At 38.1% G+C, this 72,089-nt stretch overlaps 1 protein-coding gene and 1 pseudogene across 4 annotated transcripts; one reads left to right on the top strand and one right to left on the bottom strand.

Annotated features, from left to right (window-relative positions):
* Positions 1 to 11,507: 11,507 nt before the first annotated feature.
* Positions 11,508 to 63,578, top strand: LOC103000756 (membrane cofactor protein-like). Of its 4 annotated transcripts, XM_007163948.3 has the most exons (13): positions 11,508 to 11,763; positions 30,306 to 30,494; positions 30,848 to 30,950; positions 38,183 to 38,268; positions 39,111 to 39,308; positions 50,135 to 50,317; positions 50,709 to 50,753; positions 50,865 to 50,909; positions 53,198 to 53,248; positions 54,734 to 54,769; positions 55,272 to 55,332; positions 55,902 to 55,945; positions 61,251 to 63,578. In XM_007163948.3, exons 1-12 carry the CDS (start codon positions 11,643 to 11,645, stop codon positions 55,909 to 55,911), a joined length of 1,128 nt encoding a protein of 375 aa, XP_007164010.2. In that variant the 5' UTR covers positions 11,508 to 11,642; the 3' UTR covers positions 55,912 to 55,945; positions 61,251 to 63,578. The 4 variants fall into 4 exon arrangements, with proteins under 4 accessions (XP_007164010.2, XP_007164009.2, XP_007164011.2 ...); XM_007163947.2 differs by lacking the exon at positions 55,902 to 55,945; XM_007163949.2 differs by lacking the exons at positions 50,709 to 50,753; positions 50,865 to 50,909; positions 55,902 to 55,945.
* LOC130707595 (ubiquitin-60S ribosomal protein L40-like) lies at positions 35,161 to 35,878 on the bottom strand (annotated as a pseudogene).
* Positions 63,579 to 72,089: the final 8,511 nt, after the last annotated feature.

The raw sequence follows: 72,089 nt of genomic DNA, 5'->3' as shown, positions 1-72,089 counted from the left end.
ATGGTGTTCATCCTCAAAATCTGCACACAAATCAAGAAAATAGCAAGTACCTAATACACATACTGAATTAAAATTTTTTTCAACAACTCAAATGCTGAAAGTGGAAACAGAATTTGAATATGGTACTTCACTAGTTGGATCACTGGTACTAAAGAAGTTGGAATGTACTTCAGGAGGTGGAAACACCTTTGTTGTTGTTGTTGTTTTTGGATTATTGTTGCTTCTAGTGATTTGGGGTGATGACTCTGTCAGGGCTGTGCACAGGCACTGTCTTTTTCAAAGCAAAGACTAAGGCTTCTCCCAGAAGAAGGAATTGAGCCCCAATACAGCAACATAGAAACCTTGCCGAGTTTCCAGCCTGCGTGTCTTGCCCGGTGGAGTTCTGACTCAAGACTGCAATATCATCTCTAACCTGAATCCCCAGCCTTCTGTTCTGCCCCGAAGATTTCGGACTTATCTGCCCAACAACCTCATGAACCAATTGCTTAAAAGAAATCTCTCTCTATATATGTAGATATCCTATTGCTTCTGTTTTCTCTGGAGAACCCTAATACAGTTGCCATTGGTCAAAATAAATAAATAAAGTAGTCTTACCCAAGCTGTTGTGTAATAAACGTGTAGCTGTTTGCATAAGGTTTGGGGTGAAAAGGAAAATTATGCTACAGCCAAAAGTGGCACACGACCTAGACTGAATAGTAGAAGTCACTGAACCAAACATAACTGTTTCGTAAATAGTTATACTGGAACACAGGCACACCCATTCCTTACGTAATGTCTATGGCTCTTTCATATTACAACAGCACACTTGAGTGCATGCCACAGAGACCCAGAGACTGCATGGCACACAAAGCAAAATATTTGCTACTGGCCCGTTAAAGGATGAGTTTGTTGACCCCTGAACTACATCAAACTGTGAGGATTTTCTCACAGGCTGGTCCCCCTTTAAGTTGTGCTTTCCACCCTTTTCTCAGGCCTCTCTCCCATTAGACACTCAATCCTTCAAATCTTTACTGCAATCTCAGGGTGCCTCATTTCAATTCAAGGTTTTCTTGTAAATTCAAAACTTCAGTTTTTCGTACAAAGTCATTCACCTGGTCCTTGCTTACTCTGGCTATGGCCAGGAGTCCTAAAATTTCCTATCCATAATATCCTTAGTGCATTTTCAGAAACACCACCACCAAAAGCACTAGAAAGGTATTAGGCCTTTCCTGTAGAAGCAGAAGCAAAATCATCACATTTTTTAGTAAATTTCTTTTGTTTCTGACCTACCTCTTTCCCTTATCACTGTGCATCATTCTAAATCTGGCATTCTATATCTACATACATGTCAGAAGTTACAAATTTAATAGAGAACAGTGGAAGGGGCCACAGGAAAAGGTAAGGAAGTGGGAGAGGCATTTTATAGTTAATTAAGTTATATGCAATTCAAATTTTTCTAAACAAAAATATACAGGATAAGGTCAATTTTCTCCTAAATAGAAATGAATTTGCAAAGCCCTATGTTTATTATCTGGCTTCTACTCACTTTGCTTCTGTCAAAGAGCTTGTTTTTCATGACTGTTAATGGAAGCAAATGAAATGTGCATTGCTTTTTAAAAATTCAGAATTGGAAATTTATTTTTTGAAGCTTTAATGATCATCTAGTCTGATGCTTCTCCAATGGGCATTTGCATATGCCCTGGGGATGCTTGGCTGGTATACCAATAGGATATAGAAGTCATGAGATAAAAATGGCAAGGCTTCCTAGGAGAACATTTTTCCTAATGTTATTCCAATAGTTCAAATGGAAAATAGCATTATATTAACACAAATATATACGTAAGAGAACAGAACACAAATAAGGCAGGATATTTTAAGATGAATAAGACAGAGAATATTGTACTTTCAGGGATGCTTTAAGGCCTCCAAGGCTCATGGGTGATGTATACCTTTTCTTTGTTATTGGGGTACTGAGATGGAAAAGTTGTGCAAAACTGTTCCATAGTCAGCCATGTTGCCTCCAAATATAAACAGCAGACACAATGGTTGTCTTTTCAAGAGTTCATTTAAAAAACAGTCCATAAGAGTGCTTAAAATATCATTTTATTTGGTCTCATTCCTGCCAGGTTACCTGTCTAAAACACGTTTCACCTTTCTTCCCATCTAAGTTGCATTAACCCAGCTCAGAATTCACTCACCCAAGAAGCTCTCCCAAACAACTCCAATCCAAAGTGATGTTTTTCTTTGGAACTCACAGCACTTTCTTTCTATACTATTTTAAAATAATCTAGTTTCTTTAAAAGTAATGTGTGTTCACTATTGAAAACATATAAAACAGAGAAAAATATAAAGAATATTAAAATTGCCTATAAGGGCCTCCACCCAGTGGTTAGTGTTTTTAAGCTTCTTTCATAATATTTTACATTTGCAAGGCTATACCTTGAGATTATATTGATGGTATACTATATTTTTTCACCAAATGACAACCATTTCTCCCATCATTTCCCCCAAGCTTTATCTAAACACATCCCATAGTATTTGACATTTCATGTCTTGTTTTTTACCTATTAACTCTATTACAGTCATTCACTTGCTCATGCATTCATTCTTGTAACACTCAGTAGTCAACTATAATGTACCAAACTTTGTGCTTACGTGTTTTCTTTCCCATACTAAATTAACTTATGGGTAATGACCACTTTTTAAATTGTCCCCACATTTCTGAGTATAGATTTAATCAAATGAGAAGTATACAGTAAGTATTTGAGAATGATCTTACCAAAATTTCATTTATCCTCAACTTTTTGGAAACATTCTTTTACATCAAGGTGCATCTCAAATTGTGCATGTTGACTACTGACCATCTTTTAATAAAAAGGTAGGAAGTCCTTAATGAATTGTCTCAAATGTTTCCTTTTAAGCTTGCAATTTTTTTAAAAATAAATTTATTTTTGGCTGTGTTGGGTCTTTGTTGCTGCATGCGGGCTTTCTCTAGTTGCGGTGAGTGGGGGCTACTCTTTGTTGTGGTGTGCGGGCTTCTCATTGTGGTGGCTTCTCTTGCTGCGGAGCACGAGCTCTACGCACGCAGGCTTCAGTAGTTGTGGCACGTGGGCTCAGTTGTTGTGGCTCGCAGGCTCTAGAGCACAGGCTCAGTAGTTGTGGCACACGGGCTTAGTTGCTCCGCGGCATGTGGGATCTTCCCAGACCAGGGATCGAATCCGCGTCTCCTGCTAAGAATCCGGGAAGCAGATTCTTAACCACTGTGCCACCAGGGAAGTCCCTAAGCTTGCAATTTTGATCACTGTCTATCAAAGGATCAAGGTTAATCATTTGTGGCAACATATGGTAGACAAGGAGTCAAAGTCTGTACCAAGCTTAACACCTGTGCACCCAGGCCAGGTGCAGGAGCAGAGAGGGCAATAACATTAATGAAGCAGACTCCAAAGACACAGCCGTGTTTTGAAGGCCATGACAATGTTCAAAGACGATGCAGGTAACACATGATGTTGGGAAATCTTGTGAGGTAGAAGGAGAACAATGATGAGGAATCAGTAGTAACTGGGGGTGTCAGGTAAACTGACAGGCCTCATCAGGGGTTTGTCCACTGGTGGAAGGACAGTGTTCCTGGCCTTTTGAAACAGGAGAGGCTTCAGCATGGCCAAGGGAACATTCTGATATCTTGTATTATACAATAACTTCTTTCAATCCTGACTATGAGTAGGGGAGGAAGACGTGCTATCTGAAGCTGACCCTCCTCCAAACTACCAGCTCTTGTTTATTTCCTCTAACAAAATCATCATTCAGAAAAAAGAGACTCAGGAAATATTTTTTGTATTAAGAGGGACCTGTATGTGTTCTGGAATGGGGCTCTTTTTATTTAGTTGCTCAACTCTGAGAACAAAAGAAGCAATGTGAAAAGGTCAAGTTACACATTACCCTCTCTTATCTACTCAGTGTCTCAATTTATGCCATACTTTCTTGTGCCCAAAATAGCAACCACCACAGAAGGCAATAAGCACTTCCTTTGAACTTGTAATTTATGTGTAATGCTTGCATCATGATTATCAGCATATAAATTCTGGGTAGTCCAGTTGTCGACCATGCTGTCATCTAAATAAAAATATTTTGTTATTTCAGTGTCCTTCCTTGACAAAGTACTATAAAGCTAGAGAACACCTCGAATTAAAATGTTGATTGGAAAAGAGCCAATTCATTTCAACAGAATAAGATCTGAGACTCATAAAATCTTTTAAGTGACTTCACAGAGATGCAGACATGTGCACTTGAAGATGCTGAAGCTCTCCCAGTACCTACTGAAGCACCCTCTTCTTAGCTTGGATTACGGTCACCCCCTCACTCTCCTCTCTTGTGCTGAAAGCACACATTACCTAGTCAGGGGAAAACTACACTTAGGATTTATAAGTAGTCTCAATTACTTAAAGAAGGAAATGTCACCCAGGATTTCTGTTTACATGTTTGTCATTTTTCTTTCTTATTATCAAATGTATATAATATGGAATAGGCTCATTGAGGAGAATTTGGAAAATGCAGGAGGAAGATATGAAAAACTGATCAGTCACATAAAAATATATTACCTAGTGATAACCACTGTTAATATTTCAATTCATTTTCTGCTAATCTTTCTTCAAGTATATTTCTTTATACACACAGATAGCTTTCTTTTTTAAATACCTTCTTTTGCTTTTATAGAGCAGAACCCAATCCTTATAGATAGACTGTGGTAAAATGTATGCTATACCAGTTTTCACTTTCTCTAGAAAAAAATTAATTTCTGTTTAGTAAAAAGGTATTAAATGATTACAGAGAGAGGGGTCAAGGGAAATATCTGGAACAAAATAAGGAAATTAATATTTCCTAAGCTCTAGTTCAAAAGTACTTTGTACTATGTTCTATATAAAAAACACTAAAATTTAAATAAAAGAATAATTTTTATTACAAAAGTAGCTAGATTATTTTTTATGGATTCAGAATAAACTAAATTCATTAAGAAAGCATGACTTTTAAGAATTTATCAAATTAATAAACATGTATTGATACTTTCTAAATAAGTGGCCCTGGAGTCTCAACTGGTCCACATCTTTATAGATCAAAAATTTATTTGGGGGACTTCCCTGGTGGTCCAGTGGTAAAGAATCCACCTTACAATGCAGGGGATGCGGGTTCGATCCCTGGTCAGGGAACTAAGATCCCACATGCTGCAGGGCAACCAAGCCTACGCACCACCACTACTGAGCTCATGCGCCTCAACTAGAGAGCCTGCATGCCACAAACTACAGAGCCCATGGGCCCTGGAGCCTGCGTGCCACAACTAGAGAAGAGAAAACCTGCACGCCACAGGTAGTGAAAAACCCACGTACCGCAACTAAGATCCGACGCAGCCAAAATAAATAAAATTAAATAAATAAATAATAAATAAATAAATCTTTAAAAAATTTGTTACGATATTATGATCCTTGCTAATGATCTCTAGAAAACATCAGGATATTTCTGAATATTTAACAATAGATTTGCATATGACTACTGTTAACTTCTGTGTAATTCTGGGTTTTAATAGTTGCTTTTAGAGTGTATTCTGCCATATATACTTTGATAAATATAAAGAGTGAGCTGGACATCAACTTGAATTTCAATTTAAAATTACTCAATACAGAAAAAAAAAACAGCAAAAGCAAAGTCAACTGACAAACTGTGACAAAAAAATTGCAACTTCTATCACAAATGAAGGGTAACTGGCTTCTTTAGAGAGTTAAAAATTCAAAGACTCCCCCAACTTCCCAAAGTATGGGTAAAGGACATACACCCAGGTCACCCAAAAAGAAAAGCATATAGCCCACGAATATATGAAAAGATGCTCAATGGCTTTGCTTAGTTGAACCTCTATTATTATCTGCATTATTTCTTGGGTTTCTGGAGAAGAAACGTTTAAAGGAAAAGACCCCGAATAGCCAAAGCAATCTTGAGAAAGAAAAACGGACGTAGAGGAATCAGGTTCCCTGACTTCAGACTATACTACAAAGCTACAATAATCAAGGCAGTATGGTACTGGCACAAAAACAGAAATATAGCTCAGTGTAACAGGATAGAAAGCCCAGAGATAAACTGATGCACTTATGGTCACCTAATCCATGACAAAGGAGGCAAGAATATACAATGGGGAAAAGACAGTCTCTTCAATAAGTAGTGCTGGGAAAACTGAAAAGCTACTTGTAAAAAAATGAAATCAGAACACTCCCTAACACCATACACAAAAATAAACTCAAAATGGATTAAATATCTAAGTGTAAGACCGGACACTATAAAACTCTTAGAGGAAAACATAGGAAGAACACTCTTTGACATAAATCACAGCAAGATTTTTTTTTGACCCACCTCGTAGAGTAATGAAAATAAAAACAAAAATAAACAAATGGGACCTAATTAAACTTAAAAGCTTTTGCACAGCAAAGAAAACCATAAACAAGATGAAAAGACAACCCTCAGAATGGGAGAAAATACTTGCAAATGAAGCAACTTACAAGGGATTAATCTCCAAAACATACAAACAGCTCATGCAACTCAATATCAAAAAAGCAAACAACCCAATCAAAAACTGGGCAGGAGAACTAAATAGACATTTCTCCAAAGAAGACATACAGATGGCCAAGAGGCACATGAAAAGATGCTCAACATCACTAATTATTAGAGAAATGCAAATCAAAACTACAATGAGCTATCACCTCACACCCATCAGAGTGGCCATCATCAGAAAATCTACAAACAATAAATGCTGGAGAGGGTGTGGAGAAAAGGGAACTCTCTTGCACTGTTGGTGGGAATGTAAATTGATACAGCCACTATGGAGAACAGTATGGAGGTTCCTTATAAAACTAAAAATAGAATTACCATATGACCCAGCAATCCCACTACTGGGCATATACCTTGAGAAAACCATAATTCAAAAAGAGTCATGTACCACAATGTTCACTGCAGCACTACTTACAATAGCCAGGACATGGAAGCAACCTAAATGCCCATCGGCAGATGAATAGATAAAGAAGATGTGGTAAATATATACAATAGAATATTACTCAGCCATAAAAAGGAACAAAACTGGGTCATTTGTAGAGATGTGGGTGGACCTAGAGTCTGTCATACAGAGTGAAGTAAGTCAGAAACAGAAAAACAAATATCATATATTAACACATATATGTGGAATCTAGATGAATGGTACAGATGAACCTATTTGCAGGGCAGGAATAGAAATGCAGTCATAGAGAACGGACGTGTGGACACAGTTGGTGGAAGGGAGGGTGGGATGAATTGGGAGATTGGGATTGACACATATACACTACCATGTGTAAAACAGATAGCTAGTGGGAACGTGCTGTATAGTGCAGGGAGCTCAGCTTGGTGCTCTGCTGTGACCTAGATGGGTGGGATGGGGCAGGGTGGGAGGGAGGCCCAAGAGGGAGGCGATATATGTATACATATAGCTGATTCACTTCGTTGCACAGCAGAAACTAACACAGCATTGTAAAGCAACTATACCCCAATTAAAGAAAAAAAAAAAAGGAAGTAGAAATTAAATGCTTGGAAATAGGCCTTTCTTAGAATTAAAATTCTCCATCATAAGAAAAAAATGTGTTTTTTTTCCGGTCACTGAGCAATATAATTAACAAATATCTGATGCCTGTGACTTTTTAATTACAAGAAATCTGTGAGATTTTTTTCTATCACATCAGTTATCTATGGGAAATAGTGTATATATTAATGATGTCTAAAACATTATATAGCCTAACTTGTATTATTGAGCAATTCTTTTCACCCCTGGCCTTACATTTTTCATCTGAAAAGCAGGGACTGGAACAACTGGTCTCCAAAGCTATTCCTAGTGCTAACATTCTAATTTTGTTTTGTTTTGTTTGACTTTCTATACAGTTAAGTGTGAGATGTAAGTTAAAGTCTGTGATGTTTAAATGTACTGTCTCCCCCATTATAATGAAAGAAATAAAAAATTTTATCTTTGCAAATGTACTTATGGAATATGGTTTGTAATATATTTACTTTTTAAAGCCTTGAAAAGCCAGGAGGAAACAAAATGAATATGTGATCCTTATGAGAAATGCCCTCCTTTCTGTACCTGACTGGGTTCAGAATCCCTGTGTTGGAAGTGGCACCACAGTAATGCTCTTGAGGTAACAGCCAAGTAAGAAGGTCAATTTGCTGGCAGGTGCCCACCAGGTGCAAGTAGAGGTGGCAGAGCCCCCAGGACCAGCATCAAAAAGGTGGCTTAACTATCCTCTGTTTAGCCATTCTCTTTCAGGTTTTCACAAATAACGAACCTGTAAAGCAGCATGACAGGGGAAAGCCTCTTCTGAGAGCATTCACAGGCCCCTTCATGCTGCTACCCTCACCTCTGAAAAGCAAAATGTAAATATACCAATTTAGGAGGCAAAGGATCATCTAACATTGTTTTATTTAATGAAGTCTCCCTTGGGTTAATGACATCCACAGACACCTCCCTCCACCTTACCGCCATCCCTAAAGCTTACAGGAGAGCTACTACATAGCTCAAAACCTGGTCTACAGTCATAGTCTCCATTCTCTCCCTATTTTCCTGTTGGCAGTTTTACAAAATCTTTAGGGGGAGTTGGAGGAACCACTAGGGTTTAAGCCCCTACTTCACTCAAAGCCTCAACTCTTGAGTTCTATTCCTCTCAGCACCTTAGGAAGTTCACAGTCAATACTCTCCCTTTGAACTCAGTCACTAAAATGACCTCAAGGCTAAGGGTTAGACAGTAGATCCACTTCATAGGTTAGCTTGCCATGCCTGATTTAGGAAAGTTTTCTTGGCATACAGTTGTAGGTCATTCCTTTCAGAGACAAATTCTGCTTTCTCCCAGTGCCTAACATTATTAAAATCAAAATTTCTCAGAACTTTTCCAGCATTTGGTACATCCATGCTGGGGAGGATTGGCAGAGACACGTTAAATGCACTTGACAGCAATGCCCATTTATTTCATTCAGTATTTAATGGGTATTTGTTATGCACCTGGTATAGGTCTAGAACTGTTTCAGCACTGGAGATACAGCAAGAAAACTATCTCTGCCCCATGGAGCTAGTCCAGAAAAATAGGGAATAAGGCTCAAAACCTTTCAAATGGAGCCTCAGTTGGGTCGAATCAAAGTAAGTTAAAGAAATCTATGTGAAAGTCTTCAATTATATTAAGAATGGCTTGATAAAACACAGGTATAGAAATTTCACTGATTGAAATAAAATTCCAGTAAAGTCCCAGTTCTTGAATCTAATCTAGTATTTGTAACTAGGAAATCAAACACTAATCATATTTTTTTCCCTTTTAAATGTTCTCATGAGAAATAAAAACTTACTTCCAAGACTAGAAATAGATGGGAAAGTTTTTTTCAACTTTATTCAGATATAATTGACATATAACATCATGTACCAATAGTTACAGAGAACATAAATAGATCCGTTTTAAGTGCCAACATTGAACCACAGAACATTTCTGTTATATCACTGTTTTACAACTGTAAGAAATAACAGAAATGATAAGTCTACCTCATTGAGTTTTCTATTCACTGTCTCCTTAATTGTACCTCCTTTAATTGTCATCATGGAGTGTCTGGATTTCATAATCCAAGACACTAAGGTGTTTATTTTATACATCACCTCCACACTTAGTATCTTGTATGCTAGATACAAGAATCCAAACATTGTGTCGGTCTGGGAGGAAACGGAAATTCCATAGTTTGTTGAACCCAGAAAATCTTTAGTACATCTCAGATATAAAGTTGTTTAAATACATATAAAGTTCTATAATTGCAGAAGATGCATTTGAGGTTTACACGAAGAGCTTCCATTTCCTTACCATCCTCTCATACCTTAACCTTATGCGATACAGGTTCTATTCCCACCATTCTATGAACAAAAGAGCAGGTGATATACAAGCTGACTTTTTAAAAAAATGTTTCTTTACCTGATTCCAAATGTAACAAAGGTCAATACAGAAAAAAAAGCACACAAAAATGAAATATAGATAAGCCTATGAACTGTTAGTTAATTTTGACTTATTTCCAACTAATGTCTTTTTAAGTGTATCAATATACTATTTTAATAAAAGTAATGACAAAAGGCATACATCAATTTGGAGTTTGCTTTTTCTACTTACGAATATACCATAGTTTCTCATATTTTTTTTTACACTGCTTGCTGCATAGAAATTCATTCCATAAAGCTGCCTATCAAAAACTCTTATACTTCTGCTAGACATTTAAGAGTTTATATTTTGTCCAAAATTATACATTTTTGCTCACAGCTCTGATGATATCTTTGGGATAAACTCTACATGAAACTAGTGGTTTAAAAGTCAGGTCCATTTAAAATTGTAACGCATGAAAAAGTCATGTAAACTAAAACTTTGAGGGTGCTGCCCCCCACCCCACCCCGTCCCCAATATGTTTACACACTGGTTGATGTTTTTATTCTTTGCCAGCTAATACGAAGAGAATGTCAGCTCCTTTGTTTGCTGTTTAATACCGATCATGTTACTTTTCTTTCCTTTTACTAGTCATACAGGTTTAGTCACAACTCTACAAATAAATCTTACTCATTCTTAATTTTCCAGCATTGAGAGATTGGTTCACCAGAAAAGTTGTCACTCATCAATTCCTACCCATCCCAACTCTAACGACATTCATTGCTTCCAGAAATATGGCACTTAATGCACCCTTGTCCTTACCCTTTTCATGCATGTATATGTCATCGTCAATAAAACATTTAGTCGTTCGAAGGCAAGGCCGTAGAGTTGAGGCCCAATATGCTAATGGCCCGGTGTTGTTTAATAATTTACCTTCCCAGGGGTGCTCTCCTGGGAATACAGGTGACACTAAATGACTTTAGCAGTTGGGAGAGCAACAGCCAAACCTTACATGTTTTTGAAATCTATCAGGCCATGAGAGGCTTCAGTAGCAGAGGCTCAACCACGGAAATCTCAACTATTGTCCCGAATTATGCCTTACTAATGCCAAAGATTGAGCAAGGGCCCAGGTATCCGGACAGTTTGGAGTGCCCCAGGTCCAGACTGGAGTCCTGAGGGGTGTCTGCCCCACACTGACCCACTGCCTGGGCTCTAGGTTTCTATCTTCAGCTCGATGCGTTTTATTCTTTAATCCAGCGTTCCGGAAAACTGACAATGCTGACCTCGCCAACCCTTGCTTCCTTTCCACCCTTCCTGCATAGGGTGGTAACAGTCTTTACGAACAGGCGGTGAACAAGCCGTTTCTCGCAAACCGCAGCTGTGCTTCCGTGTAGGTCTGCAGAAGGAGGAGCCAGCTACAGCCAGGGTCCAAGAGTGAGGCGTAAAGCGGCCCGCGCACAGGAACTGTTAGACCCTGGCAAGCGCCACGCCCCGCCTCTCCAGGCCTAAGGGCGACCCCCAACACCGAGGCCCCGCCTTACAGCCCGCCTATTGGCCCGGCAGGTCCCGTCCATAGAGTCACTTCCGCCCTGGGCACGGCCCAGGTCACGCCCAGCTGCGTGACCGCGGTTGACGGTTTGTGAGTGTGCGGATTCTTATCTCTGGTAACTGGACTCAGGAAGATCTCTGCTGAGCTGTTTCAGGTTTCTCGCTGATCTCCCGAAAATGACGGCGTCTTGCTCCTGTCGCAAGGCACCCCCCTACCGCTGCGAGAGTCCCTTTTCTTCTAGGTGCTTCTTTGGGATTCTTTTGATGGCGCTACTGCTCCTGCTTCCCATATCCTCCGGTAGGAGCCTGGAGAGGGTGTCCGCACAGGCGGCGAACTGGAGCGGGTGGGGGGGGGCAGGCCGGGTCGGGGGGCAGGCCCACTGGAGCCGAGGGTCGGGGGAGCTTTGCTTGGTGGCTCGGGGCGGAGGCGCGGGGCTGAGTCCACCCGGGGTCGTAAGGAGTTAGGGTAGAAGGCGTGGCCCCGGCTCGTACCGTGAGGGGACCCCGGGGTGTGGGGAGCACGTAGTCACCGCGGAGGGTGGGGAGCACGTAGTGGCCGCAGAGAAGGCTTGCTTGGTGGCGTGGCTGGAGTTTACCCGGGGCCAAGCTGGGTCTCTAGCAAAAGCTTGCAGGGTGTTTCCGGGACTGATCAAGTCGATAAGGGAGCGCCAACTCGGGGCTGGTGGTGACGGCTTGCTCTTGAGTTGCCCAGGTGCCTGGGGATGTTGCTAGGCTGGTGCTTTGCTCGTGGGGAGAGTTTGCCCTGTGTTCCCTGGACGGGATGATGCCTTGTGCCCTGCTGGGCGTGGTTAGGGGAGCCCAGGCCAGGTGTACGCGAGTGTGTGCTTTGAGGAAATGGCCAGCGCAGCCGAGCCGAGTGTGGGACAGGGAAGCTTACTACTTGCTCTAAGTGGGCCTGCGGAGCAGATGTTGTGCCTGTAGCACTCCGGTGAGAGCAGGCTCTGGGAGCCTGGGGTTTAGAGGGTTTGGAAGCGGGCAAGGTGCTTTTGGTAAATAAAGTTAACAGGAAACTTGGTACTCGAGATCGTATTGATATTGATTTGCAGGTTCTTCTTTTTTTCTTTTTTTTTGCAATACAGTTATCTTCCTGTTCTCATCCAATACACAGTATTCAGTTCTATTACCGAATGGCTTTTTGGCATTGCTTTCTTCTTTCTGAAGGTTGGGTCATGTTTGAGGGGATATCCGAAGCAACCTAAAAAACAATGGTAGCCAAATCTACCGAAAAATGAGTATCCTAAGAAATGAACCAGAAATGGTGGTAATCTGGTTTTCTCCTATAGCTCATAAACTAAACCTGAAGACCCAACCACTAAGTTTGTTTCATGTTTCACAGAAAGCACTTTGAAGTACATATATTCTAAAAAAGGCATGCTTATTGTATAAAACTTAGGACAACCATTTTTAATACTTTGGTAGATTTCCTTTTGTCTTTATATGTACATATGTTTTCATGCCCAAGTTAATTTTAGGATCCTATTACATATACGGCTTCATTAGCAGCATTCATTCAACAAATACTTGCCTTCTATATGCCAGGTCCTGTACTGGTCCTGAGGATGCACTGGTGAGCAATAACACACCATTCCTATTTTCATTATCGTTATTTCACTATTTGTCTGTCTGCCTACACACCTGAGTATATGCAGGGACTGTGTTTTGCTCACTGTTATACCCCCAGTGCCAGGCACACATCAGGAAATCAAATATTTGCTACAATTTATTGGGAGTGGTAGACAGTAGCCAAAACATAATACTAATGAATATGTTATAACCCAAGAGAAGTACCCAGGAGGAAAGGAGCATGATTCTCTGACAGCGTTTAACAAATGACTGGTGGAAGGGAAGACTTTTCTGCTCATCAAACAGGCCAAACTCTGCCACTTTGCCCTCTGTACTTGCTGTTCCCTTGGCCTTGGGACATTCTCCTGCCTCTAGCATAGTTGGCTCCTTCTTATTCTTCAAATTCACTTGTGATATTACCTTCTCAGAGGGACCTTCTCTGATCCACGATTTCCAGTAGACATACATGTTCCAGCTCAATTCCCCCCCTAACTGGTAGTCACTCTCCCAAACTGTTTTCTGTTCTCTCCTCACTAGAATGCAGAGATCTTGGCTGTCTTGTCACACTTGTGGTTCCAAGTGCCCAATTTTTTGCCTAAGTGTCAACACTCTTGTATAACTCTCAAGTACCAGAAAATTAAAGGTAACATTCGGCTGGGGCTTAGAGCCCAGGAAAAACTTCTCTTGCTTCCAGGAGGAAGCAAGGGAGCCATGCTTAGGATGGCCTTTCTTTGGTGCCTAAAAAGCTAAGGCAGGAGCAGCTGGGGGTCAATCTATCTTCTCCTGATAGTAGACTACTCAGGTCTCACCATACTCGTCTTGCTTATTAGGGATCATTTTAAGAGTTTATTTCTGTGCCGGAGAGGTGTGGGGAATGGAACAGCAGCGCTAACAAGAAATTAAAAGGAATTTTTTTAAAAGAATAATAATGTTTACAATAGACTTAAAGCTAGAAGTTGAAGGATATGATGAGAACTATTTAAAATAGAGGAAAATAGAGGGACTTCCCTGGTGGTGCAATGGTTAAGAATCTGGGACATGGGTTCAATCCCTGGTCTGGGAAGATCCCACATGCCACGGAGCAACTAAGCCCGTGAGCCACAACTACTGAGCCCGTGTGCCACAACTACTGAAGCCCGTGCACCTAGAGCCTGTGCTCCTCAGCAAGAGAAGCCACCGCAATGAGAAGCCCACACACTGCAATGAAGAGTAGCTTCTGCTCGCTGCAACTAGAGAAAGCCTGTAGGCAGCAACGAAGACCCAGTGCAACCAAAAATAAATGAAAATAAAATAAAAATTTAAAAAATAAAATAGAGGAAAATAGATAAATAAAATGAATAGGACGGGGGCTTCCCTGGTGGCGCAGTGGTTGAGAATCTGCCTGCTAATGCAGGGGACACGGGTTCGAGCCCTGGTCTGGGAAGATCCCACATGCCGTGGAGCAACTAGGCCCATGAGCCACAACTCCTGAGCCTGCGTGTCTGGAGCCTGTGCTCTGCAACAAGAGAGGCCGTGCTAGTGAAAAGGCCCGCGCACCACGATGAAGAGTGGCCCCCGCTTGCCGCAACTAGAGGAAGCCCTCGCACAGAAACGAAGACCCAACACAGCCAAAAATAAATATAAAAATAAATAAATAAATAAAAGAGCCTTCCCTAAATTAAAAAAAGAAAGAAAGAAAGAGAAAAGCAGCTTCATTATAAAAAAAAAAAACAAAATGAATAGGACGTATTGTGGAAGGTAACAAAACTAGAAATGGAGGAAAAACAAGGTGAAGTTTAAGGCTGAAAGGTAAAATCAGTATAGGTGGGAAACATAGATGAGGTACAAATGAGAACTTACTATACTGGGCAGGGAAAGTATGTGGATAAAATAAATATTTCACTGAAGCAGCTCATGAGGAGAAGGTTTTGTAAGTGGGCAGTGTGTGCTTGGGAGGCTTGCCATCTCAGAGGTAGTTGCCAAATGGTAGGGGATCACAGAAGGGACCAGTCTCATTCCTCCAGAATGCGTCTGCTTTTTGGAACAAAACCTACAATTTCCTTTTATGGGTGGTCTCTTCTGCCTGTTTTAGGTCTTTTCTTTGTTCCTAATGAAAGAAGCCAAGATCAATAAGTGCTTACACAGTAGTTTCTTACTCTACATATTACAGTGCAGGGAGAACAGTCCTTATCTGATCAGTTGCTAGGTTACATATACTGGGAGATATGAGGCAAAAGAAATTAGGTGGTCAAATATTTCTCCAGTGCATAATGCTTTAAGATGATTATTTTCAATATTAGATTCATTATACTATATTCTTTACCATTGGTTTGTTTGACAGCAGTGGTTCTTTGAGAACCAAAGTTTTTTGAATAGCAGCTATGAGGGACATACTGTGTGAGGTGTTGTGGCCACGTGGATGGCTGGAGTCCACTGGGGAGCTGAGAGATCCATGCAGAGGAGAGTCCAAGAGAAGGAGACTGGTCACTGCCTCCCCAGGAGAAGCAGAAAGTACTTCCCAGAGGAGATGTTGAGTGGATTAAGTCAAGGAAGACAAGAGTTGAACAGGAGTTGCTCCTGAGCAGGAGGAAGGGTGTTCAGAGCAGAGGGCGCATTGTGAGCAAAGGCTCAGAGATGTGGCACAGCTCAGGGCAGTCATGGACTGCCTAGTTACCCTGTGTGGCAGCAGTAGAGCAAAGGAGGCAAGAGGAAGGCAGTGGTGTAGATCACAGAGTGAATCATTGTGAAAAGAACAGGATAGGTAGCAATGAACAACCATCATAATAAAAATCACCTGTTGTTTTTGGGCACCTTGACTTGACTTAGCAGAATGCAGATCTAAACTAGGGTTGCTTTAATTTCCCTAGGCTCAGTATAAGACCATTTCTTGAGGACTAAATTGCAGACAGAGTGTATTGGTGTAACCGTGCAAGGGTTCCAGTTTAGAGACAGTGATGGGAAATGGTGTTGGCAGTAGAACTAGGCTGCCTGGCTTCACTCCTGGGTCTGGTACTTTCTGGGAATGTATTCTTAAGCAAGTTACTTCATGGCTCAGATTGCTCATCTTAAAGAGGGTGAAATAGTACCTAACTCATAGGATGTTTATGAAGAGTAAGTTAGTTAAAAAGGACTTAAAATATAGTTGGTACAGGTAGTGCTTAAATGTGCTATTTCCAAAATAATATCATCTCTTTTGTTGTTAGAAACAAGTTCTGGGATCTTTCATACCATACTTTAGGAGAAAAATGTAACCCACAGTATTTGGAGTTCTCCTTTGAGAATGTTAAAATGCCATTTCTAGTCATAGCAGTAGTGGAGAATGGGTTCAAATAAATAAAGCACAAATATTTTGACTTAAAAAAAAACTCTGATAACGGGAAACATCTGTAACTAAACCAATGGAAAAAATTTGAGGAAAGGCATACAAAAGCAAAGAAAAATGATGATTTGTAGATATCTCTGGAACAGGTTGGCTGAACAGTACAAAGAATTTGAATTTTGATCCAAGAGTTTATGGAACTGATAACAGTGCTCCTTCAGCTCTGGCACTAGGAACTAGAAATGCAGTGAAGAATGAGACATGGTCCTTAAGGTTACAGTCTCCTAGGGAGTGTAAACAATGAACAATCACAGTATGAAAATTGCTACGAAAGAAGTAAATTGGGGCTCATGAGGACACTTAACTGAATTTTTTGGGTGAGAGATGTTAAGAGCCTCCAGGAAGAAGTGGAATCTGAGATAAAACTGAAGGATGAGTGGGTGGGAGGAATGGCAGGGTCTCTGGTCAAAGCTGAAGTAATATGATGCATGGAGGTCTAGAGCGCTACAGTAAGTTGAGTAATTTAATGGGCACTACTAGTGGAATTGAATGTGGCTTAGAAGAGTGTGCAAGAGTGAGCAGATATTAAAGCTCTGTTAGCCATGTCATGGAGTCTTAGACATTATCATGAGGGAAACAGGGAGCCATTGAAACGTATCTGACTTGGAAGGGCCTTGGTCCTAGTATCATATCAGTATTACTCTGGTGGCAGTGTGAAAATGAACCGAATGAAAGGTGGCAAGACCAGTAAGGAGACCTATACAGAAACTCTTGTAGCAATCCAGATAAGAAATGATAGTGGCTTGAATTAGAAGTAAAGGTGGAAACAGAGAGAGGGAACAGGCATTTCAGTTGTGGAAACCATGTATCTTGTTTGCTGGCTTCATTATGTTATTTGAGATAGGGTGACACATTCCAAGTAGAGCTGTGGGGAGGAAGTTGAACAATAGACTTGGCACCCCAGCTAAGATCTAGGATGGAGAGAGGGATTTGGGAGGCAGCTCTCATCAGTTGTAATGATGTCATGAGAGTATACATTCTGACCCAGGGGGATTTGCATAATGAAAATAAGGAGAGCTCGTAGAATAACCCATGAGGAACATCACATTATGCAATCAGACAGAGAAGGAAGAGCAGCCAGAGGACAGGCTGAAAACCAGGCTGGTTTGCTACCTGGAAACCAAGGAAAAGAGCTTTTTAGGCACAAGAGAGCAAAGAGAGAATGAACAATAGCTCCAGATGTTATAGACAGGGTAATTAAAATTACTGAGGGAAAGAGTGTTAGGATGAATTTACTTAGAAGGAGGCTACTTAATTACTTCGAACATGATTTGTGTGATTTTTTTATAGGCCTAGAAATGAGTGGAATGTGAGAAATAAAATTGACAGGTATAGATGTTAGAGCCTCCATTTTGAGGAAGCAAAGAAAATTTAAAAATAGGTTGTGTAGAGTGAGAAAAGGGGAAGACTCGTCAGGTTTCATTGAGGTTCCGGTTTGGGTCAGAGACCATGATTTTCTAAAGGTACCACCTGGGCAGGGGTGTGTGTGTGTGCTTATGTCAGAGAGTTATTTTTAATTTTTGCAAGCAGGTAGAGAGTGCTTGCATAATTTTTGTAAGTGTAGAGAAGGTGAACAGTTTTCTTGATCCATATTAGAGACTATTTCACCTTCCTGAAACTCATCTGGAAAATTGGGGAATTTTCTGAATGCAGCCTATCATATAATATAATGGCATCTGTTATTAAAGTATAGCATTGCCGCCTAATAATAATTATATTGTAAACTCTCTAGAAAAAAACTCAGTCCAGATACTATTTTTCTGATGCTGGGAATGTTTAGTTTGAAAATCCTCATAGGAAAAAAGAATTCAGTATTCTGAGCAAGAGAAGAAGATATTTGATTATAAAACAAGTATGATATTGGACCCAGTTATTACAGTGTATAAAGCTTGTAATCAACTGATTGCCAAAGCAAATGTTCTAAACTGCACATTGTTTAAGGCATGTCTTTCGTGATGCATGTTATTGGGAAGAAATACTTCAAGTTAGTTGAATAGATTGAACCATCCAGTTGACATTTCTTTTTCATACACAGCACTGTATGTGAGAGTCATATTAGGAATTCTCTCTTCTTTTTATGCCTTCAAGATAGTTACTGAGGGCTTCCCTGGTGGCGCAGTGGTTAAGAATCCGCCTGCCATTGCAGGGGACATAGGTTCGAGCCCTGGTCCAGGAAGATCCCACGTGCCACGGATCAACTAAGCCCCTGCGCCACAACTACTGAGCCTGCGCTCTAGAGCCCATGAGCCACAGCTACTGAGCCCACGTGCCGCAACTACTGAAGCCAGCACGCTTAGAGCCTGTGCTCTGCAACAAGAGAAGCCACTGCAATGAGAAGCCTGCGCACTCCAATGAAGAGTAGCCCCCACTTGCTGCAACTAGAGAAAGCCTGCGTGCAGCCATGAAGACCCAAAACAGCCAAAAATAAAAATAATAAATAAAGTAAATAAATTTATTTTAAAAAAAGACCGTTACTGAAATTGAATGCATAAAACAAAGAACACTTGTATAATTTAATCACATGCATGCTGTTACTTGATTTCTTTCTTGGTGCTTCCAGGATATTCTAGAATGATACATGTTTTTATCTAAAATGGAATTATATAGCATTTCTAGCCCATTTTCTTTCCTAATGTAAAATGAGAATATATGGCTCAGGGTATTCAGTAAATTTAATGTTATTAATAAAATTCAACTCTTTACTAATATTTTAAAAAATGCTTTTAATAACTCTGGCTTTTTGTTTGTTTTTTGCTTTTGCCTTGTTTTGGGCAGTTGATTGAGGAGCATTCAGGTAACAAGATCAGCATAGTGGAAATGTTCAAAACATTTGCTAAATGCTGAAACAATTTCAGCATATGATGTAAATGGAATTTTGGACAGTGTATTGAGACAGGAGTTTAGAATATAGAATAAGATGTAAAATATTTCACTTGTTTAGATTTCTCTCTTGACCAGTCTCAATCTGAAGACCAAGATCCAGGGAGTAAGAAAGAAAAAGTTCCTCAGGGACCAGAATAGGTCTCTCTCCTTTCTCCTTAGGTTCTTTTTATTTTTTATTTTTTTAACAACTTTATTAGAGTATAGTTGCTTTACAATGGTGTGTTACTTTCTGCTTTATAACAAAATGAATCAGCTGTACATATACATATATCCCCATATGTCCTCCGTCTTGCGTCTTCCTCCCACCCTCCCTATCCCACCCCTCTAGATGGTCACAAAGCACCGAGCTGATCTCCCTGTGCTATGTGGCTGCTTCCCACTAGCTATCTATTTTACATTTGGTAGAGTATATATGTCCATGCCACTCTCTCACTTCATCCCAGCTTACCCTTCCCCCTCCCCGTGTCCTCAAAGCCATTCTCTACATCTGCGTCTTTATTCCTGTCCTGCCCCTAGGTTCTTCAGAACCATTTTTTTCCTTTAGATTCCATATATGTGTTAGCATACGGTATTTGTTTTTCTCTTTCTGACTTACTTCACTCTGTATGACAGTCTCTAGGTCCATCCAGCTCAGTACAAGTAACTCAGTTTTGTTTCATTTTATGGCTGAGGAATATTCCATTGTATATATGTGCCACATCTTCTTTATCCATTCATCTGTCAATGGGCACTTAGGTTGCTTCCATGTCCTGGCTATTGTAAATAGAGCTGCAATGAACATGTGGTATATGACTCTTTTTGAATTATGGTTTTCTCAGGGTATATGCCCAGTAGTGGGATTGCTGGGTTGTATGGTAGTTATATTTTTAGTTTTTTAAGGAACCTCCATACTGTTCTCCATAGTGGCTGTATCAATTTACATGCCCACCAACAGTGCAAGAGGGTTCCCTTTTCAACACACCCTCTCCAGCATTTATTGTTTGTAGATTTTTTTGATGATGGCCATTCTGACCAGTGTGAGGTGATACCTCATTGTAGTTTTGATTTGCATTTCTCTAATGATTAGTGACGTTGAGCATCCTTTCATGTGTTTGTTGGCAATCTGTATATCTTCTTTGGAGAAGTGTCTATTTAGGTCTTCTGCCCATTTTTGGATTGGGTTGTTTGTTTTTTTTATATTGAGCTGCATGAGCTGCTTGTAAATTTTGGAGATTAATCCTTTGTCAGTTGCTTCATTTGCAAATATTTTCTCCCATTCTTAGGGTTGTCTTTTTGTCTTCTTTATGGTTTCCTTTGCTGTGAAAAAGCTCTTAAGTTTAATTAGGTCCCATTTGTTTATTTTTGTTTTTATTTCCATTACTCTAGGAGGTGGGTCAAAAAGGATCTTTTTTTTTTTTATAATCAACATTTTATTGCACTTAGCAGATCTTGCATTTTTTTACAAACTGAAGGTTTGTGGCGACCCTGCATTGAGCAAGTCTATCAGAGCCATATTTCCAACAGTATTTGCTCACTTTATCACATTTTGGTAATTCTCACAATATTTCAAACTTTTTCATTTTTATTATACTTGTTATGGTGATAAGCGATCAATGACTTTGATGTTACTATTGTAGCTGTTTTGGGGGGCCACAAACTGCACCCATATAAGATGACGAACTTAATCGATAAATGTTGTGTATGTTCCTACTGCTCCACTGACCGGTAGTTAACCTTGTTTCTCTCCCTCTCCTTGGGCCTCCCTTTTCCCTGATGCAAAAAAAAAATATATTGAAATTAGGCCAGTTAACAAACCTACAATGACCTGTAAATATTCAAGTGAAAGGAAGAGTCCCTTGTCTCTCACTTAAATCAAAAGCTAGAAAAGATTAAGTTTAGTGAGGAAGGCATGTCAAAAGCCAACAAATGATGGAAGCTAGGCCTCTTGAGCCAAACAGCCAAACTGTGAGTGCAAAGGAAAAGTTCTTGAAAGAAATTAAAAGTGCTACTCCATTGAACACATGATGTTAAGAAAGTGAAACAGCCTTACTGCTGATATGGAGAAAATTTTAGAGGTCCAGATAGAAGATCAAACCAGCCACGACATTCCCTTAAGCCAAATCATAATCCAGAACAAGACCCTAACTCCCTTCAATTCTATGAAGACTGAGAGAGGTGAGGAAGTTGCAGAAAAAAAGTCTGAAGCGAGCAGAGGTTGGTTCATGAGGTTTTAAGGATAGAAACCATCTCCGTAACATAAAAGTGCAAGGTGAAGCAGCAAGTGGCTGATGTAGAAGCTGCAGCATGTTTTCCAGAAGTTCTGGCTAAGATAATTAATGTAGATGGCTAAACTAAGCAACAGATTTTCAATGTAGGTGAAACAGCCATAAATTGGAAAAAGATGCCATCTAGGATTTTCATAGCTCGAAAGAAGTTAATGCCTAGCTTCAAAGAGCAGGCTGACTCTCTTGTTTGGGGCTATAATGCAACTGGTGACTTTAAGATGAAGTCAGTGCTCATTTACCATCCTGAAAATCTTAGGGCCTTTAAGAATTATGCTAAATTTACTCTGTCTGTGCTCTATAAATGGAACAACAAAGCCTGTATGAGAGCACATCTTTTTACAGTATGGTTTACTGAATATTTTAAGCCCACTTTTGAGACTTACTGCTCAGAAAAAAGGATTCAAAGTATTACTGCTCATTGACAATGCACTTGGTCACCCAAGAGTTCTGATGGATATATACAAGGAGATTAGTGTTTTCATGTCTGTTAACAAAATATGCATTCTTCAGCCCATGGATTAAGGAGTGACTTTGACTTCAAGTCTTATTATTTAAGAAACACATTCTTGTAATGCTGTAACTGCCATAGATAGTGATTCCTCTGATGGATCTGGACAAAGTCAGTTGAAGCACTTCTGGAAAGGATTCACCATTTTAGGTGTCATTAAGAACATTTGTTCAAATTCATGGGAAGAGGTCAAAATATCAATATTAACTGTAGTTTAGAAGACATTGATTCCAATCTTCATGGATGACTTTGAGGGGTCCAAGACTTCATTGAATGAAGTAAGTACAGATGTGGTAGAAATAGCAAGAGAACTAGAATTACAAGTGGAGTCTGAAAATGTGACTAAATTGCTTCAATCTCATGATAAAGCTTTAACAAATGAGGAGTTGCTTCTTATGGATGATCAAAGAAAGTGGTTTCTTGAGATGGAAACTACTCCTGGTGAAGATCCTGTGAAATTGTTGAAACTACAAGAAAGGATTTAGAAATTTACATAAACTTGGTTGATGAAGCAGTGGCAGAGTTTGAAAGCATTGACTCCAATTTTGAAAGTTCTACTGTGGGTAAAATGCTATCAAACAGCATTGCATACTACAGAGAAATTGTTCATGAAAGGAAGAGTCAAATCAATGCAGCAAACTTCATTGTTGTCTACTTTAAGAAATTACTGCAGCCATCCCAACCTTCAGCAACCACCAGCCTGATCAGTCAGCAGCCATCAACATCGAGGCAAGACCCTCTACCAGCAAAAAGATTGACTTGCTGAAGGCTCAGATGTTGGTTAGCATTGGTTAGCAACAAAGTTTTTTGTTGTTGTTGTTGTTTGTTTTTTTCACACACACACACACTGTATTTTATTTCTACAAGAGATAAATAGACTGACACCAAGCATTGTACATGGATGACCACAACAAAAGCAACAATGATTGCAATTACCAAACATGAAACACACTCATACTATGTCATAATATTGACATTCAGTCCAGTAATCCTCCACTGTAACAGCTCCTTTACTTTGCAGTGAAAATTGATTTGTATATTCTTTGCCTCTGAGTCCTTGTGGGATTTTTTTTTTTAATTCAGACAGAAAGTCACAAAAATTATACTCATCCTCATCAGTTCACTCAGTCCCATGTAATTAATTTTTTTTCATCTTGATCTTTTGTTAGCACTTTTATGAGTTCATCAGTTTTTCATTAGAGTTCTGAAAATGCTTATTCATTCAGTTCAGCAGTACAGTCAGTTACCAGAAACCTGTACTTGTCAGAGTCTTTTCCATGAATTTCTTGAAGATGAAACCCTTTTATAGGAACATATTTGCAAAATCATCAGAGTACACCCAGAACTGTCTGTAAATGACAAAAGACTTAAAAATGACCATGGTTAAAGATTTGATGAAAGTTCATAATAATGCAGTTGACAAGAAAATTAGTTATTTCTGAGATATACATTTTAAAGTAATAACTAGGATTATTACATATAACATTATACCAGAACATATAAGATTTTTAGAAATTTCATGTAATGTCTGAAACATTTATATTAACATATTTCCATACATATTTCCATACACATACAAATATAAGATTTTTAGAAATTTCATGTAATGTCTGAAACATTTATATTGACATATTTCCATACAAATAACCCAATGAAAGTTTAGTATTAGTTGTTTTGTTTGTTTTTTTATACTGCAGATTCTTATTAGGCATCAATTTTATACACATCAGTGTATACATGTCAATCCCAATCGCCCAATTCAGCACACCACTATCCCCACCCCACCGCAGTTTTCCCCCCTTGGTGTCCATATGTCCATTCTCTATATCTGTTCTCCCGGGGAAGTTGTCCCTGGATCACGGGACCTTGGCAGTGGCGGGCTGCACAGGGTCCCAGGAGGGGCGGTGTGGAGAGTGACCTGTGTTTGCTCACAGGCTTCTTGGTGGCAGCAGCAGCAGCCTTAGCGTCTTATGCCCGCCTCTGGGGCCCGCGCTGATAGCCACGGCTCACACCTGTCTCTGGAGCTCCTTTAAGCAGCGCTCTTAATACCCTCTCTTCACGCACCAGGAAACAAAGAGGGAAGAAAAAGTCTCTTGCCTCTTCGGCAAGTCCAAACTTTTCCCCGGACTCCCTCCCGGCTAGCCGTTGCGCACTAGCCTCCTTCAGGCTGTGTTCACGCCACCAACCCCAGTCCTCTCCCTGGGATCCGACCTCCGAAGCCCGAGCCTCAGCTCCCAGCCCCCGCCCACCCTGGTGGGTGAGCACACAAGCCTCTCGGGCTGGTGAGTGCTGGTTGGCACCTATCCTCTGTGCGGGAATATCTCTGCTTTGCTCTCCGCACCCCTGTGGCTGCGCTCTCCTCCATGGCTCCGAAGCTCCCCCACTCCACCACCCACCCACAGTCTCTGCCCACGAAGGGGCTTCCTAGTGTGTGGAAACCTTTCCTCCTTCACAGCTTCCTCCCACTGGTGCAGGTCCCGTCCCTATTCTTTGTCTCTGTTTTTTCTTTTTTCTTTTGCCCTACCCAGGTACATGGGGAGTTTCTTGCCTTTTGGGAGGTCTGAGGTCTTCTGCCAGCGTTCAGTAGGTGTTTTATCGGAGCAGTTCCACATGTAGATGTATTTCTGATGTATCTGTGGGTAGGAAGGTGATATCTGCGTCTTACTCTTCCACCATCTTATCCTAATCTTCTAAGTATTTTTTGATTTTCTCTTTGATTTCTTCAGTGATCTCTTAGTTAGTTAGTAGTATATTGTTTAGCCTCCGTGTGTTTGTATTTTTTACAGATTTTTTTCCTGTATTTGATATCTAGTCTCATAGTGTTGTGGTCAGAAAAGATACTTGATATGTGATACGATTTCAATTTTCTTAAATTTACCAAGGCTTGATTTGTGACCCAAGATATGATCTATGCTGGAGAACGTTCCAGGAGCACTTGAGAAGAAAGTGTATTCTGTTGTTTTTGGATGGAATGTCCAATAAATAACAATGAGGTCCATCTTGTTTAATGTATCATTGAAAGCTTGTGTTTCGTTATTTATTTTCATTTTGGATGATCTGTCCATTGGTGAAAGTGAGGTGTTAAAGTCCCCTATTATGATTGTGTTACTCTCAATTTCCCCATTTATGGCTGTTAGCATTTGCCTTATATACTGAGGTGCTCCACTGTTGGGTGCATAAATATTTACAATTATTATATCTTCTTGGATTGATCCCTTGATCATTATGTAGTGTCCTTCCTTGTCTCTTATAGCATTCTTTATTTTAAAGTCTATTTTATCTGATACAAGTATTGCTACTCCAGCTTTCTTTAGATATCCATTTGCATGGAATATCTTTTTCCATCCCCTCACTTTCAGTCTGTATGTGTCCCTAGGTCTGAAGTGGGTCTCTTGTAGACAGCATGTATATGGGTCTTGTATTTGTATCCATTCAGCCAGTCTTTGTCTTTTGGTTGGAGCATTTAATCCATTTACATTTAAGGTAATTATCGATATGTATGTTCCTATTACCATTTTCTTAATTGTTTTCATTTGTTATTGTAGTTCTTTTTCTTCTCTTGTGTTTCCTGCCTAGAGACGTTCCTTTAGCATTTGTTGTAAAGATGGTTTGGTGGTGCTGAATTCTCGTAGCTTTTGCTTGTCTGTCCAGGTTTTTATTTCTCTATCGAACCTGAATGAGATCCTTGCTGGATGGAGTAATCTTGGCTGTAGGTTCTTCCCTTTCATCACTTTAAATATGTCCTGCCACTCCCTTCTGGGTTGCAGAGTTTCTGCTGGAAGATCAGCTGTTACCCTTTTGGGGATTCCCTTGTATGTTATTTGTTGTTTTTCCCTTGCTGCTTTTAATATTTTTTCCTTGTATGTAACTTTTGATAGTTTGATTAATATGTGTCTTGGCATGTTTCTCCTTGGATTTATCCTGTATGGGACTCTCTGTGCTTCCTGTACTTGATTGACCATTTCCTTTCCCATATTGGGAAGTTTTCAACTATAATCTCTTCAAATATTATTTCAGTCCCTTTCTTCCTCTCTTCTTCTTCTGGGACCCCTATAATTCAAATGTTGGTGCATTTAATGTTGTCCCAGAGGTCTCTGAGACTGTCCTCAACTCTTTTCATTCTTTTTTCTTTATTCTGCTCTGTAGTAGTTATTTCCACTATTTTATCTTCCAGGTCAATTATCTGTTCTTCTGCCTCAGTTATTCAGCTATTGATTCCTTCTAGAGAATTATTAATTTCGTTTATTGTGTTGTTCATCATTGTCTGTTTGCTATTTAGTTCTTCTAGGTCCTTGTTAAACGTTTCTTGTATTTTCTCCATTCTATTTCCAAGATTTTGGATCATCTTTGCTATCATTACTCTGAATTCTTTTTCAGGTAGACTGCCTATTTCCTCTTCATTTGTTTGGTCTGGTGGGTCTTTACCTTGCTCCTTCATCTGCTGTGTTTCTCTGTTTTCTCATTTTGCTTAACTTACTGTGTTTGGGGTCTCCTTTCCACAGGCTGCAGGTTCGTAGTTCCCATTGTTTTTGATGTCTGACCCCAGTGGGTGAGGTTGGTTCAGTGGGTTGTGTAAGCTTCCTGGTGGAGGGGACTAGAGCCTGTGTTCTGGTCGATGAGGCTGGATCTTGTCTTTCTGGTGGGCAGGACCGCATCCAGTGGTGTGTATTAGGGTGTCTGTTGCCTTATTATGATTTTAGGCAGCCTCTGTGCTAATGGGTGGGGTTGTGTTGCTGTCTTGCTAGTTGTTTGGCATATGGTGTCCAGCACTGTAGCTTGCTGGTGATTGAGGGGAGCTGGGTCTTAGGGTTGAGGTGGACATCTCTGGGAGAGCTTTCACTGTTTGATATTACGTGGCACCGGGAGGTCTCTGGTGGACCAATGTCCTGAACTCGGCTCTCCCACCTCAGAGGCACAGGCCTGACACCTGGCCGGAGCACCAAGACCCTGTCAGCCACACGGCTCAGAAGAAAAGGGAGAAAAAAAGAAATAATTAAATAAAATAAAATAAAGTTATTAAAATAAAAAATAAAAAAATTATTAAAAATTAAAAAAATTTTAAAGTAAGAAAAGAAAGAAAAAAAAGAGAAAGAAAGAAAGAAGAGAGCAACCAAACCAAAAAACTAATCCACCAATGATAACAAGTGCTATAAACTATACTAAAAAAAAAAAAAAAAAAAAGGAGAAGCACAACCCTAGGATAAATTGTAAAAGCAAAGCTACTCCCTGCTCGCCTCAACTAGAGAAAGCCCGCGCACAGCAACGAAGACCCAATGCAGCCAAAAAAAAAAAAAAAAAAAAAAAAAAGAGTATGTATGGCTATAGGTACAATAAGCCATTTTCCCTTCTATACTATCAATCTCACTTCAAATACTTAAGTGTTTAGTACATTCAAGGTACCATGCCATGGACTATTAAGAGTAAAAAGAGGCTTTAAAACACACTGTCCTCAAGGAACTTTTAGTCCGGTTGGCGGGACATGGTTCCTTCACATAACATAAGAATTACAGAATTCCAAAGGAGGAAAATTAACCTGCAGCTAGAGTTGTCAGGGATGGCACAGGGAGAAGATTGGAGGATTGATAGAATTTGATGAGGGTGGGAAAGGAAGGTTTGGATATTTCAGATGAGAGGATGGCAAGAATTCAAGGGCAATGGCAAAAGGGGCAGAAAGCAATTTTAGTGTAAAACAATGCTTTAGTTATGTCAGACAAAAGGGTTCCTTCCTGCAGTCATGGGAGATGAGGTGAGATATGTTGAGGCCATTCTATAAAAACTTTGAATACAGGCCATGGAGTTTGTACTTTATCCTATAAGCACAAGAGTTTCATGAAAAGCTTCTGAGCAAGCATTTGGTGTTATCAAAGCATCAGTTTAATAAGATGATTCTTGGAGTGATGCACAAATGGTCTTGAAGGGAGGAGAGCCTGAAGGCAGAATGCTCAGGTAATAGGCTGTGGCATTAGTCTGGGTGTGAGTTGGTAAGGACCAGAAATAGGTAGGTGTTAGGAATGAAGGACAGATTAAATCTGTATGTGCCTTTTTTTTTTTTTTTTTAAGGTTTTTGGTGCTTTTTTTTAAAATTTTTTTTATTTTTTATTTATGGCTGTGTCGGGTCTTCGTTTCTGTGCGAGGGCTTTCTCTGGTTGCGGCAAGTGGGGGCCACTCTTCACAGACCAGGGCTTGAACCCGTGTCCCCTGCATTGGCAGGCAGATTCTCAACCACTGCGCCACCAGGGAAGCCCTGTATGTGCCTTTTTAAAAAAATGAGACATTTAGCATATTGCTATAAGTGAACAATATAATAAAAATTCCAAAGCTAAAAAAAAAAAAAAAAAAAAAAAGCAAAGCTACATAGACAAAATCACACAAAGAAGCATACACATACACACTCAGAAAAAGATAAAAAGGAGGAAAATATATATATATATATTTTTTTTATAAAAAAAGGGAAGAGAGCAACCAAATGTATAAACAAATCTACCAATGATAATAAACCCTAAATACTAAACTAAGATAAACATGAAACCAGAAACAAATCAGATGCAGAAAGCAAATCCCAAGTCTACAGTTGCTCCCAAAGTCCACCACCTCAATTTTGGTATGATTTGTTGTCTATTCAGGTATTTCATAGATGCAGGGTACATCAAGTTGATTGTGGAGATTTAATCCGCTGTTCCTGAGGCTGCTGGGAGAAATGTCCCTTTCTCTTCTTTGTTCAAACCGCTCGTGGGGTTCAGCTTTGGATTTGGCCCCGCCTCTGCATGTAGGTCACCTGAGGGTGTCTGTTCTTTGCTCAGCCAGGACGGGACTAAAGTAGCAGCTGATTCGGGGGCTCTGGCTCGCTCAGGCTGGTGTGGGGGGAGGAAGGGGTATGGAATGTGGGGCGAGCCTGTGGCGGCAGAGGCCAGCGTGACATGGCAACAGCCTGAGGCGTGCCATGTGTTCTCCCCGGGAAATTGTCCCTGGATCTTGGGACCCTGGCAGTGGTGGGCTGCACAGGCTCCCAGGAGGGGAGGTGTGGGTAGTGACCTGTGCTTGCACACAGGCTTCTTGGTGGTGGCAGCAGCAGCCTTAGCATTTCATGCCCCTCTCTGCTGTCTGTGCTGATAACCGTAGCTCACACCCATCTCCTCCTTAGGTTCTTAACTTTATAAGAGAGGCCTCTGAATTTCTTTAGTCCTTTAGGACTTAATATGTCTCCATCACATTATTTTACATAATTTTTCTAACAGATTTGTTAGGTTATCAAAGTGCCCAGATAGTTAAAAGCAAGAGGACTTGCTGAGGTAGAAATGACATTATTCTAGGGAGTAAAAAACTCCTTCCCTCAACACCCCCCAAAAAAATCCCAGAAGTAAAAAATTCTAAAAGCATAGCAATATAATAGCTTTACTGTTGGGATATATTGGATAAACAACCCAAACAGCTACCTCAGGGAGCTTCTGAGGAATGAGCAATCCATTGATCTGTGAAGGAAAGTTAAATTATATTTAAAGTAATGTCAAAGACAGCAAGTTGTTTTTTCATGTAATGCTTTTCAGATAGTACATTTTGATATTTACATGGTGTCTATTCATCACTTTTAAAATGCTCAATTCACTACTAGGAAACAAATGAAACAAAGTATTATTTTTTGAAATACTTCGGTCCATAATTATGTTGATTTATGAATCCCACAAGGCACATTTTATATTCATCTCTTACCATAGCATGTCTTGAGTATCAACTGAGTATAGAGTGTAGTAGAAAAAGAAGGCGTATGATCCCTGCCCTCTAGGACCTTGCCTTCTGAGAGGAAACTGAGCCTGAAATGACAAGTGATCATATGCTTGTGTTTCAAACTATGGAAAAGTAATCTGAGCAGAGTGCTGTATACTGTAGGAGACTTCTTAGAGGAGAGGTGAGTTTTGAAATGAATTTAGAAAAAAGTGGGGAAGGATACATACCTAAAATGTATTTATATTTCAAAACTAAAAACATTGATGCTATCTCTTCAATTTACTGTTGAATAAAAATTCATCTTATTCCCTAACAAACCAAAAGCTAATAGGTTGTTATTTAATGTAAGTAAGGCACATACTCCACTACTACCACCAGTTGGGTAGAAGCATGGCACAGTCGTTTAAAATCTTGCTAAGAACCTTTGCATTTATTCTGTACTACCTACCTGATACCAGGCCATAGTCCTTGGCTGGTGAATGAGATAAAATATTTTTATGCTCTTATTCTCTTATACCTAGATGCCTGTGGTGAGCCACCAAGGTTTGAAACTATGCAGCTCCGGAATGTTTCTAAACCCAGTTATAACCCTGGGGACAGGATAGATTATGAGTGTCGCCCAGGTTACCAGCCCAAGCATCCTTCTCTTCCCACCTCTGCTGTTTGTCAGGCTGATAATATGTGGTCATTTCTCCAGGAGGCCTGTACAAGTAAGTAAACAAAACTTTTTTTTTTAATTCAAAAAACTTTTTTATTGCTCTAGAGATTTTTCACACATTTTAGGGTTCATATTTTACAACTGAAATGGTGGTTTTCTCATGTGAATGTAGGTTTTAGATAGCAGTGCATTCAGGCTTTGAAAAATCTCCAGGGAACCTTTATTTTCACAATTGGTTGCCTGGGTAAATGTGAATCTTCTTGGATGTTATAATAGTTAAAGAAAGAAAATAATAAAAGATAATAATATTCCCATGAATTGAAGTGAGCAATGTAGAGTTTTGAATTTGATTCAAATCTGTTTTGAAACTGGTATAAAACAACGAATTTGAAATTTTCCTTTTAGGAAAACAGTGTCCTAACCTAGGGGATCCCGCAAATGGCCAAATACGGTACCCAAATGGAAGTATTCTGTTTGGCTCACAGGTTCACTATGTTTGTAATGATGGGTAAGTAGGATGCTCCTTAGAGGAAATAATGTTATATGTTACTAAATCCGTTTTCATTTTTCCTCTCTTCTTAAGCATTCCCACAAAGTTGATTTCATTTTGCTTTCTGTGTGACAAGTCATACTGTAGCCAAATAACTCCTGGGCTTTTTATGGAGACTGAAAAGATGTGTAACTAGTAGAAAGAAATTTAAATTGAAGGGAAGTAAAATTGTATAATACTTAGTATATGTATTAATAAACCTCTCATAAGCATTAAAATGTGTTAATCATGGTGACTTTATCCTTGACAACACAATACACCCTATTTAAAATGCCCAATTCTCAGAGGTGACGTAGGTTTATGGAACTGGGAGGTAGAGTTGCCAACTGAAGATATTCTTATATCAAAGTAATCTGTAAGATGTCACGAGACCAAAAGTGACCTGGTAAGCTTAGACAATAATGTTGATCAAGATCTCTTAGTTGGAAAACCTTATTTTTGAAACTACTACAAAGGCGTGAAGCATCTCAAAAAGAGGTACTGAGGATTTAATAATAGCCTTTGTTTTACAGGGCTCTTTTAATAGCATATGTTAGGGATACTGAGCATTTATAAAAAATGTGAATTTAAAAGGTAAATGTAATATGCTATGGAAACACAACTGGTTTTTCAATATTGTCTACGTATCCTGGTAGTTTACTGAGTTTATTTATTAGTTCTTACATTGTGTGTGTGTGTGTGTGTGTGTGTGTGTATGTGTGTAATCTTTAGGGTTTTTTATGTAGAAGATCATATCCTCTGCAAACTGTGATAATTTTACTTCTTTCTTTCCAAGTTAGAAATATATTTCTTTTTCTTGCTTAATTGCTCTGACTAGAACTTCTAGTACCATGTTGAATAAAAGTGGTAAAAGCAGTTGTTCATGCCTGTTCTGATCTTAGAGGAAAATTTCCAGATTTTCACCATTGAGCATGATGTTTGCTGTTGGATTTTCATGTATGGAGTTTATTATCTTAAGGCAGTTTCCTTCTGTTTCTAGTTTGTTAAGTATTTTTATTATGAAAAGTATTGAATTTTATCAAATGCTTTCTCTGCCTCAATTGAGGTGACCATGTACTTTTTTTCCCTTTCGTTCTTTTGATGTTGCATATTACGTTGATTGATTTTTATGTGTTGAGCCATCTCTTGCATTCTAGGAATAATTCCCACTTGGTCATGATGTTTAATCCTTTTAAAATGCTGCTAAATTGTTTGCTAGTATTGTGTTGAGGTTGTTTGCATCAGTGTTCTTAAGGCATAGTGGTCTCTAGCTTTCTTTTCTTGTAGTACCTTTATTGAATTTTGCTATCATGGTAATGTTTGTCTCATAGAATGAGTTTGGAAGACTTCCCTCCTTTTCAGTTTTTTGGAAAAGTTTGAGAAGGATTGGTATTACTTCTTTAAATGTTTGGTAGAAATCACCAGTGAAACCATCAGATCCAGGATTTTTCTTAATTGGGAGAATTTTGATTACTGATTCAATCTCCTTACTAGTTACAGATCTATTCAGATTATCTGTTTTTGTGATTAAGTCTTGGTAGGTTTTGTGTTTCTAGGAATTTGTCCATTATATCTAGTTATCGATTTGTGGCATAAAATTGTTCATAGTACTCTCCTAATAGTTTTTATTTCTGTCAAATCTATAGTGATGTTCCTGCTTTCATTTCTGATTTTAGTAATTCGAGTCTAATCTCTTTGTTTTAGTCAATCTAAGGGTTTGTCAATTTTGTCACGTTTTTTGAAGAACCAACTTTTAGTTTCACTGATATTCTCTCTTGTTTCGCTCTTTTTGTTGTTGTTGTTTATCTCTGTTCTAATCTTTATTATTTGCTTCCTTCTGCTAACTTTGTGTTTGTCTTTTTCTGGTTCCTTAAATTGTAAGCTTAGTTTGTTTTTTCAGAGCTATCATTTCTTAATGTAAACATTTATAGCTATAAATTTCCCCCTTAGCACTGCTTTTGCTGAATCCCATAAGTTTTAGTATATTTTCATTTCCATTCATGTCAAAGTACGTTCTAATTGCCCTGATTTCTTCTTTGAGCCATTGGTTGTTTAAAAGCATATTGTTTAATTTTCACAATTTTTTGAATTTTCCAGTTTTCCTTTTGATATTGATTTTTAAATTCATCCTATTGTGGTCAGAGAATATACTTTTTATGATATCTGTCTTTTAAAATCTATTTATTAACATTAATTTGTGGCATAAAACAATTATATTATTAATTATTTATTAAATAATTAATTATGTTTTGAATAACATTAATTTCTTTTCTAATTTGTCACCTAACATATGGTGTATCCTGGAAAATGTCCCACATGCTCTTGAAAAGACTGTGTATTCTGTTGTTGTTGGCTAGAGTGCTTTGTATATATCTGTGAGATCAGGTTGTTTTACTGTGCTTTTGAAGTCCTCTGTTTCCTTATTTATCTTCTGTCTAGTTGTTCTATCCATTATTGTGAGTGAGGTATTGCAGTCTCCAACTATTATGTAGAAATGCATATTTCTCCCTTCAATTCTGTCATTTTTTGCTTCATATATTTTGATAGCCTGTCATTAGGTGCATAAATGTTTATCATTGTTATATCTTCAGTACTGAATCCTTATTAATATAAAATTTCCTTCTTTGTTTCTTGTAACCTTTTTCATTTAAAGTCTATTTTGTCAGATTTTAGTATAGCTACTCTACTGTCTTTTGGTTACTATTTGTGTGAAATATCTTTTTCCAGCCTTTCATTTTCACCCCATTTGTGTCTTTGAATGTCAAGTGAGTCTCTTGTAGACAACATATAGTTGGACCATGTGTTTTTATCCATTCTGCCAATCTCTGTCTTTTGATTGGAGAGTTTATTCTGTCTACACTTAATATAATTTTTGACGAGGAGGGATTTATATCTATCATTGTGCTACTTGTTTTCTATATGCTTTATAGCTTTTTTCTAGTCCTTCTTTTCCTGCATTACTGTTTTCTTTTGTGTGTAGTTGATTTTTGTAGTGAAATGTTTAAATTCCTTTCTCATTTCCTTTTGTGTATATTCTATAGTTATATTGTTTGTGGTTACCATGGGAATTATTATACATTTAACATTGTACATGGGAATTCCCTGGCGGTCCAGTGGTTAGGACTCTGCGCTTCTACTGTAGGGGGCACGGGTTCAATCCCTGGTTGGGGAACTAAGATCCCACAAGCCTCACAGGGAGGCCAAAACAGAACAAAACAAAACAAACAAACAAAATTGTACAGTTATAACACTCCAGTTTAAATTTATACCAGCTTAAATTCAATAAATTACAAAAACAGTCCTTTACAGCTCCATCCTTACCCCTTTTGGTTGTTGATATCATACTACCCTCTACACAAATAATTGCATACTAGCTTCTACTTTAATAATTTATTTATTTATTTTAAAATTTAGTCCTTTAAATCACATATAGAAAACAAAAATTGTAGTTGCAAACCACTGTTTCAGTAATGCTAGCTTTTATCATTGCCTTTGTATTTACTTTTACTGAGATATTTATTTATACATAGGGCTTTGAGTCCCTTCATTCCTTTTTCAGTACTCCCTTGAGCATTTCTTCTTGAGAAGCATAGTGGTCACAGACTTGCTAAGCTTTTAATTCTGGGATTCTGGAAATGTCTTAATTTCTCCCTCACTTTTGACGCTCAGTTTTGCTGGGATAGAGGATTTTTGATTGACAGTTTTTGTTTTTTTGTTTCTTTCTTTAAGCACTTTGACTATATAAATCCACGGTCTTCTGGCCTCTGAGTTTCTAATGACAAATCTTAATTAGTATCCCTTGTATGTGATGATTCACTTCTCTCATGCAGCTTTCAGCATTCTTTGTCTTTTGAAAGTCTGATTATCATGTATCTTAGTAAGATGAATACAAAGAGACCCACACTTAGAATTTTGAGCTTTTGGCATATTTGTTTCTTTTATCAAATTTGGGAAGTTTTCAGCCATTATTTCTTCAAGTATTCTCTCTGTCCCTTTTGCTCTATCTTCTCCTTGTGAGAGTCCCACAGTGTATATGTTGGTCTGCTTGTTGGTGTCCCACAGATCCCTTAGGCTTTGTCACTTTTCTTCAATCTTTTTTCTTTCTGTTTCTTAGAGTCAATAATTTACATTACCCTATCTCAATTTCACTAATTCTTTTTTCTTCTCAAATATACCTTTAATTCTTTCAGTGACTTTTTCATTTCCATTAATGTACTTTTCAACTCCAGCATTTACTTTTGGATTCTTTTTAGGTTTTCTAGCTCCTACTGATATTTCCATTTTGTTCACATATTGTTCTCTTGACTTTCTTCATTTCTTCCTTTGGTTCTTTGTGCACCTTTATCCAGTTATTTCTTTCAAATTTTACTGAGGCTCCAAGGTTGGGCTTAGGCAGGGGGCAACCCTGTGGGCAGAAGAGCCAGTGGAGAGGATGTATCTGACCTTCTTCTTGGGGCACAGGTTGTTGGTTTGGCCACACTTCTTGTGGCAGTTGACAGCACTGGTGTGCAGGTGAGCATAACACTTGCAACAGATCATTTTGTCACAGTTGTACTTCTGGGAAAGCTGGCGGAGGGAAGACTTGATGATACCACCCTGCAGGTGAAGCACCAAGTGTATGGTGGATTCTTTCTGGATATTATAGTCTGAGAGAGTACGGCCACCCTCAGCTGTTTGTCTGCAAAAATCAGACTGTGTTGGTGTGGCAGGATGTCCTCAGTGTCTTTGATTTTGGCTTTGACATTCTCAATGGTGACACTGAGCTTGACCTCAAGAGTGATGGTCTTGCCCATCAGGGTCTTCACAAAGATCTGCATCTCTGTGTCTGCTGTTTGGCTGCTTCATTGAAGAAAAATGGGGTGGCAGAACTGGCATCCATTAATTTCCATTGAGAGTGCCTTCACAAGACATTTATTTTAAAGTCTTTGTTTGCTAGATTTGTCATGAGGTCTCCTTCAGAAAAAAATTCTGTTCATGTATTTTTCCACTATATGAGCCATACTTTTCCTTTTCCGTTTCTTTGTATGCCTTACAACTTTTTTGTTGAATCAATATTTGAATCTAATAATGTGTTAACTCTGGAAATCAGATTCTGCCCCCTACCTAGAGCTTACTGTTTTATGGGTTTTTTTGTTTTGGTTTGGTTTTTTGATTGTTGTATGGTGACTCTGTGCTGAGGAGCAGGCTGACATATAAACTTGAAGGTCGTCTCAGTTTTTTTCTGAGCCTTTCTCTGGGCAGGCGGAATCATTTTCTAATTTTTTTCCACATAGCAGTTATTTTTGAATGTCCTAGTGTTTAATGCCTGGCTCCTGTTAGTGGAAAAAAAGTAAAAGTGAAGGGGAGGGGCAAAGGATGCTGGATTTTAAGTCCCTTGGATATCATTTGTCCAGTGTTGAAGGAGCTTGAAAAAGTTGGGGGAGGTGTGACAACAAAGGCTGCCTCCGTCTTTTTCGGCTTCTCTTTGATCAGAAGCAACAGTGATAAGAACACAAATCCCTGATACTTGGAGGGCAGATTCCTTTTTGCCCACCCTAGCTCCCACAGGCTACTTATAAGCTGCTCTAGCAACACGTGTACAGATGCCAGCTGGGGTGGGGGGATAGGTAGCTGCCACTGTGCTAAGAGCTAAAATTGACTGAAATCAAGCTAATTTACCTAAGTCTTCTCCTAGTAATTGCAAGCCATGAACAGATTCTAGACTTCCAAAATAGTGATATCAGGCAGATTCTGTCAGTGTCGTCATCAAGGTGGGGAGACAGATTCCTGTTGCCACTTATTTTGCCACCATCCCAGAATCCTCTCCTAATGCATTATAATCTAGAATCAATGAATTAGCCTTTGGGGAAAAGTCCTCTGGAAGTGGGTACAGGCAGTTACACTGAGTATTTTTTAACTTGATCAAGTAAAAATAGCGGAATATCCAGTGAATGTTCTGCTGGAACATATAGAAGAGGCTACTAGGCACCAAAAGTTTAAGATGTAGAGTCAAGGAAGTTGTAGCCCTCTTGAGAAACACAGTATATAGAGAGAGGCATCAGAGCAAAATAGTAAATGAAAAGTACCAAATAGATAGAATCATTCATGATCATTACAATGAGAGTCCAGAAGGAGAAGAGTGTATTATGAATTTGAATCATTGGAGAATATTTCATTGAGTAGTATTCCTGAACTACTACTAGAAAGGTACAGGCATACCTTGGAGATATCGCAGGTTCATTTCCAGACCACTGCAATAAAGCAAATCAAATGAGTTTTTTACATACATTTCTACTATAGTGTAGTCTACTAAGTGTGCAATAGAATTGTGTCTAAAAAAATGTATATACCTTAATTTAAAAATACTATATTACTAAAAAATGCTAACCATAATCTGAGCCTGAGAGTCATAGTAGTAACATTAAAGACATTCATCACAGATCACCATAACAAGTATAATAATAGTAATAAAGTTTGAAATATGTGAGATTACCAAAATGTGACACAGAGACATGAAGTGAGCAAACATTTTTAGGAAAATGGCATAAATAGACTTGTTTGATGCAGGGTTGCCATACACTTTCAATTTGTTAAAAACTCAATAAAGTGAAGAGCAGTAAGATGAGGTATGCCTGTATTCTGAATATTAATAAAGAATCTAAAGAATATTATCTAAAGAATGTTAAAAAAAAGCTACAACTTACCTAATACTCACTACATGCCAGATGCTAACTCATCCAATCCTCAAAACAGTCCCATGAGGTATGTACTGTTACCCACCCCCCCTTTTCATAGATGAGGAAACTGAGCAAGAGAACCTTGCCTAAGGGGCTTGCCCAAGCTCAAATAAGTCAGTCTTAGAGCTGGAACTTGAATCCAGGCAGGCAAACTCTAGGGCCTGATCTCTCTGCTCAGTCCTTACTGAGCAGAATGGTGTGAGCAAAAGGGTAGAGAAGTGAACGTGTGTTGCATTTGCCAGAGATAGCAGAGGGGCTACACTGACAACATGACAGAGTAATTTAGACATTTTGCTGTGGGCCAATGTGTGCTCACATGCAGAAACTCTATTTAATTAAGTTGCATATTTAGTTAGCACTTACATTATATTTTGTTTAAGGAACTTCTCCTTCAAATTACTATAGTGCAGGAAAACAACCATATAAAATTGTTTTCATTATTATGTCCATCTTGTAACTACTAAGGAACATAGTAACTTTTCTTTTCTCATTTAGTTATTTCTTAATTGGATCAAGTATTCTATACTGTGAGATTTCTGGAAGTACTGTGAGCTGGAGTGATAATCCTCCAATATGTGAAAGTAAGTGTATTCTCTCTTTAGACTATAGAGCAGCAGTTCTCAGACTTTGGGCCTCAGGACCCCTTTATGCTTTTAAATTAACATAGACACCAATGGACTTTTCTTTATGTGGGTTATGTCTATTGCTATTATTATATTGGAATTAAAACTGAAAAGTTTTTAAAATAATTATTATTCATTTTTAAGAAGAGTAAGCACAATACCTGTTAGTATATACAACATACTTTTATGAAAAATCAAAAATTTCCAAAACAGATAGTGGCATTGTTTTACAATTTTGCAAATTTCTTCAATATCTGGCTTAAAGGAAGACGTCTGGATTCAGTCTCTTGCAAAATCACACAATTTATAGCCTCTGGAAAATTTCACCATACACTTGTAAGGATGAAAGTGAAAAATGACGATAATACTTGGTATTAATGTGAAGAACTGATTTAGTGAATAGATATATTTATAAATTATGAAGTGTTTCTCAACCAGCCCTGAGTTCAGTTTTTAATCATAATTATATTATATCATTAAATTGTCACCATCTCTTATGATGAGAACAAAACTTAGTATGGCCTTGCAGATAAATAAATGTGTTTCATATAGATTTTTAATGTCGTTATTTAAGAAAATTAGTTTTATTTTAAATAATTCACTGCTAAATTAATAGTTTGAATTTAGGATAGTACACTTTCTCATAGAAACCTTCTAAATGGATATTGGCTTCACAACTAGCTTGTAGAAATCATATGTTAATGAATTTATTGAAGGCAATTCATAGACCTTTACTGATTGCTGTTTAATCTTTTACCTTTCCTTTTGCCTTTTATGTCTTCTTTTTTTCCCTTTCTAAGAGATTTTGTGTAAGCCACCTGAAAAAATTCTAAATGGAAAATACACAAATAGCCACAAGGATGTATTTGAATACAGTGAAGTAGTAACTTATAGTTGTGATGCTTCAAATGGAACAGATCCATATTCACTTGTTGGAGAGAGCAAACTTGTTTGTATTGGAAGTGACAAATGGAGTAGTGACCCTCCTCAGTGTAAAGGTAATAATATTTCCATTTATTTCCTTCTTAATTTGTAAATACTGTAGAAGTGCTTTGTAAATTGTTTTATGTACAAGTAAAAACAGCCATATGTGCTTGATCCTCCTGTTAAATTGGTTTCTAATTTAATTTAATATCGGTCAAATCAAGTAAAAAATACTTCTACTTGTAGAGCTTCCCCCCTCTCACCCCACAGGTTCTTGGCATTCCAGTTTATACATTGTGAACTACTGTGTATATGCATGAGTTAGGACTCTTTTCCATGAAAAGCGTCAAAAAATTCAACACAAACTTTCTTAAACATAAGAAAGTGTTATCTTGTATTACAAGAAGTCTGACAGTTTTGGCTACAGGAAATCATAGTGTACGTCGTAAAAGATTAATTGTCTTACAGATATGATTTATAAACTCTGGGCAAATCTTACTTAAAAACAATGTTTAAGGCATTAGAGCATGATCAAAAGCAGGGAGACACTGGAGGGATTTTTACTCTTGAAAGAAAGGGTCCACTGAATAATGAAAAATATTTACTCTTCTCAAGTGAACATGGAACATTCTCTAATACCATATTCTTGGCAATAAAATAATTTTTAACAAATTTCAAATAATTGAAATCATTCAGAATACATTATCTGATCAAACTGGGATGAATGTAGAAATCAAAACATAAATCTAGAATATCCCCAAATATTTGAAAATTATGCAGACACTTACAACTAATAAATGAATCAAAGCCAAAGTATTAACAAGGGAAATTAGAAAGTGCTTCGAATATAATAAAAATGAAATACAGCATATCAAAATATCAGAACTTGTTGGATACAGCGAAAGCATTGCTTAGAAGGATATTTAAACAATGAAATACTTATATTGGAAAAAGAAAAGTCTCAAATCAATAATCTGAACTTCTACCATAAGGAACTAAAATAAAAGAGCAACTTAAACCCCAATAGGAAATAATAAAGACAGAGAAAAAAATCAATGAAATTGAAAAGAGAAATAACATAGAGAGAATCAAATCAACACCTGCTTCTTGGAGAAGATTGATAAAATAGATAAACCTATAGGTAGTTTGACAGGAGAACAGAAGATACAAATTACCAGTATCAAGAGTGAAAAAGAGGGCTTCCCTGGTGGCGCAGTGGTTGAGAATCTGCCTGCTAATGCAGGGGACACGGGTTCGAGCCCTGGTCTGGGAAGATCCCACATGCCGCGGAGCAGCTAGGCCCGTGAGCCACAACTACTGAGCCTGCGCGTCTGGAGCCTGTGCTCCACAACAAGAGAGGCAGCGATAGTGAGAGGCCCGTGCACTGTGATGAAGAGTGGCCCCTGCTTGCCACAACTAGAGAAAGCCCTCGCACAGAAACGAAGACCCAACACAGCCAAAAATAAATAAATAAACCAAAAAAAAAGAGTGAAAGAGAGGAGATCACTAAATATACTGCAGACATTTAAAGAACAGTAAGGGAATAAAACAAACAGCTTTATGCCTGTAAATTTGACAACTTAAACCTTCTTGCATGTAGATTTTGTCTTTCCTTTTGTTATTGTGGTATATCACATTGATTGATTTCTGTATGTTGAACCATCCTTGTGCAGAAGGAAATTTTGTCAAATGCATAAATAGCATTTGACAAAATTCAACATCCATTCATGATAAAAAGTCTCATGAAGGTGAGTATAGCAGGAACATATTTCAACATAATAAAGGTGATTTATGACAAACCCACAGCCAACATAATACTCAAAGGTGAGAAGCTGAAAGCCTTCCTGAAATTCAGGAACAAGACAAGGATGCCCACTCTCATGACTTCTATTCAACATAGTATTGGAAGTCAGAAAAGAAAAAGAAATAAAAGCTATCCAAAATAGAATGGAATAAGTAAAACTGTCACTATTTACAGATGACATAATACTCTATATAGAGAATGCTACTCTACACAAAAACTATTGGAACTAATATATGAATTTAGCAAGGTAGGAGGATACATGATGAATATACAGAAATCTATTGTGTTTCTTTACCCTAATATTGAAAGGTCAGGAAAAGTAAGTTAAAAAAAAATTCCATTTAAAATTGCATCTAAAAACAAACAAACAAAAAAGACCCTAGGAATAGACTTAACCAATGAAGTGAAAGTCCTATACACTGAAAACTATAAAACATTGATAAAGGAGTCTGAACATGATTCAAAGAAATGGAAAAATATACTGTGCCCTTGGATTGGAAGAATTAATATTGCTAAAATGGCCATACTACTCAAAGCAATCTACAGATTTAATGCAATCCCTATAAAAATACCTGTGACATTGTTCACGGAACTAGAACAAATAATCCTAAAATTTATATGGAACCATAAAAGACCCAGAATTGCCAAAGCAATACTGAAAAAAAAGAAGAAAGCTCAAGGTATAACCCTTCCTTGACTTTAGACTATACTACAAAGGTACAGTAATCAAAGCAGCATGGTATTGGCACAAAAACAGACATGTAGATCAATGGAGTAGAGAACCTACTCCATTGTAGTTCACTGGAACAGAGTAGAGTACCCAGAAATAAACGCATGTACCTATGGTCAATTAATATACAACAAAGGAGTCAAGAATATGCAATGGAGAAAAGACAGTCTCTTCAACAAGTGGTCCTATGAAAGCTGGACAGCTGCATGTAATACAATGAAATTAGAACATTCCCTCACACCATATACAAAAATAAACTCAAATTGTGTGAAGGCCTAAATGTAAGACATAACACCATAAAACATAGGCAAAACACTCTGGCAAAAGTTGTAGCAATATTTTCTTAGGTCAGTGTCCCAAGGCAAAAGAAACAAAAGTGAAAATAAACAAATGGGACCTAATCAAACTTAAAAGCTTTTGCACAGCAAAGGAAACCATCAACAAAACCAAAAGACAACCTATGGAATGAGAGAAAATATTTGCAAATGATGCAAATGACAAGAGGTTAATATCCAGAGTACACAAACAGCTCATACAACTCAATATTAAAAAAACGAACAACACAATCAAAAAATGGGCAGAAGACCTAAATAGACGTTTCTCTAAAGAAGACATACAGATTGCCTACGTGTATATGAAAAGATGCTCAACATCACTAATTATTAGAGAAATGCAAATCAAAACCACAAGGTGTTACCACTGGTCAGAATGGCTGTCATCAAAAAGTCTATAAATAATAAATGTTGGAGAGGGTGTGGAGAAAAGGGCACCCTCTTGCACTGTTGGTGGGAATGTAAAGTGATGCAGCCAGTAAAGAAACAGTCTGGAGGTTACTTAAAAAACTAAAAATAAAGCTATGATCCAGTAATCCCACTCCTGGGTGTATGTCTGGAAAAAGCGAAAACTCTAATTCAAAAAGGTACATGCACTCCCAGTGTTCATAGCAGCACTATTTACAATAGCCAAGACATAGAAGTAACCCATGTGCCCATCAACAGGTGATTGGATTAAGATGTTGTGTGTGTGTGTGTGTGTGTGTGTGTGTCTGTATGTGTGTGTATTGGCATATTACTTAGCGTTAAAAAAGAATAAAATAGTTACATTGTAGCAACGTGGATGGACTTAGAGAATGTTATGCTTAGTGAAGTAAGACAGAAAGACAAATACTATATGATATCAGCTGTATGTGGAATCAAAAAAATAATACAAATGATTCTATATACAAAACAGAAACAGACTCACAGATCTAGAAAACAAACTTATGATTACCAAAGGGAAAAGGGAGGGGGGCAACAAATTAGGGGCATGGGATTAACAGATACAAACTACTATACGTAAAGTAAAAAAGCAACAAGTATTTGCTATATAGCACAAGGAATTATATCCAATATCTTGTAATAAACTGTAATGGAATATAATCTAAAGAAAAACCAAACAACAAATCACTATGCTGTACACCTGAAACTAACGCAATATTGTAAATCACCTATACTTCAATAAAAAATTATAAAATACCTTCTCATGAAGCATACTGCAGGCCCCATGTCCTCACTGGGGAATTATACCAAACATTTAAGGAATAAATAGTATTAGCCCTACACAAAGTTTTCAAGAAAACTAAAGAGATAGGAATACTTCTTAACTCATTTCATGAGGACAGCACTGCTCTGATACCAAAACCAGACAGAAACACTGCAAGAAAATTATAGACAATATCCAAAATGGGCATAGAACTAAAACTTCTTAACAAAACATTAATAAATCAAATCCTCGCCTATAAAAAAATAAGAATACATCGTAATTAAGTAGGATTTATTCCATGAATGCATGGATGATTCAAATTTAAAAATTAATCAGTGCAATTTACCATATCAAGAAACTTTGAAGAAGAAAAAAAAACACTTGCATTCCTATACATTAACAATGAAAGATCAGAAAGAGAAATTAAGGAAACAATCCCATTCACAAATGCAACAAAAAGAATAAAATAACTAGGAATAAACCTACCTAAGGAGGTAAAAGACCTGTACTCAGAAAACTATAAGACACTGATGAAAGAAATCAAAGATGACACAGATGGAGAGATGCACCATGTTCTTGGATTGGAAGAATCAAATTGTGAAAATGACTATACTACCCAAAGCCATCTACAGATTCAATGCAATCCCTATCAAATTACCAATGACATTTTTTACAGAACTACAACAAAAAATCTTAAAATTTGTATGGAGACACAAAAGTCCCCGAATAGCCAAAGCAATCTTGAGGGGAAAAAATGGACCTGGAGGAATCAGACTCCCTGACTTCAGACTATACTACAAAGCTACAGTAATCAAGACAGTATGGTACTGGCAAAAAAACCCCCAGAAATATAGATCAATGGAACAGGATAAAAAGCCCTGAGATAAACTCACACATCTATGGTCAACTAATCTATGACAAAGGAGGCAAGGATATACAATGGAGAAAAGACAGTCTCTTCAATAAGTGGTGCTAGGAAAACTGGCCACCTACATGTAAAAGAATGAAATTAGAGCACTCCCTAACACATACACAAAATAAACTCAAAATAGATTAAAGACCTAAATGTATGACCAGGCACCATAAAACTCTTAGAGGAAAACATAGGAAGAACACTCTTTGACATAAATCATAGCAAGATCTTTTTTGACCACCTCCTAGAGAAATGGAAATAAAACCAAAAATAAACAAATGGGACTTAATGAAACTTAAAAGCTTTTTGCACAGCAAAGGAAACTATAAACAGATGAAAAGACAACCCTCAGAATGGGAGAAAGTATTTGCAAATGAATCAACGGACAAAGGGTTAAGCTCCAAAATATATAAACAACTCATGCAGCTCAATATTAAAAAAACAAACAACCCAATCAAAAAATGGGCAGAAGGGCTTCTCTGGTGGCGCAGCGGTTGAGAATCTGCCTGCCAATGCAGGGGACACGGGTTCGAGCCCTGGTCTGGGAAGATCCCACATGCCGCGGAGCAACTGGGCCCGTGAGCCACAGTTACTGAGCCTGCGCGTCTGGAGCCTGTGCTCCGCAACAAGAGAGGCCGCGATAGTGAGAGGCCCGCGCACCGCGATGAAGAGTGGCCCCCGCTCGCCGCAACTAGAGAAAGCCCTCGCACAGAAACGAAGACCCAACACAGCCATAAATAAATAAGTAAATAAATAAATTTAAAAAAAAAAATGGGCAGAAGACCTAAATAGACATTTCTCCAAAGAGGACATACAGATGGCCAAGAAGCATATGAAAAGATGCTCAACATCACTAATTATTAGAGAAATGCAAATCAAAACTACAATGAGGTATCACCTCACACCAGTTAGAATGGGCATCATCAGAAAATCTACAAACAAGAAATGCTGGAGAGGATGTGGAGAAAAGGGAACCCTCTTGCACTGTTGGTGGGAATGTAAATTGATACAGCCACTATGGAGAACAATATGGAGGTTCCTTAAAAAGCTAAAAATAGAATTACCATATGACCCGGCAATCCCACTACTGGACATATACCCAGAGAAAACCATAATTCAAAAAGACGCATGCACCCCAATGTTCATTGCAGCACTATTTACAATAGCCAGGTCATGGAAGCAACCTAAATGCCCATCGACAGACGAATGGATAAAGAAGATGTGGTACATATATACAATGGAATATTACTCAGCCATTAAACGGAACAAAATTGAGTTACTTGTAGTGAGCTGGATGGACCTAGAGTTTGTCATACAGAGTGAAGTAAGTCAGAAAGAGAAAAACAAATATCATATGTTAACGCATATATGTGGAATCTAGAAAAATGGTACAGATGAACTGGTTTGCAAGGCAGAAATAGAGACAGACGTAGAGAACAAAAGTATGGACACAAAAGGGGGAAAGTGGGGGGGAGGCGGGCGGTGTGGTGTGATGAATTGGGAGATTGGGATTGACATGTGTACACTAATATGTATAAAATAGTAACTAATAAGAACCTGCTGTATAAAAAAAAATAAATATATTTTTTTAAAAAAAGAGAACTAATGAGAGCTTAGAGTATGCTGATATCCTCCCTTATTTGATCCCAGAGCCATTTGCTTAGACAAACCTTCCCTTGAATATATTGGACAATTCTGTCTCCACTTCTCATTAGCTCTGTAAGTTATTTAACTTCTTTGAATGTCAGTTTCTGCTGCAAATAGAATGCCTAATGTAATGTTTATTTTAAAGGTTAAATCTTCTAACATATGCCAAAAAAACAAAAATAAAATAAAACCACACATGATCACCCTAATAGATGTAAAAAAAAAAAGAGTATATGACAGAATTTATCATCTTTTCATTATAAAACTCAGCAAATAAGGATATAAGGGAACTACCTGAAGCTGACAAAAGGCACCTATAAAAATTCCCCAGCTAACATTATACTTAATAGTAAAAGAGTAGTTTATTTTTACTTAAAGTGGAACAAGACAAGGATGTCTACTGTTAACCATGCTATTCGGCATTGTATTGGAGTTCCTAGACTGCACAATAAGGCATACATATTGGAGAGTAAGAAATAAAATAGACTTCATTCACTTATGATGATTGTTTTTGTAGAAAACTTGAATGGCTGAAGTTTTAGCAAGGTTGCAAGATACAAGATCAACATACAGAAATCAACTGTATATCTATATACTACTAAAACGCCATTAGAAATTGAAATTTTTCAAGTACAGTTTATACCAGCTCCAAAACATGAAATACTTGCATATAAATCTAGCAACGTATGTGAAATATTTAAATGGTAAAAACAACTAAACACTTATAAAAGAAATTACAGAAGACCTTAATAAATAGAGAAAATTCAGTGGTCATGGATTGGAAGACACAATATAATAAAGATGTCAGTAATTGACCTGTAAATTCAGCACAATCCCATAAAATCCCAGCAGAACTTGACAAACAAGTTCTACAATTTATTTAGAAAGATAAAAGAACTAGAATAGTCAATATAAATTTGAAAAAAAAAATTATAGACGTTTCATTCTACCTGATGTCAAGACTTCTTATAAACCATGCTCTAAGGAATATAATCAAGACAGTGTGGTATTGGTGAAAGGATAGCCATGTAGAGCAGTGGAACAGAATAGTGTCCAGAAATAGACCCTTTCAAATATGTGCACTTGATTTCATCACAGATATACAAACAATTCATTGGAAAAATGGTAAAATTACAGGCTCAATTCGATATACATTATGCACAGAAAGAAGAAAGCACCTCAACCTATGTTAGCACCATAGACAAACATTTACTCACAATGAACCAAAGACTTAAATGTAAAACCTAAAACCATAAGGCTTTTACTAGAAAACGTAGAAAATATTTCTGCCTTAGCCAAAGATTTCTTAAATCAATGCTAAAAGCATGATCCTTCTTCTTTAAAGAAAAAATATTAATTGGACTTACTAAAAACTCAAAACTTCTGCTTCAATTACACTGTTCAAAGAATGAATAAAATGAGCCACAGACTGGGAGAAAATATTTGCAAAATACATATCTGCTAATGGACTTGTATACAATATATAAATAACTCTCAAAACACAATAAGAAAAGAACCCAATTTTTTTTTTAGATGGGCAACATATTTGAATAGATCTATTTCACCAAAGAAGACATATGTATGCCAAAAAAGTACATGAAAAGTTGCTTGATATCATTAGTATTACAGAATGGAATTTAATACCATAGTGAGGTATCACTAAACAGCTATTAGAATGGCTGAAATTAAAAAAAAAAAACCTAAAAACTAACAATACCATTAACTGGCAAGTATATGGAGCAATTGGAGCTCTAATACATTGCTTGTAAGAATGCAAAGTGGTATGAACATTATGGAACACAGTTTGGCAATTCCTTATAAGGTTAAATATACATTTACCATACAACTCAGCAACATAAATAAAAAGGTATGTTTATATAGAAAGCTGCATGAGAATATTCACAGCAGCATTAGTCATAATCGTTCCACACTGGAATTAGTCCACATGTCCTTCATCTGGTAATGGATGAGCAGCCTATACCACATCCATACAATGGAGTAATACTCTGCAATAAAAAGAAATGAACTCCTGAATCATGCAACAGCAGGAATGAATCTCAAATGCATTATGCTAAGTGAAATAAGCCATACTCAGAGGCTGTGATCCCATTATGACATTCTGGAAAAGCAACATTATAGGGACAGAAAACAGATTAGTGTTTGGCTGGTTGGATAAGGTGGTCGAGAGGTGGGGAGGGTTGATTACAAAGTGGCATGAGGAAGTATTTGGAGATAATGGAACTTTTGTTATTGTGCAGGTAATTACATGATTATTTGAATTGATCAAAACTAATACAGCTGTACACTTAAAAGGGTGAGATTTACTGTATGTACTTTGTTATCTAGTAAACCTAACTTAGAAGAAAATCATTAGGTATAATTAAGAGCATATTGGCCCAACAGTGAAAAATATCAGTGACAGAGCAATAGAAATCCACCATGATTTGAAAAGAAAGATTAAAATAAGAAACAGAGAGAAAGACCTTTGGGAGAAAAAGCAAAGAGTCAAACATACATGTAACTGGAGTTTCAGAAGAGAGGAGAGAGGAAAATGTAGAAAATCATTTCAATAAATACTGGCCAAAAATTATCTAAATTTGATCCAAAACAACAACCCCACAGGTCTGGGAAATTCACTGACCCTAGCAGAATAAATTTCAAAAATTTACCAAGAAACCGCCACTAAACTAAACACAACATGGTAAAACTACTGCGAACAAAAGAAAAAGTAGCCAGTGAGAGGGAAAAACAAAAAACAAAACACAAACATATTACATCCTCCCTCTCCTCACCCCAAAGTAAGAATGACATGACAGCTGACTTTTGTTAAGGAACTGTTGAAACTACAAGGCAATAATTTCTGCTAATGTGCTGAAAGAAAAAACAGCCTAGAATTCTCTGTCAAAGAGAAATCTTTCAGAACTGAAGGTGAAATAAAAACAGTTTCAGATAAACAAAAGCTAAGAGAATTTGTCATTAGCCAACCTGGACTATAAGAATTGATAAGGAAGTTCTCCTGGCTGAAGAGAAATAATACCTGATGGAAATTCAGACCCAAAAGAAAGGAGAAAGGACACTCTTCTGGTTTAAAAGGCAGTGTATTATCTGGCCCTCATCTATTACTCAGATTTAATCTCATAAGATATTCTCTTGAACTCACTGCCCAGCCCAGTGTTTCTTGATTTTGTTTTTTCCTAAATTCTGTCAAACCCATTAATGGATCCTGAATCCTAGAGGGTCAGAATGAGTATTTTACTTTTTAAGAAGTAGAGTAGAATGGGAAATATCAGAGTACACTGGTCTGAGGGCTAAGTAGTAACTTTTAACGTTATCTCAGGCCTGTTTGTTTATATACTGGTTTACAATGTAAAATGTATTTCTTTTTTTTTTAATTTTTTTAAAATTTTTTATTTATATATATATATATTTTTTTGGCTGTGTTTCTGTGCGAGGGCTTTCTCTAGTTGTGGCAAGCGAGGGCCACTCTTCATCGCGGTGCACAGGCCTCTCACTATGGCGGCCTCTCCCGTTGCGGAGCACAAGCTCCAGACGCGCAGGCTCAGTAGTTGTGGCTCACGGGCCTAGTTGCTCCGCAGCATGTGGGATCTTCCCAGACCAGGGCTCAAACCTGTGTCCCCTGCATTGGCAGGCAGATTCTCAACCGCTGCGCCACCAGGGAAGCCCAAAATGTATTTCTTGATCTCTGGGTTACAGTCCAGAATGTTTGGAAAACACTGCCCTAACTCCACTGGCCTTTGTACTTCTTGAACATCCCAGTTCCTGTGTGTTGTTGTCACCTGAGAACTTTCTTTTTCATATCTTGGCATGGCTAGCTTCTTTTCAACTTTTAAATTTGAGCTCAAATATTACCTTCTAAGAAAAGTTTTTGCTGCCTTTCTAAAAGAGCAGGGTACCGCAGTTAGTGTCAGCATGATCTTAAAAGAATCCTAGAGCTAAAGAGCATTGAAAGTTTCTTTTGAACTTACCCTGATTTTGTGTCTGGTACTCAGACCTTTCTCAAAACTTGTCAATAATGGAAAGAAAATGTAGGAAAGCAAATAAACTATAATGACAGCCTGTTTTAGGTGGGAAAAGGTTATTAGATTTCTCCAGATCTGTTCACCTGGAATTCAAATGCACAAAGTCTTTTTTTTTTTTTTTTTCAATTAACATCTTTTCATTCCTTTCCTCTTTCTTTCCACTGGAAATTATTACTTTGCACTAGTTTTTCTGGTCCTATGCGAAAGCAGCTTTCCATTAATTCTTGAATTTCTCCGTTTTTCAGTGGTCAAATGTGTATATCCATACGTTGAAAATGGAGTGATAGTCTCAGGACTCGGATCAAAATTTTACTACAACGCGACGATTGTATATAGATGCAACAAGGGTTTTAAGCTTAATGGCAGCAACAAAATTGTCTGTAGTGCGAACAGTACTTGGGAGCCTGAGATACCAACATGTACTAAAGGTATAAATATTGTCGTTTTCCTTTGTTGTTTTTTTTTCTTTGAGATTAAATATCAATGATACAGAATAATAGAAAAGAAACAATTTTCGTATTTAACTGTCTTGTATTCATTTCTACGATAGTTGTACGACTTCAAATTCACAAAGAAATCTGCTGTTGCAATTTTGGATGTCTTTATAGGGTCTTAGCATTTCATGTACATCACACACGTATATAAATTTCTCTTGTTTGGCATTTTTTACATGTAAAAATGAATAGCAATCGTTTTTCAGAGTAAATTGAAGCATAGAAAGTTTTACCTAAATAAGAGTGAAAGGCAGAATTCATATTAATGAAAAGAAAATAATAATGCCCAAGTTTTTTATTCAGTCTACATTATTTTGTTTTCCAGAGTCAACTACTCCTAGTACCCAGCCTCCAATTTCCAGTGCCTCAGGTTTAGTAACTACCTGCATATATTTTTTCAAAAGTCTTTTAAATTCCTGGTGAAAATGCCAGCAGTAACTCCCAAGTGTTTGATCCAATCTATATTTTTTTTGTTTTCCAGTGTCAACTCCTCCCAGTTCCCAACCTCCAATTCCCAGTGTCTCAGGTCTAGTAACTTCCTGCTTATATATTTCAAAATCGTTTACATTCCTTGTGATTTTTTTCAAAATCTTTTAAATTCCTATGACTTACACTCATTCATCAATTTTAGGAATGAAAGGAAGAAGAACATATTAACAGCCATTTTAGTTGTTACATTTAGTGACTTTAAAATTATTTGCAGTAGTCTGCAGATGTAAGCAGGTGGCAAGTTAAGTAAACTTTAAACATGTTTACTTACATGTAAAATGATTAAAAGATGGTTTTTTTGGTGGATGATTTAAAACCTTCCTTACTGAGTGATAGTAAATTTAAAATGGGATCCATTTAAAGCACTTAGCACAGTGCCTGGTATCTAGAAAGCTCTTAAAGGTAGCTTGTATGCATTACAGCATAACTCAAATTAATATTAATGCAGAGGAAGGTCCATGGCGTCTGTTTTTTAACATGTATGTTTTCTGTGTCATCAACATTGATAATTTATTCATTTTAAAAGTGATCTGTTGACACCTTTACAGGGTATCTTCTGGGTCTAGGACTATGTTTCTTTTCCCAGACCGTGACCAGCACAATGATTTGTACTTCCTGATGAGTAGTAATGTTGAGCATCTTTCATGTGCCTGTTGGCAATCTGTATGACTTCTTTGGAAAAATGTCTATTCAGGTCTTCTACCTATTTTTAAACTGGGTTCTTTGTTTTTGTTTGATGTTGAGTTGTATGTGTTCTTTGTATATTTTGGATATTAACCCCTTGTCAGATATATTGTTTGCAAATATCTTCTCCTATTCATAGGTAGCCTTTCTTTTTGTTGATAGTTTTCTTTGCTGTGTAAAAGTTTTTTAGCTTGATGTAGTCCCATTTGGGTTTTTTTACTTTTGTTTCCCTTGCCTGAGGAGACATCCAAAAAAATATTGCTAAGGCTAAAGTAAAAAGAGGGTATTTGCTATGTTTTCTTCTACAAGTTTTATGGTTTCAGGTCTTAAATTTAAATCTTTAATCCATTTTGAGTTTATTTTTGTATATTTTGTGAGCAAGTAGTTCAGTTTGATTCTTTTTCATGTTGCTGTACAATTTTCCCAACACCATTTATTGAAGAGGCTGTCTCTTCCCCATTATGTTTTCTTGTCTCCTTTGTTGTAGATAATTTTCCATATAGGTGTGGGTTTACTTCTGTGCTCTCTCTTCTGTTCCATTGTTCTATGTGTCTGTTTTTGTGCTAGGACCATACTGTTTTGATTATTTTAGCTTTGTAGCATAGTTTTAAGTCAGGATGTGTGATACCTCTAGCTTTGTTATTCTTTCTTAAGATTGTTTTGGCTATTCGGGATCTTTTTGTTTCCATACAAATTTTAGAATTATTTTTTCTAGTATTTTGATAGGGATTGCATTGGATCTGTAGATTACCTTGGGGTGTATGGTCATTTTAACAATATTAATTCTTCCAGTCCAAGCACAGTATATCTTTCCATCTGTGTTGTCTTCAATTTCTTTCATCAGTGTCTTATAGTTTTCTGAATATAGGTCTTTTACCTACTTATTTCTTGGTATTTTGTTCTTTTTGATTTGATTGTAAATGGGATTGTTTTCTTTTTTTTTTTTTCTTTTCTTTTTTTTTAATAATCAGTAGGATGTTACCACAGGATAATGGTTCTTTTTTTTTTTTTTTTTTGGTTTATTTATTTATTTATTTTTGGCTGTGTTGGGTCTTCGTTTCTGTGTGAGGGCTTTCTCTAGTTGCGGCAAGTGGGGGCTACTCTTCATCGCGGTGCACGGGCCTCTCACTATCGTGGCCTCTCTTGTTGTGGAGCACAGGCTCCAGACGTGCAGGCTCAGTAGTTGTGACTCACAGGCCTAGTTGCTCTGCGGCATGTGGGATCTTCCCAGACCAGGGCTCAAACCCATGTCCCCTGCATTAGCAGGCAGATTCTCAACCACTGCGCCACCAGGGAAGCCCAGGGATTGTTTTCTTAATTTTAGTTTTAAGTATAATCACATTGAATCCATAGGATAATTCTGACAACACACTAATGATTAATTTGTTTGCTGTACCACAGAATATTGTCCCAGGAAATGTTACTGGACAGGAAGAAGAATGCTTTGATACTGAATATAAATTTGTAATATTTTGATACTACTTTTAATGAGAAACGTTAATATAGTTTACATAAGGAAAATGAAATTATAAGGGTTTTTGTACAAAGTCAAAAAATCAAAACCTATGAATTTAGAGGACTTTAAGCTTTATTGTTTTTTCTCCTTCTTTTTTTTACTTCCATTTTTTTCTTTTTTTCTAGGATATCCCAGTCCCAGTGATGAAACACCACCTAAAGATGCTGAGAGTTTAGGTATTATTTTGGTTGTTAATAACTCTGCATCATGAGGCCCTAGTTTTCAACATGGAAATATTACTGTTATCTGTAGTTAGAAAAGAGACAACATGTCACAAATTGGTGATAATTGTTCAATGTGTAATTGTAAAATTGTACATTTTAAGTAATTTTAAAGGTGAAGATACCATGACAAATATAAGTGGTACTATGTATAGGCACATGTGGGTAATACAGTTTTTAAGAGGTTCCCCAATTTAGGCTTCCTAGCATGATAAGTTTACTTTCTTAAATAATACAGTTATATGTAGTTTAATATATATAAAACATAGCTTGTTTTCCATGTGATAGTGTTACTATGTAATGGCAATTTTTAGATAAATTTTCCTTCTACTGGTACCTTGTATGTACAAGCCTTAAAGTACTACTAGTTGGGTTAGTTTTTCTATATCAAGCTGGGGTAGCACACTTAATGTTGGCTCACATAGTTCACACATATGTGTTAAAGAACTTGATGAAGTATAGTTATGACAGTTAAATGAAATATAAAGATTTACTGATAAGGAAATGAAAAATAGCTATTACTTTACTTTAGACTAGTAAGGTTAATCTTTTTATAAAATGTACTTTAGGCTTGTTATGTTTTCCCTCTGAAAACTGGTCAAATTGCCACTGTGTCAAGTGAATCCAGTACCATCTCAAGATGCTTACACTTGATAATATTTATGAAATAAAAAGAACAGAGCTGAACATGACATTTTATGCTATGAGTTATAGATAATAAAAGTAATGGCAGTTTAGAAGCAGAGGTACTACTGACAAACATTTCTAAGAATTAAGATTTGGTAGTATTATTTATTGCTCTCTGGATAGTCAAAAATGCATGTTTACGTTTCTGTGCATAGGTTTTATCCATGTGCCCTGGTGTTCCCTTTACATTCTTAGAGCAAATCTCCTTGTAGTCTTAATCTGGGGGGAAAGGGGAATAGGAGCTGTGATGATACAATGATGTATTGTTTGTGAAGACTCTGCAAATAACGTCTATATGATAGATTAATAGCACTCTATTTATGACTTATTCTACAGACCCACTTAGGGAAAAAAATATATGTTAAATTTCTAACAAAATCATAAGTAATAAAAGACTGAATGTTGAACTAAATGAACTATAGTGGGCTACTACATTTCTAAAATGATTTTCCTCTAAACTAGTAAATTCTAATTGTCTTAGTTACCTTTACTAAATAACCTGGTGTGGTAGCTACAGCATACAACAATGAAAAGTGAGGCTCCTGTTAGGAGTTTCACAAGGTGTGTCCTAACCCTGGAATGTGATTAGAAGGGTTCTGTGATGAAAATAACCTGGAAGCACTAGCAGTCATGCTAAAACTAGATTGATAATTTTTTCTTTGTAGTTATAGATGATCTGATCAAATTAAAATGCAGCTGCTACCTGGAGACCCCTAGGTACTTATCTCCCAAACTGTTTTCATTTTTTCTCAGGTGCAGGAATCATTGTTGCAATTGTCCTTGGTGCACGTACGTATCCCAAACTTTGATACCAATTAAATCAAGACATTACTCTGAAGAAGTGCAATCGTTTTTTAAAAGATTTTTCAATTTCTGTGGCTTTATACCTTGAAATTAAGTAAAACAGGAAAAACCTGACCTTTTATATAATACACTACCTTGTATTAGTGTTTGTCTATTCCTTTGTATTCTACATGTCCAGTTACTAACAAACCTTAAATAATACAAGTTGTTTCAAGATCATTGCTCATATGAGTTTGCATCACAAATATGCTTTGGGTAATTTTCTCAATTAATCAAGGACTCTTCTCTGACTTACTCTGTACTGTTTAATGCAAAGAACTGGATTGATACTGAAGAGTCCAGAGGGAATGTAAATGTATATGTGCTTAAATAAGATAACATTTTCTAGCCATGGAAATCTGACCATCATTTATTTCTTCTGCTAGATTTTGAATCTTGGCAATGATTTTTCACAGTTACATATCATTTGTTTCCTGATTTCTTTTAGTTTTTGGCGTTGGAGTAGTTGTCTGCGGCCTCTGCTTCTGTTTTTGCAAAAAGAAGAAAGGGTAAATTAAACCATGTTTTTTAATTTATTGGTCCTTCTCACAGTTGACATAGTTTTGTGCAGTTTTTGTTTGTAGTCTGTATTGCATGTTGTTTTTTCAAAAAATGCACCTGCATGAGTGTGTTGTCTGAATTACATTTCTTTACTAAAAATGTTTTCAGCTGCTTTCAATATCATTGCAACAAAAGTAATCTGTGCAGGTTGCTTCAGCTAATTATGATGTAAGAAAAATTTCTGTGGGATTTGAGGTTTAGGTGCTGTAGTAAATCATGGACCGTTTTGGGGCTTTCTCTATCCTAGGTGTACCCAACTTCCTAGATTGGACTAATGGCCAAGATTAAATATTATAAAATGGTTCACTGTGGAGACTTTGACAGCTGTAGCCACTGTAATTTTTATGGTGAAAGTTTTCAGTTGTCTGTATAACTTAGGTAGTAGTAAGAAGCTACATAGATGGCTCATTCAGATACCCAGTTTGCTTTCTTTTAGATTTGTTATTTATACAAGTTAAACTGGGGAATTTTAAGCAACACTATTTGATTTCCCTCTTATGTTCTCTTAATTTACTAGGTCGCGGTAAAACTGATTGGGTTAAACTAAAAGTTGCTGAGAGGGTAAGATTTATAAGGCACTTTATGAACTCTGTCTTTTTATCTATAAAAATGAAATAAGGGGGGGGACTTAAAATTGAAAAAAAAGGTACAAATACATATCTTCTAAGGAGAATAGAGTTTTTAAACATCATCTTAAATTTTAATGAAATAATTTAAAATCTAATGAAAGACTTAGAATAAAACTGGAGCATAGAGCAAGATTAGGTGCTTTGTTATTTCTGACTTTTAGTGATTTTTTTCCCCCTATTACTTTGGAAATAGCTTTGAAATCAAACTAATAATTAAAAACAATTGGTATTCATGGCTTTATGATATATATTCCTTTTATATTAATCACTGGGTTTGGACTACATAATAAAAGTACATTTGTCACTCATAAAGAGCTAAAACTCTTTTTATATTTCTTGGTTATCTTTTAAAAATATCCACAGTGCCTTCATTTGAATCTTAAATCTTATATTTGTAGAACACATAGTATGCATATTTGATTTCTCTATCAGCAGTATATTTTTTAAATTACATGTACACAGCAATCTGAGAAGGAAGTACTATCAGTGAAATATTTGACAAGTCTAAAAGGTTTATCTAGAAATAACCTCTAAAGAAAGCAAAACAAAATAGCTTTCTGCTCCTCACTCTCCTTCTTTGTTTAAAACATCACTACACCAAAATAAGCTTCCCTAACAAGTATTAACCAAAAACTCTCTCTAGCTACCAGTTGATGAGTCTTTTAAAGACAAACAATTATCTGAGCATCGTATCCCCCAGCTTAAAGTTTCAGTAGCGTTAGAGATCTGAGATCCCATTTCTAATGTGTTCCCAAGTGATGATGCTGCTGGGCCTGGACTACACTTTGAGAAACCAGGGTGTAGACCATTCCTGATGTGCCCGTGCTCTTTAACTTGAAGAAACACCATCAAGCTTATTGGGAAGTGTTTTACCTGTTTAAGATTATTGGATTTTTTAAAGACTCCTCATTTATGTGTATGCTTCTTTAAAAGAATGTGAAGTAATACCTAGCTTTAGTTTGCCTTTCTTTTAAAAAGGTAAATATTTTTATTATATTCTTTGCATTGTTTAATGTCCATATTTTCCCCCCCAAATTGCTTTTGTTGCTTTAGAAACTCCTTTACAAGACTGTAAAATATATGCAGTTGCTTCTCTATTCCTAGGGATATCTCTGGAAGCAGGATACCAGGCACAGTAATCCAGAATGGCTGTTAATGGGAGTTCCCTGGTGGTCCAGTGGATAGGACTCAGCACTTTCACTGCTGTGGGCTGGAGTTCAATCCCTGGTTGGGGAACTAAGAACCTGCAAGCCTCGTGGCACGGCCAAAACTAAAATAAAAAAACACACATTTGCTGTTAAAACTTGATACAAAATGGATTTGATATAAACTTGTATTTATGATAATTTGGGAACACAATTACCCTGCTACAATATTTATACCAAAGCATGAAAATAGTGTAAGTAGTCATTTTTAAGACCATTAAATTATGATGAAATATGGCCACAGGGTTAAAGTACTCTGTTATAGTTTCCTGTTTCTTAGCTCTCAACTAAGAATAGAATAGGATCCCAGTTGGTCTGATGGGCTCCATCTACACCCTCCTTCCTTTTCCCTTGCAGTTTCCTTTCTTAACTAACTCTTCAGCCAAACTTTCCAGCCTTGGAATCCATAGCCCTTGCCTCTCCTTTGCTGTTGCTTGAGTCCTGTCTTGCATGTCCTGACTGTGTGGTTCCAAAAAACAGATACCTTTTGTTTACATTAATGTTTTCAATTATTTGTTGTGAATATTTTTTTCATAAATGCATGATTTTCTCTACTCGGGTTAAATCATCACTGGATAAGTGAGAGTTTTTTAAGTTCATTAGAATTATTGCAATAATTTATGTATTTTAGTAACAGTGACTGAGTACTTTTTCTTTTTTTCCATTAAGGATATTTATTATTTGTTGTAATTTTAAAATATTTTCATGTTATATTAATAATGACTGATCCAGTAACTGTAATTTTTAAGCTGTCTGCTTAAATTAATATTACTGAAGCTTTTTTGGATATAATATAAATGGTGAATCCAGTTCAGGTGGTGGGGAGTACAATGACATGGGTAAAAACTTGAATGGTCAAATTAACTTGAACATTTTTCTACCTGGTTCTCAAATTCTTGAGCATTGAACAAAGGCTTTAAAAAATTTTAAACAAAAACTAGTAAATAACAAAGATGTTGTAACAGTTGAGAGAGCATATTTAAAAAATTTAGAGCCATCCTAGAAAAATGGGAAGTCATGTAATAAGTTTTACAGAGATCTTCCCTCAGGTGAAAACAATTGTGCCACAGGAAGAAACTGTCCTCGATGCAAAAGATCCATCTGAAAATGTATGATGTCATAAAATCGATTTCTGAGACAGTGTTACATGGAATTAATACATGCTCTGTGTATTGCCTCAAAATCTAAGGTGCTAGAGACCAGGACCATTTCTCCTCATACAATCTTATTCTGTGAAAGAGAGTTTACATTATTCACTTCAGGCGAAGAGGTTTCAGAGGTAAACAGATTGCACACAAATTTAGAATCTGTTTATCTGCTGGATGATCTGTAAGACTTCAAAGGTAAAGTAGCTTCTTGCACCAAATTCCTGTTTCAAGTTCCTAATGAGAATCAGGAGAGCCATAATTTATGAACCTAATTGTCAGCTTTACTTCCCTTCTCCTCTATCATTGATTTTATCCCATTTTTATGCCACTCTTGCTTCCTTTTGGTTTGACGTCACTATTTTATTCATCCCTGTTCCCTTCCTTTGTTCAGCACACCCTAACTGGTGAGAGCCACAGACAAGTAAATTTTATTTCTCTCTGAGAAAAGATGAGAGAAAGGTTTGCTTTTATCATGAAAACGTATCTGCTTTCTGTTGCGTTTCTTTTTAGAGATGTCCTTTCTTCTGAAAAATATTCAATGAATATTTAGATATTGATAAACTGAACTAAGATAAGTGGGCAGTAGACATCCAAAAGAACATTTGAATTCCTGTTCCCTTTGCTAGATTATTGATGTTTTCTCCTACCTTCCCTGTTTTAATGTAAAAGAACGTGCATTGACAGGCTCTTGCTTTGATATAGGCGCCAACAGAGTAACGTCCCTCTTGTCCTTTCATCAGACTGTCTAGCTGCTCTACCTTCTAGCAGCTATGAATCCAAAGCTGGGGGAATTTTTTAGCCCAATGGGAAATAATCACAGAATGTGTTCATTTTAAGTTCATTTTGGTTTTTCGACAGAAACCAAAATACATTTCACTAAATTTTGTAAAGAAATTCAATTTCCACTTGTAAATATTAATTCTTTAAAGGCATTTATCTGTTTCCCTTGGCCAGGATATTTTTAACATATAAAAGAGAAACCACCACCAACAAAAAATCCTCAGATTTTGGAAAATTATGAAATGCATTGCCTTAAGTCATTTAACCCCCTCTACCTTCTGTCTCTGAATGAAATGAATTGGAAGTTCCTCCTTTTGTGCCAGAATGTGTGTCTGCATGGCCAGGAAAAGAGGAGTTATGTTTCCCACCACTTATAATGTGAGGCGCTACCCTAGGTTACAGTCATGAGTTTGGGAGCAGATTCTACAATGGCCAATAAGAAGGGCAATTTCTTAGTAAAAGCAAAGTGGTGACTTTGATCACAGGGGCAAAGGGGAAGACAAAACATACCAACTAGAATGGCACTGTGGGCCTACCCAGCCCTATGTATCTGCTTGGTTCTCTTAGGATTCCTTTGAGGCTAAAGCCAACCAGGAAAGTAGTTTTCAGATGGGCTGTGAGCTTCAAGTTGTCTGTAAACACTTGAAGTTAACTTAATGAATGCTGAAGGTAGTATGACATAACTGTAATTAGTACAATAATTCACTTTCACATTTTAATCATCTTCAAATAGCTTTGTTGTTATATCAAATTAATGTTTCTTTAAGTTTACATTAATGCAGGGACTTCCCTGGTGGTCCAGTAGTTAGGACTCCGCACGTCCATTGCCGGGGGCATGGGTTCAGTCCCTCGTCGGGTAACCAAGGTCCCGAAACCTGAGGGGTGTTGCTGAAAAAAAAAAAGAAAAAAAAGAAAAATTTTATATTAATGCTTATTTATCCTTCTCATATATTGGATTTCTATTTAAAATTCTACTTAAAGAAAAGCATTTCACTACTACAGAAAAAAAAAAAAAGTACTGACTTCAAAAACTAGTAAAATATAGTGGTCTTAGAGGATTCAGGATAGGCCTAAGTATTGAATCACTCTCCAGAATAGTCCTGAGGAAACTGCTATATAACAAGTATTGTGCTGTGACAGTGCTGGTTCATCGTGAAGCCTCCCCCACCAAGAGAAATATGAAAGTCTCCAGAATTAACACGGTTAGCTCTTTCATGGGGCAGGCATACTGTAAACAACCGACTGGTCCCCATTTGGTTGTAGTCTGTCTATTGTAGTCAGTTTCCTAAGCAGGGACTGGAACTGCGTTTTCCAGCTCCAGAGTCAGTAGCCCTGAGTGGCTGCCGAGGACGTCAAAAGTGGCTCATCCTACTTAAGGTGAGCTTCAGTGCACACTACACACCAGATTCAAAGACTTAGTGCAAAGAAATGTACAATCCGTGGATATCAGGTTAAGTAAAATATGTTAAAACTAAGTTTCCTGCTTATCCTTTTTTTGATGTGGCTTCTAGAAAATTCAAAATTACCTGTGTGACTCGCATTATATTTCTTTGGAAAACACTGGACTTGAATAACAGAGTTTAGAAAGATGTCTGTTGTTACCAAAAAAAAAAAAAAAGTGTTATGTGAGTTTTAGTTACTTAGGAGACTCTCCAACCAGAACACATGATTTTCCTTGACTGTGAGGGGTAAATGAGGCATTACTCACTGATCTTGAACGCTGCTGGAATCATTAGCTGTTTAAAGGTTTCATCTCAGAGTTAGATTTTAAATTGCAATATTAGGAAAATGTGTGTTTCTCTGTAGTCTTCCCCATTAGCCCTAAATTAAGATAAGGGAATATTTACTAAATATATGCAACTGCTCTATTTCTTGTCTTGGAGGGAATCAAAACTATAATACAGCAATAGAAGAAGGGTTTCTAGAGTGAGACTGGCTGAACATTGGAATTATTTTAAAAGAATCATTTAATTCCTAGTTCAGTGACTCTTACTAGTATATAGTTTTTTTTTTATTTGTCCATGTTCTAAATGGGCTTCTGGAATTTAATTTATGTACTTAATTATGTTCACCTCTGACCCTATTTTCTTACCTTGCTTCGTAGGAAAGAAGGTATTGCTACATACAGCGCTTACCAGGATAAGGCAACCACTCCAGCAGAGTAGATGAACTAAATGGTTTCCACAAACCCATGTATCATTCAGCCATGAAAATGAAGGAAATCCTGCCATTTGAGACAATACAGATGGACCTTGAGGGCATTATGCTGGGTGAATAAGTCATATAAAGAAAGACAAGTACTCACTTATATGTGTAATCCAAATAACCAAGCTTAGAGAAAAAGAAATCAGATTTGCCTTCATCAGAGGTGGTGGGCTGGGGGTGGTGGTTGAGTAAAGGCGGTCAGAAAATATAAACTTCCAATTATAAGATAAAAAGGTACTGGGATGTAATGTACAGCGTAGTGACTACAGTTAGTAACACTGTATTGTATATTGGCAAGTTGCTAAGAAAGTGGATCTTAAAACTTCTAATCACATGGGAGAAAAAAATTTTTTGTAGGTTCGTGAAGTGATGGATGTTAACTAAATTTACTGTGTAATCATTTTGCGATATATACATGATCAAATCATGCTGTACACCTTAAACTTATGCAGTGTTATATGTCAGTTATATCTCAATACTGAAAGAAAAAAAATCTATAAAAATTATTTGCTAGTTTCTTACATTGTCAGGAATGGAACTGTTAAGCCATAGTGCTAACATTTTAATGTGGCTTAAGTATAGTCACCATCCTTTAATGCTTCTTTGAAATGTATATGAATTTGTGTTTGAATATCCTGCTTGTTTTTCCTTAAATAACGCTTGTATTTATAGGGCAAGTCAACACAGTATCCCCACTAGTGTTAAGGTGGGGAAATAGTTTTTCTATAAAATTTCCAAACTCAGAGATATATAATTCAAAATGACATTACATTTCATTTGTAAAGAAAGTGATTTTGAAATCTTTTCTGTTCAAAGATGATTGCCAAGCCTTAAGATTCATTCTTCAACAGTCCCAAAATATGCATTATATATTGTTTATTATAAAAGTTTGATTTCCTTAACTAAGAATATTACCGGAAAATACTCTTACAGTTAATACGTTAAAATACTATTTTTAAAAATTTGTAACCTCTTGGTGATTTAGAGACGCTATAAAGTTTATTTCTGGCATTTGTTCTTCGCCCCTTTTAATAACAATAAACCAGTCTAAGAAATCCAGAAGAATTCAGCATCAGTTGCATGCTTCTGTACAAAGTTAGAGGGCTCTAACACCCATAGCAGGAATGCCAGCTCAGGACAAAGTGAACACTGTGGGCTTGTAGTTTTCTTAAAAAGAATTCCACTCTTTAAGAGAATTAGAATCCACTCTAAATTCTGTTTTTCTCTCCCCACCTGAATAAAGAGGTGTCTTACTTTAAACATGTCATCTGAATGTAGGCAGTTTTGTAGGGAATAAATTCATCAGATAACCTCAAGTTGCATCAGAATCTGAGTCTCACCTCATCTGCAAAGGGCAGAGTAAAAATGAAGCCCCATATTTCAGAAAAGCAAACTTAACTCTGTGGATTTGCTGTAGGTCATGCAAAGGGACAGGAAGAGGAAACAGCAAAGGTAGCTCTTGACGCTCAGGTGGGACGGATCCCAGCTCTCTTCTCTGTCCTCACACCAGGCAGCGCCTCCTTCAAATGAGCCAGCGGCCAAAGAGGAGGGACTGTCTCTCTAACTCCAATTACATTTTTACATGTTTTGTTTCACACTTTTATAGTTAGTAGCACAAATTGGGCCAAAGAAACGTTGCCTTAGAAATATATGAATAAAGAATCCAGAGTGAACCAGAGTAAATATTGTTTTACTCCCTAAGGGCATGTTTGTAAGGCCATGTAAGTGGTCCTTCCCTTTGTAGTCTCTGATGAGGCACTTTAGGAAGATAAATTTGAGGAGAATAAATTCAGGAATTCTGAGATAAATATAGAGTTGAAGTTTTGCTGTACCCTTTTCCACATAATTTTCGAGAATCTAGCACTTGCTTAGAAGCAAGGGGGTGGCTCTAGTACATATTTTTAAAACCCTCGAAGAAGTGTTTTCAACCAAAGATTATTATGCTTACCAAAATAAATTGACTTTCATAGTATAGTTTCCACTTCAAAATTAGTTTTTCTAATTTAATATATTTATATGTAAGATTGAAATATGTGTGTACATATAAATTATGTTCTGTTTGTCAAATAATTTGTCAATTAAATATATGGGGATACCATTTTTCTCTAGAAGTGTTTATTTAAATGAGAGAGGGAAAAGTGTATTTGAATTTAAAGGTTTCTTAAAACTGCATTTTGAGAATTGGACCTTCAGATCTATTAAAAAAATAAAATGTCATTATGGAGAAGTTTCATTTGTGATAATGCATTTATTTCCAGTGTGTTTTATCTCAAATCGGAGTACGCTTCTAATCGGGGCCCACCTTCTGTAAGCATTCCCCTCCAACAATCACCACTCCTGCCCCTCCCATCTCAGAGCCTTAACTTAAACATGTCCAGGCTTCTCCCCTCCGCAGCGGTCATGTGCCTCCCCTGCTCAAAGGTGCTCAGTCCTACCTCTGTTACCCACAGCATAAAGTCCATTTCATGATAGATACTTGAAAGCTTTCTACAGTTAATTCCCAACTTTTCTTCCCAAGCCTTCTCTTTCTGCAACACTTCAGATAACCTGCTCTCAGTCAAGCCAGACAATCTGTCCTGTGCTCTCTGCTGTATTCCTGGTTCACTATTGGCTGAAGCGCCTCTGGTCTTGTCTGATCCTGGGCATCTTCCAGGGCCCAGCTCACAGAGCCCATTCTGTGCAGAACTTCCTGATTTCTGCCCAGCTCTCAGCCTTCATTATTTCCTGGCCTTGAGTTCACCACATTCAAGTATCTGTATCCATGTGTGTGGGAGAAGACATATCTTCCACATCACTTTAATGCGTGGGTGTGGCTAATGAAAAACCCAAGTCCCAACCATGAAAGCATAACATGTTTCTGAACCATGGCTGCACACTGGAATCACCTGGAGACTTTTACTGATGCCTGGGTCCCACGCCCCCAAAATTTGTCATGTCATTGACCTGGGGTGTGGCCTGGGCAAGTAATTCTAATATGCAGCTAAGTGTGAGAACCTCTGCATTAGTGGTCCTCCAGTCTCAGAGTCCACTTCTACACATGAACTTATAAAGACATAAGGTGAATGCTTACACTTACAGAATAAAATCATGGTTTTGTAATTCAACCTATAAAGAAATCAGAAAATATCTAAAACTTGAATTAAGGTCTTATTGCCTGCCTCACTAAAAGAGGCTATCTGTGGTTTAAAAACAAAACAAAAACAAACAAAAAGCAATCTTTCTAATATCAACACTGGATGAAAATTAGTTTGACTATAACTAAAGAATGCATTTTATCAAATTTTGTCTTCTAACTTGAGACTATAGTATATTTTTTAAATTGGCATAAAATAAACAGGGAGAGCTTTTAAGGTGACTAACAATAAAAGTCCTCTACAAGAATTCTGAAGACAGCTGAGGTAGGCAGGAGTTTAAATTGTTCAAGAATGTTCTAGGTTTAAGGAAAATAGGCAACTCTGGTATTCTAAAACTTAGTAATTGCTGACAATATTGTAACCAAGAATGAATATTTTTGCACATTAAACATTTTATATATTTGTACTCAAGAGTAGGATTTAACATAGTCTATTGACTTTCAGAAACAATGCAAAATTGAGAGAGCGTACACATATTTTTTTTGTCTTCTAAGCTGCATTGCTTTCGTCATTTCCAGGCTCATCCATCCAGAAAAGGTTACCCTAGAATGAAGTGGTCCACCTTTATAGTATTAGCACTGCTGCCCTCCTGTGGCCTGTTAGGGCATTTGACCATGCCTTTCTTAGTTTTTCAAACTTTGTCATTATTCAGAGATTTTAGTCATTGCTGAGTCCCAGAAACCGTTTTTAATTTCATTTTAATTAACTAGCTCTTTTCTGCTTGCCTTCTAGGAAATTAACTTTTGAAAAAGCGCTAACCTCTGTCCCTTATGGCATACATATGGAGGAGCATAATATTGGGGTCTGCGGTCAGTAACTATTTTTCCTTCCCTCCGGCTTAAGTACCAGCAGAAAGTGACCAAAATTGCCTTAAGTATGCATCACATTGAGAAAGCTACCCACCCTGATTCCTGACTTATCAGCCCAAGAAAACTTGTTTGGGATAGTAAAACATATTTGCCAGGCAGTCACTTAAGTTTCTATCGTTCACCACCTTTACGTAACTTTTAGAAGCAACTATGGTACGTACGTATGACAATGGCAGGCCTTGTGCAAAACTAGCAGAAAGAATCAGGGCACCTGGCATCCTGGTGCTTAGGGTTTGTGGCTTCGTTGAGAATTCTGGAGACTACTATCATTTATATGAGCACTATTCATGGTGTTCAGGAAAATGACTGGTCTTCTGATCACCCACTGCCACCTGAAAAGGATCCAAGGGAAAATATTCCTTTCAATCTGTCTTTGACGTGGACTCAATTATTGGAGAATCCTAGGGTAGGATCCCATACAACCACACTTCTCAAATTTTTGTGTGCAGGTGAATCACACGATGATCTTGCTAAAATGCAGATTCTTGAAGCAGTAGGCCTCGCGTGGGGCCCGAGGTTCTGCATTTGTATGTGTTCCACATATTGCTGTTTGTGGAGGCTGTATAATGGCCTCCAGAGATACTGGAGTCATAATACAAGTTTCACCCTACTTTTTAAAATCCACTTTATGCCACTTAGTGCTTTTACAAAAGACCTGCATTGGTACCTGCTTCCATTAATCAAAAGAAATCCGAAGAGGATTTTTGCTTTTATGAAAAAAAAAGTGAAAAGCGAAAATATCGTTCAGCATTTATTTTGCAGCGAGCTGTTATACAGGCAGCCCACACAGGAGGTGAGAGTGGCACCCCCAAGCTCCTTCCTGGGAACTAGACTCAGCATCTCAGCATCAAGTTGCCATAGGTCTAAAAGTATCTGTGCTTTATCTCCATTTATTTTGTGCATCCCTTTGCAAGGTATGCCCTTAGGCATTTGCTTCAATGCTTTATGCCAAATCTGCTTATGAAAGCTTGCATAGGAACACTATACTTTCAGATACCAGGGGAAAGCAGTACCTGGAACCTGTGAATGTGGCTTTGTATGCAAAGGGTCTTTCTTTGCAGATGAGATTTTGGGTGGGGAGATTATCCCCCCCAGGTGGGGCCCTGAGTGTAATCATATTTAATCCTCAGGAGAAGAAGGCAGAGGAAGCCTTGACTACAGCAGAAGGCAATGTGACCACTGATGCAGCATGCTATGGTGTTGGCTTTGAGGGTGGAAGAAGGGGCCACAAGCCAAAGAATGCAGCTATGGAAGCTGGAAAAGGCAAGGAAACTGATTCTCGGACAGTACATCTGGAGGGAGCATGGCCCTGCCTATAACTTGATTTCAGATTCTGACCTCCAGAACTAAAAGAATACAGGTGTGTTGTTTTAGACAAGTTATTGTGTAAATGTTTGTGTCCCACCAAAAGTCCTACCTTAAAATCCTAACCCGAAGGTGACCGTATTAGGAGGTGGGGCCACTGCGAAGTGATTAGGTCATGAAGGTGGAGACTTCATGAATGGGATTAGTGTCCTGATAAAAAGAGACCCCAAATCCCTTCACCCCCCTGCCCCAGGAAGTTACATGGCACTGTCTACAAACCAGAAAGCTGGCTCTCACCAGGCACTGAATCTGCCAGCACCTTGATCTTGGCCTTCCCAGCCTCCAAACCATGAGAAGTAAATCTGTTGTTTATAAGCTGCCTTGTCTGTAGTGTTTTGTTATAGCAGCCCGAAGAGACTAAGACACCAAGTTTGTTGTAACTTGTGAAAGTGGCCACAGGAAACTAATACACCGACGCCACGAGTCCTCAGGTCACATTTTGTGTAGAAGCAAGACCCAGAGGGGGAGCTCTCAACCCTGACTGCGCAGTAGAATCCCCTGGGAAACTTTCAAAAAACACATGTCCAGACCCCATTTCTACAGCAGTATAACCAGAACCTGTAGGGGTGGGACCTGAAAATCACTATTCTAATGTCTCCTTGGGTGAATGTAATCAGAAGGTGGGTGGAGCTGTATCACATTAGAATAAACACAAAACATCGCTTTCCTTGTGTTCAAGGAAAACTCTTAAACTGCCCTAAAATGTAGACACACCAGTCTGCTAGGCAATTCCATGAAACTATACACCAGCTTCTCAAAGCGCAGGGCTGAGCCAACATCTTACATGAAGACTTACCAGGTTGGAGATTTAACACGTTGTTTACCCTAAGCTGGTAAAAGACTTGACTTGTCTCATAGTTATTAAGATTCACCAGCACTTAGTTCCACAGGTGGGAATTCTTTGCCAGTACAACTTGCATGAGGCTGGAGGTGCCTTCAGTCCAACTCGCTCTCCACTGACACGCTTACAGTAAATGGGTGGCAAAACTCAGGGAAGCGAGCTCCATGCCTGACAAAGCATTTTCTATATCTGGGTGGAAAGCATGGCCTCAAAAACCAGACTCAAGATGTCTCCAAAAGAAACATTCTGCTTAGCAATTTATAAAGAAAGACCACCCTGGAATGCCAACTTTAGGTAAAGACCTGTCAGCCTCCAGAAGAATAAAGCAAAATAATCCTAAATGAGGGGCATGTTAATTACTTGGGGTGTGCATTGTGCATCTCATAACCCAGCCATAAGCACTATTTAAGTATTCATGGGAGCACCAGAAAGTACTTTTATGTAAAAGATGTCTCAAGTCATTGTTTTTGTGCTTTGATGCTAAACTCCATCTTTTGGCACTTTCTTATTTGGGGACTGGAATCACAGCAACCTGCTGGCAGAATCCATGAGTTACTTGTTTTATTTGGAATACATAGGCTGGAGCTAGGGACACAGTAGGTGAATCAAAAGTTGTTCAGTTTGTTACAACTGACCCAAAGCTGTTATGCCCATAGGTCTATTGTAGCTACCTCAGCAAAGAAGTGAATAAAACAATTCAGGGTCTTAACTGTTCCCACCATCACATCCTGGGGATTAGAACATGAATTCTCCAGTCAACAGCCTGAAACATCACTGCAGCTGCAGTGAAAGGGTGCATTCCATTCACGGGGAAGTTTTCCCAACAGATGCTTCACCTGTCCCACCTCCACCCGATTGGGCAGGGCAGCCAGCTGGGGGAGGACGGGCAGGAGGTGGACTTAGAAAGGCTTCCCAGGTGGTTGAGATGCCACCACTTATGGAGAACCACTGGCGTGAAACAAAAGTCCTGCAGGTAGGTCAGGTCTGGCCTTGCATCTCCTGTGCAAAATGGTCAATCAAGGGGACACAGCCCTCCTACCTGAAGAATCCCCAAGTTTAATCCCCTGTGAAATCAAGCCTGGCTCATCCCTGAATACCTTTACAGAACTGGTTCACTCTGTCTTCAAGAGTTGATAGAAACTAAGAACCAAAAGTAACAATACTCCTGAATCTCTTTTAAGGCAGCTGAATTCATCAGTGCTCCTCCAAGGGCCATGTGAGTACAGGCTCAGTTATGCCAATATTTCTGAGGGAACACTGACTGCAGAGGCTCCAGGGCTGCAGCCCACTGGGAACCGAGGTCAGTTTCCCGTTCAATAAGCAGCATCCTTCAGCCCAGGTCTGCAACATGTCTCTCTTCTGTAATCCTTTTTTCTCATTTTATTTCTTGGCTCATAGAATTTCATTCCTGTCTTCATAGGCTACATTTTTAATATGTTTGCTGTAACCGACTTCAAATTCTTTACGAAATAGGTAAGATCTGCACAGCAAATTAACTTTTCAGGACCCCACTTATCATCATCCTACAATTATGAATGGAAAATAATCTACGAAAAACGAAGACATGATAAATTGTATACAGTAAAGCATTTATTAAGGTCAGGATGCATGACAGAAAGATAATTTAACAGCAACCAATTTATAGTTTACATCACTACCACATTTCAGCAAATGGAGGACATTAGGTAAATTATAGTGATTTGTTTTTAAAAATCCATTAACTGATCTATTATCCATGCATAAAGTATTGTAGATATAGTTAAAGAAGCTAGTAGGAAAAAGCATAACCTTCCTCCCCCTCTCTCTGCCCATCCATCTTCCAGGAAGCCACAGGCTGTTGCTGACCAGACTTGGCATGAGGCCTCGAGGCTGCTGCTTTTCCCCCTACATCATAACCGATTTCAAATGGTGCTAGACAAAAACAGACTCTGAACACCAGGAGAAATCGGTCAGCCTGTGTAAGAGATGGGTCCAGTGGTGCTGGGTGGGGTCCGGCACCTTGACACTGCAGGTGGCAAGTTTGATTTCAGCTGCTCGGCAACTGTTGCTGAATGCTCCACGGCATCTAGGAGCAGGTGGACAGTGCTGAAGTGATGAGATAGTCCTCCTGGGACACAGCCCTCCCCTTGCCTATTGCAATCAAGTACCCAACCCAGCATTGCCCAAGCATGTGCTCAAAGGCCCTACCAACAGGCTACTGCTGGTGGCTGCCGCTCCCTGTCAACAGAAAGACTATCACAACCTCTGGCTCTGCTCAAGCCTCTGAGTTTCTTTTGAACACAATCCCATCCCTGCCCTGTCCCCCTCCGCAGCCCAACTTGCTTCTCAAGTTCTTCCTTTCTTGAACCGGCTCAGGTGGCAGGAGGAGGGGAGCTGATCCCACCAACAGCAGCTCCTCTGCGGTTGGCCTTTTGCTGTGCTGCAATTCTTACTCCTAAAACACTGATTTCAAATGGTGCTAGATACAAAGATGGAAAAATCTAAGCCACCATGTGAAACCAGCTTCCAGAAGAAGAGGATCTCACTGAAGAAAGAAGGGAGATGCGATCGGAAGACCCAGCCTCTGCCCCGAGCAGAGGTGTCTTCTTGCAGTTCCACTTGTGACAGGACATAATATATGGATCCATTAGAAAGGCACAGAGAAGAGTTACAAAGTGATGCTCAAAGAACATGAAAGTCAAAGTTGATAAATTACATAGACAATCGCAATTCACAACTCATGATTTCTAGGTTATTTAATTCCATAACCAGTCCCTACCTATTATTATATATATGACAAAATAAAATAGCCAAAGCTGTTACTAAACTGTGTTAATATTTACATTAGTATTGCCCTGCTTTGTAAACTATTCCACAGTATGCAAAGCATTTTCCGATATTATCTCACGTCATCAGGAAACAAGCACCCTTTCTGCCTGTGAGGCTCTAGCCACTACACAAAGGTGGGTTTCACCTGAGCCAGGGCAACTCTTCCATGTGCCCTAGTCAGGAAGATCATGGGCTCCTCCTTCCCAGCCATAGGTGAGTGGTCAGGACATTCAAATATGACCCCGTTAATTGCCAATCTTATTTATTCTCTACTATGACACAAAAAGATCAGTGTCTTATAATTGTACTAAGTAGATAATCCTCTAATAAAAGAATGGAGTTTTGTGTTGTGTTGTTTTCAAATTCTGCCTGAAAATTAGGTTTGCAAATGGTGTTCAAATTAGATTTCCCACCTCCTAATGGCACCATCTTTTTTGGTTGTTTGAAGCTAAGAAAATATGTCTGTATTTCCTCTGATACCATAACCAAGAGAAAGAAGAATCTGTATCTCTCAGGTTCCCTACCAATTCTTCAGGACTCTAGATAAACCCTTATATTTTTTATTGCCTCCTGGAAATAACACCATGTGTTGCTCTAGGGAAGAGAAGGAAATAAAATTTGAACACCAAGTTGTGCTCTTGAATTCTCACAACAGTCTTGTGAAGTAGGTATTATTCCCTTTCTTGCAGGAGAAGAAACTGATCCTCAATGTGGTTCAAAAACTTGTCCACAGTCCCATGACTAGTGAATGGTGTCGATTCCAGGTCTGACTTCAGAGTCTGTGCTCCTACCCCTCTACCCATTGCTGCCTGCTTTGTAGTTTGACTATCGTCTCATTCTGTTCTTGAACTTAATTATGAGCAAGACTGAGGGTTAGGGAAGTCCTAGGCAATATTTCTGCATAGATGGGGGGGTATTACTGACTGTACATGTTAAACTTGGTTGGAGATGACAGCACACCTGGTTCTGCAAGGAGCCGGTGCTTCAATACTTGCTTTGTTCTCCAGCACCCTGGTGCCTCTGTGGTCTCCACTGCACGGCTGTGGGAGGGGAAGACGCTGGGGATGAACTGCCCTGCAGTTCCTGTGCTGGACGCCTGAGCAATCCTGACAGCAGGCAGCACTAGGCTCTGCAGCCCGTGGGGCTCTGCGGGGCCTCGGCCACAGATGGGAGAGCCAGGGCTGGGGATCAGCGCTGCCTGCAAGGGCTCTAAGTAAGGACACCTGCAGTCAACAGCGGAGGGAAGGTCGGTGTGCAGGGGGGCGGGGGGTTAATCTAAGGCTTTAAGGTCACCACTGAGCGTTAATGATAGTCATTCCGGTAGAATATGAACCCTATAAAACGTGGGGTTTGGAGACCTACATTTGCTAATTCTCAGCTTTGCCGCTCTGTACTTCAGCCAAACTCTTCTTCCTTTGTAACTTCCAACTGCCACTCTCCACAAACCCCTCCCTAAGGTGTCGTCACAGGAGTCCTTTGGTGATCCAGACTGCCTCTTTCTCCACCAGAAGGCCTCTGCACAGGCTGTTCCTTCTTTCTGGAACACTCTACATCTACTCTCCCATAACTACCAACCCTCAATCACTGCCCTCCCCGCCAAGTAAGCCTGGTGGTCTGAAGTCCTCCTTCAGGTCTCAGCTGGGCCACCCCGTCCGCAGGAAAGCTCCCCAGTCTAGCCTGGCTTTGGGTTAAGCTCCCCTCTCACACCATCAAGCTCTTGT

This window comes from Balaenoptera acutorostrata, chromosome 1, assembly GCF_949987535.1.
Source record: "Balaenoptera acutorostrata chromosome 1, mBalAcu1.1, whole genome shotgun sequence".
Taxonomy (NCBI): domain Eukaryota; kingdom Metazoa; phylum Chordata; class Mammalia; order Artiodactyla; family Balaenopteridae; genus Balaenoptera; species Balaenoptera acutorostrata.
The sequence above is the reverse complement of the archived record's forward strand: the minus strand, read 5'-3'. Positions and strand labels throughout refer to the sequence as shown.

Excerpts from the sequence above, each read along its gene's own strand:
- LOC103000756 (XM_007163947.2), top strand. The coding sequence starts at position 11,643 with ATGACGGCGTCTTGCTCCTGTCGCAAGGCACCCCCCTACCGCTGCGAG. Across the intron at positions 11,764-30,305 it reads CCTGCTTCCCATATCCTCCG|ATGCCTGTGGTGAGCCACCA; the intron begins GTAGGAGCCTGG and ends TCTTATACCTAG. Across the intron at positions 50,910-53,197 it reads TCCAATTCCCAGTGTCTCAG|GATATCCCAGTCCCAGTGAT; the intron begins GTCTAGTAACTT and ends CTTTTTTTCTAG.